This window comes from Staurois parvus, unplaced genomic scaffold (genome assembly GCF_062004578.1).
Source record: "Staurois parvus isolate SC_StPar_1 unplaced genomic scaffold, SC_StPar_1.0 ptg000401l, whole genome shotgun sequence".
Classification (NCBI taxonomy): Eukaryota; Metazoa; Chordata; class Amphibia; order Anura; family Ranidae; genus Staurois; species Staurois parvus.
In genome coordinates, this window is record NW_028318197.1 from 5,129,165 (window position 1) to 5,201,253 (window position 72,089).

The 72,089-nt window shown below is 42.2% G+C and overlaps 1 protein-coding gene and 2 long non-coding RNA genes across 5 annotated transcripts in view; 2 read left to right on the forward strand and 1 right to left on the reverse strand.

The window, feature by feature from the left end:
* Nucleotides 1–20,875: 20,875 nt before the first annotated feature.
* Nucleotides 20,876–24,351, reverse strand: LOC149455292 (uncharacterized). The gene is made up of 2 exons (XR_016314088.1): nucleotides 24,228–24,351; nucleotides 20,876–22,147 (listed from the first exon to the last, which is right to left on the reverse strand). It is a non-coding gene; the product is annotated as an uncharacterized LOC149455292 (long non-coding RNA).
* Nucleotides 23,645–26,253, forward strand: LOC149455293 (uncharacterized). Its single transcript, XR_016314087.1, has 3 exons — nucleotides 23,645–23,848; nucleotides 24,168–24,345; nucleotides 25,279–26,253. It is a non-coding gene; the product is annotated as an uncharacterized LOC149455293 (long non-coding RNA).
* A 35,841-nt stretch (nucleotides 26,254–62,094) lies between these two features.
* KIZ (kizuna centrosomal protein) overlaps nucleotides 62,095–72,089 on the forward strand; it is a 257,345-nt gene continuing 247,350 nt past the window's right edge. For 2 of the 3 annotated variants that reach the window (XM_089686530.1, XM_089686531.1), the window contains exon 1: nucleotides 62,095–62,300. In XM_089686530.1, the coding sequence (XP_089542656.1) occupies nucleotides 62,110–62,300 (191 nt within the window). In that variant the 5' untranslated portion in view covers nucleotides 62,095–62,109. The remainder of the gene's footprint in view (nucleotides 62,301–72,089) is intronic. The other variant, XM_089686533.1, reaches the window with a different exon arrangement.

The following is a 72,089-nucleotide window of genomic DNA, read 5'->3' on the forward strand; positions in this document are numbered from 1 at the left end:
CTAAGGGCCTGTCATGTTATATCTTGAATTTAGATCCAGTGTATAAATGACAGTGTGACTAAGTGAGTGTGCTGGGCCCGGGCTTCTGTAGTTCAAGGTGATAATGTTATCAAACCTTGTTTTAATGTTGATTGGAGAATTGTAGGTCATGTGGACCAACTGTACACTAATTTTTGATCTCAATAAAGCTATATTTGTTTGGTTACACTGCAGCTGGTCCTTCTCTAAAAGTTAAAAGGGAGGAGGTGTAGAGAAAGAAAAGGAGAGGCCCAAGGACAGAGCCTTGGGGTACCCCAACAGAAAGAGGAAGAGGAGCAGAGAAGTTGGTGTTGTATGTGACACTGAAAGTGCGCTGAGAAAGATAAGTGGAGAACCAGGAAAGAACAGAGTCATGGAGGCCAAGGGAGTGGAGTTTACTGAGGAGGAGTGGGTGATCAACTGCATCAAAGGCAGCGAAAAGGTCTAAGAGTATGAGTATGGAGTAATGGCCATTAGATTTAAACCAACCCCAGTGTTTTTCCAGCTGACACTTCCACAGGAAAGAGTTGGAACCCCATCAAAACTTTGCTAGTGGATTTGCAAATATGCCCCTGGACTCTGGGTTGCACAATTGTCAATGTACACTGATATATTTTTACATTGAATGGGTGGCATGCAATAGGAGGTGAGGAACACATAATGTAAATGTATCCTTCAGAACATGCTGCTCTCTTTGTTCTGAGCTTTCAAATTAAACACCCAGTTCTTCAAAATCTATTGGCTATGTACTCCCCCACTTATGCACACCATGGTTTCCATAACTTTTAATAGAATGATGTCAACATTTTCAGATGGCCTTCTGTTGAATCCAAACTGTGTCATGCAAGCCCAAGCAGTGCACTGGTTGAATAGTAAAAAGGTGGTAATTGAGCGCTGGGAGCAATAGGAATAGTGAACAAAAGCTGCTAGCATAAAGGCAACCTCTAAACCTAATATCAAATAAACAAATAAAATATGCAGCGCTGGTTGGCTGGTAGAATTTTAAGAACAAAGCATATCTTGTCTAGAGACCACATAGCTAAAATTCTTGGAGTTGATCCATTTAGGTAAGTGTGTCCAATTGATAAATGCTCAGTAAGGGTGGCTCTGAAGAATAAGCACACCAAAAGTGCACTAACTTTCTAAAAGAAACTTGTTCTGAAAGAAACAATGAAGCTGCCATTGCCAAACTTTGTGTCTGATAATGTTATTTTTCAAGTTGTCATTCTGACCCCCTTGCTAAACTAATTTACGTTATGACCCACGACAAATATACATATGAGGAGTTTTGACTTTGCTTCACCTCTTCTGGTCGGTATACTTCAACCAGGTAAGTGACTCAGACAGTAGTGAAGCTGAAGAGTCATCATACCAGCCAGCCAAGTGACTTTTTCAGGTAAGCAGTGGTAGCTCCTCTATTTAACTCATGACAGCTTTACGTTAAAGCCCAGTTAAATATTCAGTTTAAATTAGCAGAATACGTTCCAGGTGCATTAAAAAAAAAAGGTGTTCAAAGTCTTACAGTTTATTTAAAAATCAGCCACCACTAAAGCAGAAAAGCCTATCCCCTGCCAGTATACTGCAGTATGAGACCATTGCTCTATGTGGGGAAGAAGTGATCTCAATGCAGGGGTCCAACACAAAGTCTGGCTGGAGTCAGTGTCAGAGCTCTCAAGGCAGCAGGAAGAATGAGCATTGCTGATCAGAGCTTTAAGGCCCCTTTCAAATGGGGCGGATTCCACCTGTAATTAACTTGCTCAACAATGGACCGCCTGTTCGTTTACACACTACTGTCATCCAATCCAATCCAATCCAGCCAGACGAAAGGGTATAGGATCAGATTGGATGTAGGCAGGCATAAACAGACACGTGTCCTTTTACACCCTCCGCTCCATAGAGGAGAATAGAGGTTATGAAAAATGGACAGGCGGACCCAATCGGAATGTTCGTGTAAAAGGGGCCTAAGCCAGCCATACATGGATTGAACCCTGCTGAACCAGCCAATTTTCAATCCATGTATGAGTTAGCTGGTTGTACACAAGTCGATCTATTGATTGTATGCAGTCAGCCTGTTGGGTTTTTCCCGAACTATCGGTACCAACAGCTATAGCCAGCCACAGTCATCACAGCTCATTGGGAGTGATTTCCCTATCTACATCAAATGTGTTGATAAAGAAATCGGTTCAACAAAACAAAATAAATCATGTATGACCAACCTTAGGTCTGACTCAGTTGGGGGTAGAAACAAAGAAACATAGAAAAGTGACAGCATAAAAAGGCAGAGTGGTCCATCAAGTCTGCCCGTTTTTTTTTGTGTTTTAACTTGGGGGTTTGTGTTTTTTGGGGGGGGGTTGTTTGTTTTTTTGTTAACTTTTTTGTCTGAATATAGATTTATGCTTGCCCAAGCATGTGTTTGTGTCATGCCTCTCCAATGAGACTGCAGCTTCCCTACCAACAGCAAGGGTCCTTCTCTGCAGTTGCTGGCAAGGGACAGGCTGCTTTCAAAAGGGAACAAACTGCAAAAACATTTAACATCTCTTGTTTCAATGCACATAAAGTATACTTAGCTCATTTAAACTGAGGATTCAGTTGAGGGTTCAAACCGACCCTTTACACTAATTCAACCCATGAAGATCCACACATACCTCTTTAGATGTCAACCTTCCCTTGCCAAACTGGAGCTAAAAGTTACCTGTCCTTCCTTTGTAACAATTAATTGTTCTGACAAATTAAAACTAGACATGTGTGATTTGTTTTGTTACAAATCAAAATTCAGACAACATTTTTGTTATTGGGAGATTTGGATATATCCTAATCTCCAAATCACAATAGTAACAAATTTCAGGGTATCCGAAATTAATTACAGTATAATGAAAACAACAAATTCATTTGTATTCAATCATTGTGACGTCAGAGGGTTTTGTAAGTTCAATAATATGTGTCACATTCAGGGGTTGATTTACTAAAACTGGATAGTGCAAAATCTGGTTCAGTTGTGCATGGTAGCCAATCAGGTTCTAATTTGCACTCTCCACTTTCAGTAAATCAACCCATCTTTATTGTTATGATTGGCCAAAACCAAAGTCGCAAAATATCAAAATCACAAGCAGGTCGCATCAAAGTGGCAAGCAATTTGCAAGCAAGTTGTGTAGAAGTTGCAAGCAAGTTAAAGGTGCAAGCAATTTGCAAGGAAGTCACCAAAATAACATAAGGATATTGTAAATTAATCTAAAATAACTTCTGAAAATACGAAACGATTCAGAACAACGAATATATGAACTAGTCTGAATGTAAATCGGTATAACATGAAAAATATATTGAATCAAGACTTAAATGTATCCAAAATGAAACAACATTTTTTTGCTGTGCACATCTCTAATTAAAACTACAGTTTTGGGATAGTGCACCGGCACACTCGAAGAATAGGATAGTAAAAAGAAATTTAGGGCCACCATGCAATAACAGATTTTTCTTACTATGATCAACAGCAGAACAATCGTAAACAATGTTCAATGTGCTGTTGTAGTTAAAGTATAACTAAAGGCAAAACTTTTTTTTTTCATTTTGGATAGAGCAAACTTTTTTTTTTTTTTTTGCCATCCGCATCTCATTGGGGAGATTTCCCTTCACTTCCTGTCCCATAGCTAAAACAGGAAATGAGATAAAATCCCTCCAAAGTGCCACCAGAGCTATAAGAAGTAGTGTCCCCATTGGAAAATGCCCCCCCCCCCATTACTGCTCTGATGTTAACCCAAAATGTGGGGTTTTCTTTATTTTCAATGATAATGGTGAAGAGTACAAATATAGAGGGTGAAAGGGGTTTTAATCCCTCTCTACTCCATTTTAAACTAAAAATAAAAGTTTTACATTTAGCTACATATTAATGTATTGGATTGGTTACATCTCTTTCAAATACTGGACTGTGCTTGGACCCCCAGTAACTATGGCCAACTAAGTTACCTATAAATATGAGATGATTGGCCTATTACCATTAGATTGGGTGATGATAGCATGTCTACAGGTATTCTACTATCTGTACAGACACCAACAGGCCACCTGTTTTCAGAATTAATTTGCTAGGTTAGATTTTCCCAGTTGACCAATTTTGTGTGTGAGTACAAGTTTGTGCACCTCGATCTCATTTTCCAGACATACCTTGTAACTGCAAGATATGTGCAATTTAGTTGTTTTACATTTGCTTTTGGGAGATTCAAATGTATCCAAATTTCTGAATAGACATAAAAATGAATTGCAACGAATCCAAAAAAGTTATAATGAAAAAATATCAAATGCATTCATTCATGCATGGAAAAAAAAACGCCGCCTGCCAAACATGACGTGTCCCATCCAGGGAAACATGCTGAATGACAGGTAAACATCGGGGTTGGGTCACATTTAATTTTTGAGGAGGGGGGGTTAATAAAGGATTTGTCAAAAACTGTGTGTTTTATTTACTTATGACATTTCGGTAAATTAGTAGGTTTATTATATACCCCATGCTCATTCACATTGTGGAGTTACCAGATCTGGAGGTCCCTTGTTAACCGCTTCCTAACCACCCTATAGCAGAAATAATGCTACAGGGTGGCACAGGTGTGCAAAATCATGTATAAATACGTGATTTAGCATTTCCGAGTAGGAAGTGTGTGCGTGCCCTACCTGCGCCGCCATTTTCAGCTGTGGCTGTCAATCACCAGGTCCCGGCCGGTGATTATTCGCCGGCGCCCACTGATTGCAAAGGATCTCTGACGGGGAGGAGAACTGTTTGTAAACAAAACAGTTCTCCTCCCTGTCAGCTTGTGCAAACTGCTTTGCATGGCTGTGCACAGCACAGCCATGCAAAGCAGTGTGCTTACAGTGAAGCACACGGACACAGCTTATAGTAAAACAGCACACAGCACACAGCACACAGTTAACCATTTGATCGCCCTTCATGTTAACCCCTTCCTCCCCAGTGCCATTAGTACAGTGGCAGTGCTTTTTTTTAGCACTGATCACTGTATTGGTGTCACTGGGGATGTCAATGACACCAAGTCAGTTACTCCCAGTGTCAAAATGCCCACCGCAATCCCGCTATAAGTCACTGATCGCCGCCATTACTAGTAAAAACAAAAATGAAAAATCTCTGTATATATACCGCCATTTGTAAACGCTATAAGTTTCACGTAAACCAATTAATTTAAATGTTTTGGGTTTTTTTTTTAGCAAAGACATGTAGCCGAATACATTTTGGCCTAAATGTATGATGAAATTAGATTTTTTAAATTTTTTTACTGAACATATTTAATAGCAAAAAATAAAAAATATTGTTTTTTTTGCAAAATTGTCGGACTCTTTTTGTTTATAGCGCAAAAAATAAAAACCACATAGGCAATCAAATACCACCAAAAGAAATCTTAATTTGTGGGAAAAAAAGGACATAAGTTTCATTTGGGTGCAGCGTTGCATGACTGCGCAATTGTCAATTAAACTAACTCAACGTCTTAATGCAAAATATGGCCTGGTCAGGAAGGGGGGTAAATCTTCTGGAGGGAAAGTGGTTAAAGGCGGCTTTCAGATTCTGATAAGCTCCCCAAAACCACCAACCAGGATCGTGGGGTTTTATCGTGGGGTTCCCTTTAAATCCATACCAGACTTAGGGGTAGGGAGTTACAAAGAATGGGACAGGCTCTGGAGAAGTCCTGGAAGTGAGCACGGGAGGAGGTGGCAAGGAAGCTAGAGAGCAGGAGGTCTTGGGAGGAACGAAGAGAATGATTAGGTTGGTAGTTTGAGACAAAGTAAGTGATGTAGCTGGGACCATGTTGTGGATGGCTCTATAAGTTGCTGTTAGTATTTTAAATTGAATTTGTTGGGTGAGCCAGTGGAGGGACTGGCAGAGAGGGGAAGCAGACCATGAAAGGTTGGTAAGGTGGATGAGTCTGGTGGCAGCATTCATGATGAATTGAAGAATCATGGTTATTAAGGACACTGCAGCCGCTTGCTCGTTAACAACCACAGCTATTCACAATTAATTTGGATCTGTTTGATCCAAATTCCTGTGCAAATCACATGCGATTTGTGTGCGGTGCGTTTGGAGCCATATATTTTGTATGGCTCTAATCACACCACACCCACACCAAAAAGGTGCAGGACCCTTTTTTGGTCCACACTAGAATCGGACCGCATGGGTATTCACACACATACACACTTGCAGCGGTTCGCATGAACAGGGCGCGATTCTGATGCGGTGCGAAATTCACACAGAAAATGCTGCGAGGTATACCCGGTGGATTGGAAAAATTTATAACAAATAAACTAAAAGAAACCCAAAGAAATTAAATGAATCCTGAAAATGAATCAGATCGACACAACAGAAATAAATAAACACATTTATTAACCTAACGAATGCATCTGAAACTAAATGACATTTTTCGCAGTGCACATGTCTAGTAACTGCTGTTTCCTATCCTTTATTAGACAAGATTTAAGGGAAGGCAAGAGTTTGCCATCTCTTATCCTTTTTTAAACTAGGGTTGAAGGTAGACAAAAGCTAGGGTTCCTATTTCACCCCCTTTCAATTAGACTTGTCATAAGGCTGCCATTGCTGACCTCCTTCCTAAAAATTGTTACTTGCTTGACTGGTGACTGGCTGCCTTCAGCACTTTCTGAGTTATATACCTAGAATAAGAAGTCCTATGTCTCTACCAGTATATCTGTTCCATGTCAGTGACTCTATTTAAGCTCTTGGATGAGCATGACAGCCAGGCATTTAGCATTTTCCAAGGAAAAGGTGAACAATGGCAGCCTTTTTTAAAATGTAGGCACTGACTAAATCTAATTAACCCTTTAATGAGCCAGAAAAACCTATATACTCCGTATGTGTCATGTTATAAAGGAACGGGGTGGCACCCCTAAGGAACCCTTATTCCACAGTGGATTTATTACACCTAGTTAACATGTCATTAGGTGGCTAATAGGAATAAGAACCCAGTGTGACAGTGACAGTTATAACAAAAGGCATGTTTCTGGTCTTCTGATGAAGCATTGATGCGATCTTGTGTGGTTATAGAAGGATGTCCATCCATCCAGGCTATTTAGAGACTGTCTTTATTCTTTAATCATATTTTCTAATGAGCAAAACTAAATAGAATGAATACTGTGATCAGTCTGTTTGCCGACCTCTGAAAGACCTCAACAGTAAAATGATGTTGTCAGCTTCTGTCCTCACATCCAATAAGTTCTGCCTTTCAGTTCCCTGCAGCCCAAACAAAAGGCACACAACAATATCAATTAATCATGCAGCAGGCAAACAAGGAGATTTATTCCACTACAAATAGCCTCACAGAGAGCTACTGAATGGCTGTGATTAGCATGTGAAAAGAGAAGCAAAACTCTACAGTTCAACAGCTAAAGAGCAATTTGATGGGGCTGGGATGGGGAAATTACTTGATTAGTGTCTGTGCTAGAGATCACAATTAGAGCACCTCTGTCATAAATCCTGACTAGGAAACACAGAGCAGCCAAAATAAAGCTACAGTATTGAAGAGCACGGAATCTGTAATGGCCAAATAATGCCAGGCAGGGAATGTTTACCTGCATAGCCAATGCTACATAGTCTGCTTCTTTTGTGTACACAGAGGTCAGATTGTGCAAGGTATACCACTGCACTGAAAACAGCCTGTGCCTGCTATATATACATGTACAAACTATTATAAGGAGCCATATGCACATATACAGAAACTGACAATAACCAATTAGATTCCACTTTTCTGGGAAATACTGTACTGTCCTGAGAAGGGCTCACAGGAACAATCTGTCACCTCTGTCTGCCTGACCATCCTCTCCTCCACTATGCTGACAGATGGGAAGAGACTGCTGACAGGTAGGAGGAGACTGCTGAAAGGTGGGAGGAGACTGCTGACAGGTGGGAGGAGACTGCTGATAGGTGGGAGAAGACTGCTCACAGGTGTGAAAGACTTCTGACAGGTGGGAGGAGACTGCTGACAGGTGGGAGGAGACTGCTGACAGATGGTAGGAGACTGCTGACAGGTGGGAGGAGACTGCTGACAGGTGGGAAGAGACTGCTCACAGGTGGTAGGAGATTGCTGACAGGTGGGAGGAGACTGCTAATAGGTGGGAAGAGACTGCTGACAGATGGGAGGAGACTGCTGACAGGTGGGAGGAGACTGCTGACAGGTGGGAAGAGCTTGCTGACAGATAGGAGGAGACTGCTGATAGGTGGGAGGAGACTGCTGACAGGTGGGAGGAGACTGCTGACAGGAGGAGACTACTGATAGTTGGGAAGAGACTGCTGACAGATGGGAGGAGACTGATGACAGGTGGGAGGAGACTGCTGACAGGTGGTGAGAGACTTCTGACAGGTGGGAGGAGACTGCTGACAGGTGGGAGGAGGCTGCTGGCAGGTGGGAGGAGACTGCTGACAGGTGGGAGGAGGCTGCTGATAGGTGGGAGGAGACTGCTGACAGGTGGAGACTACTGATAGTTGGGAAGAGACTGATGACAGGTGGTGAGAGACTTCTGACAGGTGGGAGGAGACTGCTGACAGGTGGGAAGAGACTGCTGACAGGTGGGAGGAGGCTGCTGATAGGTGCGAGGGGACTGTTGACAGGTGAGAGAGGATTGTTGACAAGTAGAAAGAGGCTGTAGAAAGGTGAGAGGGGACTGTGGAAGGATGGGAAGAGATTGCTGACAACTAGGAAAGTGGTGCTGACAGGTGAGAAGGAGATACTGACAGATGGAAGGGGATTGTCCGCTGGTCAGAGGAGACTGCTAAGAGGCAGAAAGCTTAGTTCACACCCTAAAGAATATAACAGGGTACATTGACTATATGGACTAAACAGCTGTCATGTAATTCATTAACTGTTTTTGGTTATCACCTAGCTATCCATATAGTATGGCTACAATTGGTTACAGGTTGCTGGTGGCAATCCTTCTGTCATCCATCTGCAATCCATCTGTATAGTAATAATCCAAAGAGGCAGTTTTTTCATTTTCCCTGATGAGATGACACAAATTAGTCCTACGGCAACAGCCTTTGTTGCCTTTTTTCAACAGCCTGACCAGAAATGTTGCTAGTTAACTGGCTGAGCAGACCTGTGCAGCCACTTACTTGCCTTGAAAGAAGCTGCTTTACACTCAGGTCAGATCGGGTGCGACTTGGCATGCGATGCAAATCGAATGCCAAGTCGCACCCTATTGTTCTCTATTAGAGCGGTTGTATCGGTATGGTTCCAACATGGTCGGAGCCACACCGATTTCTAAAGTAGTACATGCACCACTTCTGTTGCAATTTGCATAGACATCTGTGTCAGTTGTCTTGAAAATCATAACTGAAATCGGGAGGCCACCCGATTTTGAAATTATGCGACTTCACACAGTCGCACAATTTCAAAATCAGCTTTGATGCGACCAGGGTCTTAATCTCTTTGAGCCTAGGCTATAACAATGTAATAGCTAATAGGGGTTACTTACTAAAACTGGAGAGTGCAACATCTGGTGCTGCTCTGCATAGAAACCAATCAGCTTCCAGGTTTTGTTGTCAAAACCTAATTGCACAAGCTGAAGTCAGAAACTTATTGGCTACCATGCACATCTGCACCAGATTTGGAGTGCACCAGTCTTAGTAAATCTCCCTCAATGGAGGTTATTTACTAAAACTGGAGAGTGCAAAGTCTGGTGCACCTCTGCATGGAAAACAATCAGCTTTCAGGTTTTACTGTCAAAGCTTAAAATGATTCTAAAGGTTAATTTTTTATTTTTGGAAAATAACAAACATGTCTATACTTACCTTCTGTGTACAGTGGTTTTGCACAGAGCAGCTTGCATCTTCCTCTTCTTAGGTCCCCCACAGGCTCTCCTGGCCCCTCCCTCCTGTCGGGTGCCCCCAAAGCAGATTGCTATGGGGGCACCCGCTGCTCTGTGTATCCATTCACACATGGAGCCATGGCTTGGCCTCGCCCCTCTCACTCCTCATTGGCTGACCAGCTGTGTTGGACAGCAGTGGAAACCAATGGCTCCTGCTTGTTGTCTCAGCCAATGAAGAGGCAGTGACCTGGGACAGCCGAGGCTGTCATGCACATCGCTGGATCACGATGGGGCTCAGGTAAGTATTGAGGGGGCTGGGGGTGCTGCTGCACACAGAGAGTATTTTTACCTTTATGCATACAATGCATGAAGGTAAGAAACCTTGAGCCTTTACAACCACTTTAATTGCACAAGCTGAAGTCAGAAACTTATTGGCTACCATGCACAGCTGCACCAGATTTGGAGTGCACCAGGCTTAGTAAATCCCCCTCAATGGAGGTTATTTACTAAAACTGGAGAGTGCAATGTCTGGTGCACCTCTGCATGGAAAACAATCAGCTTTCAGGTTTTACTGTCAAAGCTTAAATTAATTCTAAAGGTTAATTTTTTATTTTTGGAAAATAAAAAACATGTCTATACTTACCTTCTAAGTACAGTGGTTTTGCACAGAGCAGCCTGCATCCTCCTCTTTTTAGGTCCCCCACAGGCTCTCCTGGCCCCTCCCTCCTGTCAGGTGCCCCCAAAGCAGATTGCTATGGGGGCACCCACTGCTCTGTGTGTCCATTCACACATGGAGCCATGGCTTGGCCTCGCCCCTCTCTCTCCTCATTGGCTGACCGGCTGTGATTGTCAGCAGTGGGAACCAATGGCTCCTGCTTGCTGTCTCAGCCAATGAAGAGGCAGAGACCCGGGACAGCCGAGGCTGTCGTGCACATCGCTGGATCACGATGGGGCTCAGGTAAGTATTGAGGGGGCTGGGAGTACTGCTACACACAGAGGGTTTTTTTTACCTTCATGCATACAATGCATGAAGGTAAGAAACCTTGAGCCTTTACAACCACTTTAATTGCACAATCTGAAGTTGGAAACAGATTGGTTACCATGCACAGCTGCACCAAATTCGGAACGCACCAGTTTTAGTAAATCTCCCTCAATGTGACAGGTTCAGTAGGGCTAATGAGGCCTCTTGCTGAGTTACCATATAGGAATCTTCCATATTTATTTTCTTTTGAGTTTGACATGCCTGAATGTCTGATTTAAAAGCTTGAATCCCTTTAAATTTTGTTTATTTGTGTGTACTGAGAAGAATAGCTAGACAGCCATAGAGACAGACAGCCAGGTAGATATATGATTGCATCCTTGTTGAGGAATATTCTTCAAAGGATAAATATGACATTCACATTAATGATGATGAGTAACAGATCAGAACTGATTTATGAAAATCAGAGCAAAAGTAAAAGAGTGTAGTTATGTGTGGCAACCAATCAACCAGGGATTTGCATTCATTTGGTAAACAACACTGGAAATATGTATGTACTGGCAAAATTGAAGGTTAGGCAATGTAACATGGAAAGCTCAGCAGCTTTAAAGCTAAGCTCTGGGTATCTCTAAAATTTCACCTTGCAATGTCCCCCTCAGCACCGCAAGAATTTGTTTTGTTTTGTCTAGGGGTAATGCTCCCATTAGCTTCCTTCTTTCTGTACAAAAATTCCCCTGAAGCCATTCCTCTTTGCTGTTTAATCGGTCGCAGCTCCCTCACAAGCTGTCTAAAAACAGGCAGTCCTGTTTTGTACGTGAAGATTCCGAGGGCCCATTCACATCCTGGGACCTTCGAAAGCAGAAAAGAATGCCCACCAGCAGGGGGTAGAAATAAGGTTCTAATCACCTAGACCAGTGTTTCCCAACCTTTTTTCAGTCAAGGCACCCTTTAAAAATTATGGGTAGTCCCGAGGCACCCTTTAAAATTATGGGCAGTCTTGAGGCACCCCATTCTAAAATAGAGTGTCTCAAGACAGTCCAAAATTTTAAAAGGGCACCCCATTCTAAAATATGAGAAACTATTCTAATAGTTTTTATAATGCAGAAACATCCACACTTGTAGGACACCCAATATTAGAGGTGATTTATTAGCTAAAAGGCAGGCCTGTCCACCCACTGGCTTGGATACAAGTTTTGGGCAATTTTTAGACATTTTGCCAAGGCACCCCTGAAGAAACCTCAAGGCACCCCAGGGTGCCTGGGCACCCTGGTTGAGAAAGGCTGACCTAGCCCAAACAAGCAATGTTAGGGAGGGCACTGCAAGATGACATTTTAGATTTACCCAGAGTTCAGCTTTAAAGAATAACTGCAATTATAGTGGACTTTTACTCACTTGTATAATCACTATATATGTTGTCAATAAATAATTAGCAAGCATGACCAGCAAACCAAGTGCTATGCATCTTTTTTAGGCCACCAGTGGATCCCTACCTCAGGCAACAGGAATGGTCACTGTTGCCCAAGAATGGGTTCCATTGATGGCTGGAAAATGTCCCGTGTCTTTCTGTGACAAATAAATCTCCTATTGAACAATTTGGTGTACTGGTGGTGCTTGCTAATTATTAGATTCGATGACTACATACTGTATATACAATGTAAATGTTTTGTAAATGTTTTCTGTATTTATTATATGTATTATTTATGTTATTAGATGTACTATATATTATGTTTTAATAAGTTGAAGCTGGACTTCAGGCACAAAAATATTTTAATTTAGTGCTGGTTCAAACTGTTGCGGGAAACTGCATGTGATTCAGACAGGAATCGTACCACATTCCTGTTCAAATCACATGCGATTCTTTGAAGTGCGATTTTAGCCATTCATTTTGTATGGCCTAAATTGTACCGCACCCACAGGAAAGGCGCATGCACCTTTTTTTCACACTGGAATCAGATTGCATGGGTGTTCACACCCATGTGATCCAATTCTGCCAATTGCAATGCATTCTGCGAACCATTTTTGGGCTGTCATTAACTTTACACCAGCAGCGGTTCGAATGAATGGAATGTGATTGCAATGCGGTGCAGGAAAAGTGCAGAATTAGCTGCAAAATCCTGCACCGCATCAGTGTGAACCAGCACTTAGATATATTCTTCAACGGCCACCCATGATAAAAATCCACTCTTTGCTCACCAAATGTCTTTACAAACCTAGATAATAGTGTGTAAAGGCACTTATATCATCACTATACTGTACGTAGCCTGTGCAGGCAGCTATACGAGGGACCCAGTGAGCCCCACCCACTACAGCTTGCCTGCAAAAAACTACAGGAGGGGGCAGAGACAAGACCAGTCACTCTGCACAAGATAAGAAAGCAGCAGTGACTGGTCTTTATTAAAGGAAACTCCTGCAAAGATTGGATTACTGCAAAAAAATACACAAAGCTCACCAACATTCAAGTAAGAATACGCATGATTTTTGTGTTTAGACAATATTTGCTTATCCTGGAGTTGAGCTTTAAATATGAAGTGCACATATTTACAGCCAGCATATGGTGATCCTGAAATTTTCTTTGTTTACCTTTCTCTCAGTCCCTACCTCGAAAAAACACTGTTGCTTACAGAGCTCAAAAGCTCAAACTGACTTTTACTCACAACTAAATTATAGGAATGAGCCATCCCTCCCTCCTCTTCCACATCTGCATGTCTCTGAGGAAGCAATATAGGGTTCCAATCAAAGAAACTGAGTCTATAGGCAAATAAATTCTTCTTTGCACTCTCCTTAGAAAACCCATGTCATGGGTTCCACTTTGTTTTTACTAAGTGCTGAACTTTTCCGACTTTCAGCCTTAGAGTGCCTCATTGAGAAATAAGATCACTCTCATTGGACAACAGAGCTCTGCTTCAGGCACACACAACAGTTTTTTTCCAACTAAGGAATATAATGGCACACATGCAATGGTAAACACCCACTCAGAGCAAAGGCTTTTCATTTTGAAAATTTTTAACTACTGATGACTTTGATTTATATCACAATATATATTATATAGGCTTGTCTGAGTGTGGGCCATGAATTGTGTGCCTGTGGTCATGTTTAGAGATGATCATTGGGAATTAGATAAACTCTACTCTTGCAGTAGCCCCCCCCCAAGAGTTAAATGCATGTTTACTCTAGGGGTGCAGGAATCAGGTGCAATACGTACACTATCTCTTACCCAAGCACCGTTTCCTTCTGCCCAAAGCTTGGGTCTGTGGAAGGGCTGCGGGTAGTCCATAGGCATTATTATTATTATTACACAGTATTTATATACCGCCAACAGTTTGCTCAGTGCTGTACATTACAATGGGAGACAATACATGAGACAGTACAGTAACAATACAATAAAATACATGAGGGGTTCGAGGGCCCTGCTCCTTGGAGCTTACAATCTAGGATGGAGGGGGAGAGTGGTACAGGAGGAAATAGCTGTGGGGGATGGAGTGGTGGGGAGAGCGGAGGAGATCAGCAGTTAGGTGAGGGCGGGGTAGGCTTCTCTGAAGAGATGGGTTTTCAGGGTGCGCCTAAAGGTGAGGAGGATAGGTGACAGTCTGATGGATTGGGGTCGTGAGTTCCAGAGGATGGGGAAGCCCTGGAGAAGTCCTGGAGATGGGCATCGGAGGAGGAGACCAAGGAACTGGAGAGTAGGAGGTCTTGTGAGGAGCAGAGAGTGCGCTTTGGATGGTAGATGGATAGATTATCACATACAGTGCTGGGTTATTAACCCCACATTGTATGTTGGAAGGTGAGCTAGTGATTGGGCCTTAAGCACCTTAGATAGGATGCACTGCTGGACCATTTGCATGGATTGAGGGACCATGTCACAGTAAGGTAACTATTACACCTGTAGCATTACCCTCTTAAGGGCCCCCATGTTTTTGGATCCCTCTAAGCTTCGCACAGCCAGGCAGCACATATTTTCCACACTTGTATCCACAGTTAGTAAACAGTCAACAAGTTAGGTTTTTGTTATTTTTATTAGGGGGATATAATTTGGATAGGGCAATATGGATTATGGGATGCCCAACTTGACTGAATCAATGCACAGGCACTTCCTTCCTATTTACAGAGACAGATCCTGGACTGTTCTTTTCCTTGAAAGTGGCAAGTCTTTGTGGGTCAGGAACAACAGGCCCTTATGGGTTAGGAACTCTCATCCCCTCTGAAAGCTTGCTTAGATTGTTGTAAACTACATGCAGAGATTTCTCCTCTCCCCTATAGAACTGCACCCAGCTCCACAGTCTGCAGACACTACCAGCCTTCCTGGCTGCTCTCCCAGGACAAGGATAAAGGATTAAGAACAGCACTGCTCCCTCCCAGCCTGACTCTCCCATATTTATGGGTTTGCCTCACCATTCTACCAAGGTTTCCAAACCTGGGATTAGTTAGACTCCCATAAACATGAAGATTATGTCTCCACCCCTTCCATCCACTGGCTTCTGGAAGCTTCCAAGGTTCTCCAGAACCAAGTGCACGCGGTAGAGTCCCAACCTGTTAAGCCATCCAGCTTGACCTGCAGTAACCAGGCCTAATCACAGACTCACACAGTTACCATGTGTCATACACAATACATTTACCTACATTACCCTAGTAGCACACTAGAGGGTGCTACACACCTTATTCCTGCGGCCTTATACTAAAGGAGCATTCAACTCTTGCAATGTGGGGAAGGTCTCACTGCAAGGATAGATTTTTTCTACTTCCTAGAGTTCAGCTTTAAACCTTTAAAACGCATCAATGATTGATTTTCAAGAAAGAGTCACTTGGTTGGGCCAAATATATATTTGGATCCATGCATGTTAGATGAAAGAACATTTCCATGTATGTTTCTTTTCAAATAAAAAAAAAGGTTACTGGGGTTAAGCTAGCTATATGCAATGCAATATTGGCAGCCAATCTAGGCAATGCTAGCACATTTGCAGTAATGTTAGTCCTCATTTTAAAAACTTAAAAGCGTTAGCTGTATAAAGTCGCTTTAAAAACGCAAGTTTTTCCACTTTTTTTGCTTTTTTGCATTAGCATTTAGCCCCATTTTTCCACATTAGCATTTTATAGCTTTTTTAAAGGAAATAAAATAATAAAATTTTTACAAAAAAACACTCAAAAATGCTGGTTTGCCACACTTTACAAGAGCCTTTTTTACAACTTAAAAAACTCCTCTAGAAACCCACTAGTTCTGAGTTTTTTTTCCAGCCAAAAAACGCCCCTGCCAAAAAATGCTGATTAAAGCCTATGTGTGCATGGACACATAGGATAACATGCTGGGGAGTTTACTGGCTGTAGAAAAAAATGCCAAAAGCCAAAAACAGCAGCTGTAAAAACATCCAGTGCGCATGAGGACTAAGGGTTAAAAAATGTCAGGTGACAGTTTCATACTTATTTCTGCACAGCAGGAATTTATAACTTCATATCTGACCCCTGCTATATGCATTCTTCTTTTTGTGTATATTAGGCAATCTCATCAAATAAGTAAAGTAAAGCAACAAGTTTACATAACTTCCCCAACAGCACATACTCATCTTTCCTTCACTCCCCCACTGATCTGTTCAGCCATCAGGGGGACAAAAAGAAAGCTTGTGTAATCTTGGAACTTTCACAGGCCTGATGACTCTATTCAACCCCATATTGACAGCATTGGGCCAATCGTCAAACACCTGCATTGACATGTGGAAAGAAAGTCACTTGTTCCTTCATACTGGGAAGTACCAGTATCCTCCTCATTGCTACCAATGGCAGAGCTGATAGGCAGAAATAAGTATGTGCTGCTGGGGAAAGGGAAAGTAAAGAGGAATTTCACCCTCCATGGTCATTTTATGTAAATCGCCTCTTATATTGTTCGCTGGGCTATCCTTAAAATTCATGCTCACCCATCCATTGAATCCTTACAAAATCCAGGCAAAAAATGGTTCTGGGGAATTCAGGGATAGTGGGGGCACCACATCCCAAAATTATATCAGAATCTCATTAAAAGTAATGGTGGACTTTTGAGATGCCCTAAAGAGATCAAGAGCATACAAAACGTTTAAAATGTGGGTGGATATACACCTCTCTTACATTTCAGTAGGCAGGCAAGAAAACCTAACAGCTCAGTCATAAAAGCTTTATATTAATGTGTATGTGCACAGTTGGTACCCATCCAAAGGATAATAATACCATATTTCTCCACATTTGGTCTGTACATATCGGGATGCTGCCCCACTGTTAGTTTATCATCAAATCAGATGAATGTTACTTGATGCGTTTCGTAGAATGCTTGACCTGCTTTCTCAGGAGAATAGATGTGTGGGTCCAACACTGTGCAGCTTAGCCTAAAAAGAGACAAAAAATAATATCAACACAAGCAAAAACATAGTTTTTTTAGATTGTAGTAGATCAAAATATATAGTTACCCAGCTGCTATGAAGTATATTGTGATCTACTATTATTTAAAAAATTATGTTTTTGCTTGTGTTGGTACTTTTGTCTCTTTTTAGACTAAGCTTCAAAATGTTGGACTCCCTCATCTATCCTTCTGAGAAAGTAGATTGAGTATCCTGCTAAACGCATCAAGAAACATTCATCTGATTTGATAATAAACTAACAGGGGGAAAGCATCATGATAATTACAAACTAAGATGTCCATTTTATGAAACTGAGATCAGCGGCGATCCTGAGGATCATTGCTGATCTCAGATCATTTGTGGTTTAAGAAACAGAGATGATCAGCAGAGAACATGTTCTCTGCTGATCATCTCAGCACACAGACAGCACACAGACGGCCAGTGTATGATGTCAGTTCTTCATTGGCGATTTGTGTTCTCCCTCCAGATTCTCCAGCCCGGAGGTGGAGAATCGGGGGAACCGCAAACAAAGCAGCAATAATTGACCGCTGCTTAGTAAACTGTGTTTGACTGATCTCTTACTGTAATCTCGCGAGATTATAGTAACAGCAGCCGTTTTCCAGTGTTCAAAGCGTTTGTAGATCACTTCTGTCTTCATTCGGAGAAGCGGTCTACACCGCTTCATAAAAAGGCAGTCAGAGGAGAATTATCTCCTCTGAGAATGCCAGAGAACTGAGCAGTGGTCATTTACCACTGCACGATAAAAGGACATCTAAATGTGATTTAACCACTTGCCCACCTGAGGATTTACCCCCCTTCCTGACCAGGCCATTTTTGCATTACCGCATTGCGGTACTTTAACTGACAATTGTGCGGTCATGCAATGCTGCACCCAAATGAAATTTATGTTCTTTTTATCCCCACGAATTGAGATTTATTTCAGTGGTGTTTGATCGCCTGTGCATTTTTATTTTTTGCACTATAAAAAAAAAAAGACTGACAATTTTGAAAAAAAAGCAATATTTTTACTTTTTGCTATTAAAAATGTCCAGTAAAAAAAAAGTATTTTTTTTCGTCATAAGTTTCGGCCAAAAAAATCCCAATACGTGTAAATTAATTTGTTTACGTGAAAGTTATAGCGTTTACAAATGGCGGTATAGATACTGGAATGTTTTTTTTTCAGTAACAATGGCAGTGATCAGCTACTTATAGCAGGACTGTGGCAGGCATTCTGACACTGGGGAGAACTGACTTGGTGTCACTGACATCCCCAGTGACACCAATACAGTGATCAGTGCTAAAAAAAAAAGCACTGACACTGTACTAATGGCACTGGGCAGAAAGGGGTTAACATGAGGGGTGATCAAGGGTTAACTGTGTGCTGGGAGTGTTTTACTGGGGGGCAGTTGTTGGTGCTTCACTGTAAGCACACTGCTCTGGATGGCTGTGCTGTGCACAGACATTAAGAGCAGTGTGACCAAGCCAACAGGGAAGAGGACTGTTAGTAAACAAAGCAGCCCTCCTCCCCGTCAGAGATCCTCTGTAATCTTCGGGCGCTGGCGAGTAATCACCAGCCAGGACCCAGTGATTGACAGCTACAGTCGCGAACGGCGGCGCGGGTAGGGCACACACGCGGATCGTGCATGCCCCTACCCGGAAACGCAAAATCACGTATATATACACATGATTTTGCGCACCCCTGCCACCCTGTAGCAATACATCTGCTAAAGAGCGGCTGGGATCTGGTATTATTATCCTTTGGAGGGGTATAAACAATAAAATAATAAAATGTAAAGGGGGTGTGAATTACCCCATGTTGTAAACTTTTTGTATGCTGTGATCTCTTTGGGGCACCTCAGAAGTCCACCATTACTTTTAATGACATCCAATGAATCCAGCATTGTCCTGCTGCAGTCTACTGATTTTCTGCCACACTCCAAGTCCAGCACCACCATCTTTTTTACTTACATCAGGAGTCTGTCCATCTCATTCGGGTTTTTACAGCCAGCCCCTGAAAGACATGCTTGTGCCAGGGTATGTCATCAGGGACCAGCTGCAGGAACCAGGAAGATACAGCCTGACCTGTGATGGCATATAGCAGAACATGCACTGTAGAGTACCCCTAGGCCTCCTGGGGTGCATGACTTCAGTATCCCAGGAGGCTGCGGGTGACTGGGACATCATTTTCAGAAGTGCTAGTATGGGGCCAAAAAAGGTATCATAAATAAATAAATGTCTGATTGCAAGAGAGGAGGAGAGTGCAATGAGGGAAAGTGGTTCAGGAGGGTGATGGACACCTTTAAGGAAGCCAGTTGCATTCGATCCTATAATGTTGTGGTGGTTAGGTCATAATGAGCAGATATCATCCTAACAATGATAGCCTGGATGATATATTCCTATCTTTGAATGAGCTGTGGAAGCTTCTGGCCTACTGTGATATTGAGCCAATGAGAACAAAGGAACATCCAAGCAGAGAGAAGGATCAGCCTCACTTACAGAAGAAGTTACCAACAAAATTTCTGGGTGCGATAATAAACATCTCTACCACCACAGTTGCTCGTTATCGCCCCCTATGGAGGTCATAAGCAGCCTTCTAAATGCAAGCAATGGTCAAATCAGGAGCCTCACTGGTAAAAATTGGGCTGCTTATGGCCTCCTTCAGAAAAGCCAATAGGCAACTGCATTATTGAATATTAGAAAGTAGGACATCAGAGAAGCAGCATCCTTAATCACTTTACTTGATATATATACATATATATGTATATATATATATATATATATATAAAATCCTTCAGATCAGATAGATGCAGAAGCCGGATAATACCAACAGGTTCCTTTCAGGTTTGAATTAACCACCACAAAGGCAAGCAATGGCAGTCATGTTATGTAAATTCAGCAATCATTTAGATAATGTCAGATACATCAATTTACTATAATGGTGGCCATACATGCTTTGATTTTATCATCCAATCCATGCGTGATATGATCAAATCAGTCATATTGGCAATTGAATAGGCAATTGAATCAAATTTAGATTTGATTTTGATTAGATTTAATCAAACAGAATTGGTCAGCTAGGTTGGAAGATTATTGATCGTGTTGCATTGATTGGCAGCACTGACATGCATTGTATATGAATTTTATTGTATTTTAATTGATCAGATTATAAGATTATATGTTGAAAACAGAAGTGTGATGGATAATTTTCAATCATATCTTCCAACTATCAAAATCCACTTTCCTGTGCGTGTCATATTGTTTGAATGGGTTGCCAACTATAGACTGATTATTCCTATCAGGACAGATCAATTGGAAATGAAATTGATCATCTAAGAAATAAGTGTGTTTAGCCACCATAAAGTACACCGAGATTGCCTTATACTGTCCATATACATAGATTAGCAAGCCATCAAGCAGATTTGCAATATTTTGCAAACATTTGATTCCATATGATTGTGTATTTTTTCAATATTTTGCAATAATTTGATTACACATGATTGTGTGAGTTTTTCAATATTTTGCAATAATTTGATTAAATATGATTGTGTGAGCAGTTTTTCAATATTTTGCAATAATTTGATTATATATGATATTTGATTATATATGATTGTGTGAACTATCATACAACATAACGATGAAGTATAGATTCTGACTGAACATTCCTTGAAATCTATCATTCACTTACGTACTCCTGTTAGAAAAATAAATAAAAAATGAATATGATTCATATTAAATGTTTATAAAATACATGTACAATGTAGACTTTTTTAACAAAACTAAATAAAATTTTCATTTTATAGTAAAATAAAAATCAAAAACACTCACACCTCTATTAATGAACAAACAAAAATTACTTTGAATTAAAAAAAAAAGCATTGAACACAAATGAATAGTCATCAATACTAATACCCAATCAAGTTTACATGTCAACCATTGTAATTGCCTGCAAGGATCTCTAATTGCATTCAATTATGGTATCGTGTGATCGTTTTCAACAAAGCATCAATCGATCAAAGTGGTTGCACCTTGTATGGTCATCATTAGACTTGCTTATGGTTGGGTATCCCATGGTCTCATCTATATATTAAAGTACCATGTAAGTAACATAGCTGCAATCAATCCAGGTATAAATGATCAGCACATTTCTAGATTTTGGCAGCGATGCACAGTGCAGGGTCGGGCGATCACAGATTGGTATTTCTGGGCAGACAGATGATGATCTGTTGGAGACCTTTAACTCATCTGAAGAATGCGAGGCTAGCACAGGGATATAGGGGAGGCTCGGGGCTAATCCATGTATTACTAGATAAATATATAACATTAAGGTACCGGTATCATGACATATTGCCCAAAAGTAGTATGTGGTCGATTTTTCTACTTATTTTCTCCAAATCCACGTTCGAATCACATCCTATTCCTGCGAAAAGAGGGGAGAAACGCAGCAATTTATTCCAATGGGTGGTTTTTAAGAAACTGGCAATTTAAACCGGTTGGGTGTTATTTATTGCAATATGAAATGAAATGATCCCATTTCTCAAATGACAGTGTCTGCGAGGAGAAGTGAACAGCCTCTAAGGGTAATTGTCTCCTGATGATATTTCCATTAGACTCGATCTTGGACTCTAATGACATTCAGTCGGCTGGGCTTCAACATACAGATAGAAAATAATAATAGTAAAAAAAACCTCAAACACAAAACTCAGCATTTAATACGTTAATACGAGTTCCTGGGCGCCGTGTCCTGTAGTCCTGTGTATTGTGAGAGTTGATATGGCTGCACTGATGAGCTTTTGTCTGTGCGGTGCTGCGCTGATTTGTCGCAAACTTTCGAGAGACAAAGTCGCTGCTGGATAACCCCTGCGCTGCCGGCCGGGCGAGGGGATCGGCTGCTGACTCTGGAGACGCCTCTGCAGAACAAATCTCAGGCCACTAATTACCAAATATATAAAAGCCTTTTGGAAAGCTGAAATGCACAGATTCGGAGTCAAGCCTGTGTGTAAAACAATACACAAAATAATATATTTAGAATGTATACATATTCTTACACAATTACATTATAATATCACCCTTCTGTTATATGAATTGCAATACATAGGGCACTATTGCATAATATAAATGGAGTAAATTGTGTGAGTGTGATTTAGTCAACACATTAATATATACTTTAATATCCAATTCTATTGTAAATACGTATGTATTTTACAATATATATTTCACTGCTGGATATTACAGTGGACTATAGTGTGTGTGTTTATATATTAACACATGATTATATACTTTAGTATTCCATTCTATTGTACATACACATATATGATACACTACTGCAGATTACAGTAGAGTCGGTATGTGTGTGCATGTATATGTGTATATATATATATATATATATATATATATATATATATATATATATATATATATATGTATGTGTGTGTGTTTGTATACTCACACATGAGTATTCCATTCTACTGTAATATGCAGTAGTGTATCACATGTGTATTTACAATTGAATGGCTTACTCATGTGTGTGTGTTTGTATACTCACATATGAGTATTCCATTCTATTGTATTCTACAGAGTTGTCATGTGTGTGCATGTATGTGTATATGTGTATGCATGTATGTATATATGTATAATTGTATGTATGTATATATGTGTGTGTGTTTGTATATTAACACATGCTTATATACCTCTTTAGTTTCCCATCCTATTGTGTATACACACATGTGATATGCTACTACATATTACAGTTGGTGTGTGTGTGTGCATGTATGTGTATATATATATATATATATATATATATATATATATATGTGTGTGTGTGTGTGTGTGTGTATTTTGTATATTCACACATGATATATTTTAGTATTCCAATCTATTGTAAATGTGATGCTCTACTGCATATTACAGTAGAGTTGGTATGTGTGTGCATGTATGTGTATATGTGTATGTATGTATGTATGTATGTATATATGTGGTGTGTATATGAATTTGTGTGCATGTATGTGTATATATGTATATATGTGTGTGTGTGTGTGTGTGTATTTTGTATATTCACACATGATATATTTTAGTATTCCAATCTATTGTAAATGTGATGCTCTACTGCATATTACAGTAGAGTTGGTATGTGTGTGCATGTATGTGTATATGTGTATGTATGTATGTATATATGTGGTGTGTATATGAATTTGTGTGCATGTATGTGTATATATGTATATATGTGTGTGTGTATTCACTCATGATATACTTTATTATTCCATTATTTTGTAAATTCACATAAGTAATACACTGCTGCATATTACAGTAGATTTTGTATGTGTGCATGTATGTGTTTTGTGTGTGTGTATTTCACAACATAATCAATCAAAATAATAAGGAACAAAGAATGCACCGATTAGCCACCTAATCACAAATTGAAGTAGCATCCCCCCACCCCTTCACATATGCATAGACTGTAGAGCCTGCGCCTCGGTATATGTTAGCAGCATTAGAAGAATTTTCCTCTAATTAGGGATGCTAAGAGTCAGAGCTCGTGATGTTAGACAATAGCAGCGCCCAGCACAGCTCGCTCTCCATGCAATCATCGTACATAGCACAATTACATCCCGCCTTTAAACTAGCAGCAAATGAGGTTTACTATCCTGTCGCCTTTGACGTTCACAATTGCAGATCTTTATAGATTTTCAGATGTGTAAGTGGCTCATCTTAAATTTAAGGATAGCACAAGAGCTGCAGGATTGAGCCAATCTGCTTGGCAACTTCTATTCTAAAGCAGTCAATCAATCGGCATCTTATCTGCACTTGTCTGTGTGTAATGTTAGGATAGGTGCTCCTTTGTGCCGCACAGTTCGCTCAGCCGCAATTTATTCGCAAAGTTCACCTTGTGCCAAGACAAAAGAGCTCATATTCTCCATAGCTGCCATTTATTAATTGCTTCCATGAAATGGAAGTTGGGCCATTCGGGGCTTTTGTTCATTGCCTTTGTTCATTTCCTCTCCCCTCGCCTGCAGGTTCAGCCACCATTTCTAGGACCCAGGCAGAAAATACAGAGAAGGAACCAGCAGACCTACCTAACTGAGCCGAGCTGTCAGGGATCCTGTCCCACGCTGGGCTGCTGTGATGTGACTGCAATGGCAAGGATTTCCCTGCGAGGAAACAACATACTTAAACTTCACCAAGAGACAAGAGGTTGGTGTCAAGGCATACACTCAATCCTTTTAATTGTTGGCTGGATCAGTCTCACTGTATGCTGCTTAACCACTTTATGATGTGCTTCTGTCAGCTATCCAGCTATCGGTTCCATATACACCTCTGATATATATATATATATATATATATATATATATATATATATATATATATATATATCAAACAGGTATACCTACAAATTGGTCTATGTGTGTTGAGGAAAAGGGGGGGGGGGGTATGTATATGTGCCTTGCACGTGTGGTAATATATATATAATATATATATATATATATATATATATATATAATTTATATATTTATTGATATATATACACACATACATTATATATATTTGTATATTTGTATATATGTGTATGTATGTATGTATGGATGGATGGATGTATATGTGCTTCTGTGCTTCATTCACATATTTGCGATAAATACAGCTATATATACACACACACATCATGTGAGATGCATGTTGCCTTTATGCCTTTACCTATACAACTAAAAGCTGTGTAAAGTCATGCTTTCATACTTGCACTTTAAAAAATATATACATACGTACATATCTGGTTAAAAACAAGCAAGCAATGCATAAACATACATACATATATAAATATATATATGTATATATATATATATATATATATATATATATATATATTATTGTTGTCAGTAGTTTTTTTTAATGTTTATTGATTGATCTTCACCTGTGATTGTTCGAATCTCTACCTGTCATATCAAGTTATTTTTATTTAATTTTTTTTATTATTATTTTTTTATTATTCTGACTGATCTAGGCACAGACGTTGTGATTTAATATGTGTTCCATTGTATGTAGAATTTCCAATATTTAGCAATAATAAAAAAAAAGAATAACGAAGACGGAGATGTAGTTTGTATTGTGTAATGATAAGGAGTTTGCCTTCAGCCCGCTGAGCTCTCCTCCTGAACGGAGACTTCAGATGATGCTCGGGTCCATGCTGGCTTCCCTGCCTGAGATGGCTGAGAGGACGAAGATACTCCACTCCAAGCAATGGCAGCACACAACATCGACTTCCAAGTCTCACTGTGCCCACTGGACGAGTATTCCCATCCTTAGCAATATTACACAAATATATGTGTGTGTTTGTAATTTCATATAACATCACCTTAATTAAAAAGGAGTTTTATATATATATATATATATATATATATATAGTATAGCATACAGGAAGACTCCTGAACATTCAGAAAATTATCCAATTTCTCATTGCAACTGTGTGTTCCTATAAATAAATAAATGTAACATTTATACATATATATATATATATATATATATATATATATATATATATATATATGTGTGTGAATAATTTAATATACATTAATTGGGTTAAAGCAGATTATATACATAGGCACATCACATATATATATATATCATTTTTTTCATCTTCAAATTATATATAATTATTTCATATTATATTATCATATTACTATATATTTTAAAAGGTAAATGTACTAACACATAACCACAGTTCTTGGTAATTATGTGTTTATTGTGAGAAAAACAACTTTGTTAGGTTAGCTTGTAGCATCCTACAATGTATCATTTTGTAACCTTACTGTGTGTCAAGTATTTTTTTTTTTTTTCACTTTGAGATGGGAAATAGGATAGTTAACCACTTTCCTGACTGATTATTTTCAAGCTGTATGAACAATGTTCTGAATATGCATATGTACCGGGGGGTTCTTTGCTGTTCGAACACTATCCTTAATGATATAATAAATAATAGAAATGATATTAATAATATGATATTATTAATAATAATTATTATTACTATTATATTTTAGCAGTCTTTGAAATTGGTGAATTTTAACTATAATCCTGTGTGCTCAGTTTTACAATAAAATGATCCTGGTATAATTCTTGCGTGGTTTTTGCTTCAGTGTTTTTCAGGAGGTGTTGAGGAATTTTATGCCTCAAAACTTATTATAGAGGTAGAGACTTAATTTTTCTAAGTGAATGTTCACTGAGTTTAGTAAATGGGGTGAAGATGCATTCACTTCAATGATCCAATCATGTACCAGGAAGAAAACACATTTTTAATATTTAATATGATTGGGTAATCAGAGGAACACAGCTTCATCCTATATACTAAGCCTAGTGAAAATTCACTTTTATTTATAAAGATTCTCTACTCTTTAGCAAATTAACCCCACTGAGTGTTATTATTTTTGCTTTCCAAAATTAGGGGAAAGATTGAAAGTTGAATGCCACTTGTGCCTATAGAAGAAATGTGCTCAATAATGTAAATTATTCAATTACATTAAAAATGAACCTCAGTCCTCAAATCCTGCAATGCTCCTTTGAGCCTTCATTATTTGCCAGACCATAGCTCATAAATAGCAATGGCGGATAAAATGTTTGTGGTCTGGCCTTACAGCGCTTACTGCATTCGGCCACCCCAAGATGGACACTGGTATGTGGAGTGCTGGAGATGCTCAGACCAACTGTCTATCATCCATAGGATCAAGGGAACAACTATAGCTAATTAGTCCCATGTCTGATGGTGTTGTAAATGAACAGACTGAAGTAATGTATAAATGTCAATTATTGCTGAGTAATCAGTAGTATAAAATCATCTTTTTTTTAGTACACTTTATTTATAAAAGGAACTGTCAAAAACAAGGGTTGCTGGATATGCAGCAGCTTGCTCAATAGAAAAATCAGCAGTTTTCAAACAGTGAGCATCCCAGCGCAAGCATTAAAGCAAACCTAGATCTAATTGTTAAAGAGAACTAATCCCACCAGTTTAACAGTTTCCCAAAACTGTTACATTCAAAGCATGTCATGTCCACAGGGGGCAATTTAATCATGCAGGGCCTTGTTTATTGGCATAGAGATGCGCAGGTGTTGCGTGCATTATCCTTGTGCAGGCAGTCCCATATCTTTCCGTTGTGATGCAGCAGCTGTACAGACACAGCCTCTGCTCCCAATGTGAGATCCATGCGGATGCACCCAAGGTGCTTTAGGGGCCATGCACCCACACGGATATCATATTGGGAGCAGCGGCTGTGGAGGTTCAGCCTCTGCATCCCAGTAGAAAGCAATGGGACTGCCAGTGCAGGGATGCACACACCTGTGCAACCCCACAACGGCAAACGTGGCCATGCACAGGCACAGGTCAAACTGACTTGTGTGAATGAGGTCTTACAAATGTTTTTTTTAGCTCACAAACAAACAAGCTATCAAATGGCTGGTGTCATAGCTGATCACATGTGCAGCCACATGGCAACTGCAGATCAAATCAGAGGCTCAGGTGGTAGCTTTCTTGGCTGTAAAGGAGAGGAGGCTTAGGTTCTGCTTTAAAAAAGAGCTTCGGTCTCCCCCCCAAAAAAATTAAAAGTTGTCAGCTACAGATACTGTAACTGTTGATTTTTAATATAAGGGCACTTACCTGTCCAGGGATCCAGCGTAGTCCTTACCCAAGCTGGGTCTTCACCAGCCTTCAGGTTCCTAGCACCGGGAAGTTTCCCACTGCACATTACGAGTCACACTGCACTTTGTGAAGGATCTCAAAGTTGTTTTGGGGGGGGAGTACTTGGTTTTCACAGGTACCCGCTCCCTGTTTTTGGCTGGATCGCCTAGGTGTTCTGAGCACAAGTTCATCCCCTTCACCCATAGCCTTCTGGCACACATCACAGGTCCCAGAAGGCTGTGGGCGAAGGGGGATGAACTTCAGCTTGGATTGCTTAGGCAGTCTGGGCAGAAGTGGGAGTGGGTACATGTCAAAACTAGGTACCCGCCCCCCCAAAAAAATTAAATGTCAAATGTTAAAGAGGAGGGGGGGGAGGCAGACAAGCAGAATTTCCCCTTTTGGGTAAAGTTCCACTTTAACTTTAAAGTGTTACTAAACCCACAACAGTAAAGTCAGTCTGTATATGCAGTAAAGCAGGGGTCTCCAAACGTTTCAAATAAAGGGCCGGTTTACTATCATTCAGACTTTAGGAGGGCCGGATTGTGACCAATGGGGGTCAAAAATGTCCTGGACCCAGCATCAAAGAGAATTAACCTTGGCTCAGGATTAGTAGTCAGTTACATTGTGCCTGTGGTCAGCAGGAGGAGGCGATATAGTACCCCATCATTGATATTACTGGAAGGAACAGTACCCCATCATTGGTATCAGTGGAAGAAACAGGAGGAATAGTGTCCCATTGTTAGTATCAGTGGGAGGAATAGTGTCCCATTATTAGTATCAGTGGGAGGAATAGTGTCCCATTATTAGTATCAGTGGGAGGAATAGTGTCCCATTGTTAGTATCAGTGGGAGGAATAGTGTCCCATTGTTAGTATCAGTGGGAGGAATAGTACCCCATTGTTAGTATCAGTGGGAGGAATAGTGCCCCATTGTTAGTATCAGTGAGAGGAATAGTACCCCATTGTTAGTATCAGTGGGAGGAATAGTATCCCATTGTTAGTATCAGTGGGAGGAATAGTACCCCATTGTTAGTATCAGTGGGAGGAATAGTATCCCATTGTTAGTATCAGTGGGAGGAATAGTACCCCATTGTTAGTATCAGTGGGAGGAATTGTATCCCATTTTTAGTATCAGTGGGAGGAATAGTATCCCATTGTTAATATCAGTGGGAGGAATAGTGCCCTATTATTAGTATCAGTGGGAGGAATAGTATCCCATTGTTAGTATCAGTGGGAGGAATAGTGCCCCATTATTAGTATCAGTGGGAGGAATAGTGCCCCATTGTTAGTATCAGTGGGAGGAATAGTATCCCATTGTTAGTATCAGTGGGAGGAATAGTATCCCATTGTTAGTATCAGTGGGAGGAATAGTGCCCCATTGTTAGTATCAGTGGGAGGAATAGTATCCCATTGTTAGTATCAGTGGGAGGAATAGTACCCCATTGTTAGTATCAGTGGGAGGAATAGTACCCCATTGTTAGTATCAGTGGGAGGAATAGTGCCCCATTGTTAGTATCAGTGGGAGGAATAGTACCCCATTGTTAGTATCAGTGGGAGGAATAGTATCCCATTGTTAGTATCAGTGGGAGGAATAGTGCCCCATTATTAGTATCAGTGGGAGGAATAGTGCCCCATTGTTAGTATCAGTGGGAGGAATAGTATCCCATTGTTAGTATCAGTGGGAGGAATAGTATCCCATTGTTAGTATCAGTGGGAGGAATAGTATCCCATTGTTAGTATCAGTGGGAGGAATAGTATCCCATTGTTAGTATCAGTGGGAGGAATAGTGCCCCATTGTTAGTATCAGTGGGAGGAATAGTATCCCATTGTTAGTATCAGTGGGAGGAATAGTGTCCCATTGTTAGTATCAGTGGGAGGAATAGTGCTCCATTGTTAGTATCAGTGGGAGGAATAGTGTCCCATTGTTAGTATCAGTGGGAGGAATAGTATCCCATTGTTAGTATCAGTGGGAGGAATAGTACCCCATTGTTAGTATCAGTGGGAGGAATAGTACCCCATTGTTAGTATCAGTGGGAGGAATAGTATCCCATTGTTAGTATCAGTGGGAGGAATAGTGCCCCATTGTGAGTATCAGTGGGAGGAATAGTATCCCATTGTTAGTATCAGTGGGAGGAATAGTGCCCCATTGTTAGTATCAGTGGGAGGAATAGTATCCCATTGTTAGTATCAGTGGGAGGAATAGTATCCCATTGTTAGTATCAGTGGGAGGAATAGTGCCCCATTGTTAGTATCAGTGGGAGGAATAGTATCCCATTGTTAGTATCAGTGGGAGGAATAGTATCCCATTGTTAGTATCAGTGGGAGGAATAGTGCCCCATTGTTAGTATCAGTGGGAGGAATAGTATCCCATTGTTAGTATCAGTGGGAGGAATAGTATCCCATTGTTAGTATCAGTGGGAGGAATAGTATCCCATTGTTAGTATCAGTGGGAGGAATAGTGCCCCATTGTTAGTATCAGTGGGAGGAATAGTATCCCATTGTTAGTATCAGTGGGAGGAATAGTATCCCATTGTTAGTATCAGTGGGAGGAATAGTGTCCCATTGTTAGTATCAGTGGGAGGAATAGTATCCCATTGTTAGTATCAGTGGGAGGAATAGTGCCCCATTATTAGTATCAGTGGGAGGAATAGTGCCCCATTGTTAGTATCAGTGGGAGGAATAGTGTCCCATTGTTAGTATCAGTGAGAGGAATAGTACCCCATTGTTAGTATCAGTGGGAGGAATAGTACCCCATTGTTAGTATCAGTGGGAGGAATAGTGCCCCATTGTTAGTATCAGTGGGAGGAATAGTACCCCATTGTTAGTATCAGTGGGAGGAATAGTGTCCCATTGTTAGTATCAGTGAGAGGAATAGTATCCCATTGTTAGTATCAGTGGGAGGAATAGTGCCCCATTATTAGTATCAGTGGGAGTAATAGTGCCCCATTGTTAGTATCAGTGGGAGGAATAGTATCCCATTGTTAGTATCAGTGGGAGGAATAGTATCCCATTGTTAGTATCAGTGGGAGGAATAGTGCCCCATTGTTAGTATCAGTGGGAGGAATAGTATCCCATTGTTAGTATCAGTGGGAGGAATAGTGTCCCATTGTTAGTATCCGTGGGAGGAATAGTGCCCCATTGTTAGTATCAGTGGGAGGAATAGTATCCCATTGTTAGTATCAGTGGGAGGAATAGTGCCCCATTGTTAGTATCAGTGGGAGGAATAGTATCCCATTGTTAGTATCAGTGGGAGGAATAGTACCCCATTGTTAATATCAGTGGGAGGAATAGTGCTCCATTGTTAGTATCAGTGAGAGGAATAGTGTCCCATCATTGACATTAGTGGGAAGAATAGTGTCCCATCATTATTGTCAGTGGCAGGAATTATGCCCCACTGTTGATATCAGTGGAAGGAATAGTGCCTCATATCAGTGAGAGGAATAGTGCCCCAAGGGTCAGATAAAGGCTAGCAAAGAGCTGCATCCAGTTCTCGGGCTACAGTTTGGAGGCCACTGCAGTAAAGCATGCTTGTTATACTCACTGTAGAAGCTAAGAGGTTAATCCTCTGCATTGTGTAAAAAAGCTATTTGATCCTATCTTCTCTGATCCTCCCCTTCTTACAGTGTCCCCCTCTTTTCTCCTGGTAAGACATATTGTGTGGAGTCACTCTGCACATGCTCAGTTTGGTGTGTATTGCTAGAGAGGTTTTTTTTTTTTCTTGGGAGAGTATTTGTGATCAGCACAGGGCCAATCAACACTGTCCAGATAGAGGTCTTTATGGGTTCTGCATCCTCCTAGAGCAGGATGAAAACTCCTCCTACAAGGTTTAACCAGTGCTCTGCTGGACACTGATAGAAGTCACAAGACTGCTCTAACTGCTGATGAGAAAATGTATTTAGCAGTTTATATTTACTAAAATAATTACACTTCCATGTTCTGTGTACTGTAGGAGGCCAGATATAGTGAATGCAGGGTCCTGGGTTTAGTAACACTTTAAGCACATCTTTAAGCAATCAGAATATGCAGCTAATATACATGAACATTTTGTACCTGTCAAAAGATTTGTAACTGTGTTTAGCCAGTCTTGTGATGCATGCACCCTTGCACTACAGCATAGCCTCACTTTGGTGACCTCACTTTTATTTGTTCTAGTCAAGCAATATAGTTTGGTCACTGACCTGCCTCAAGCCTGTGATTAGACAATGAAGAAGAAGCAGTACACAGATTAGGTCATCACTCCACTGTTTCATCTCTGACAGCACTCTACAAAGTCTCCAACAGTCTGTTTGTATCGATTGATCAACTTTGGTACATTCAGTCTGCCCATACGCGGTTCAAATCTCAGCTGGTCCTTGCTGAACCGACTGAGATTCATACAATCTCTGGCTGGCTTTAGTCTGTGGCGATCTTCACTGGACTTATGGCTGCATGGCAATTCTTCACTTCAGTGGGAAAACCCAGAAAGAATCTAACGAGCTGCAGGTTGACTTCACATTGATGTGAATGAAGTTTGATCTGCACATGCTTCAGTGGTAAGTACAGAGGAAACTAACATACAATTTTCAGGACAATCTTTTGGGGCATGTCCCCTTCTTCAAGGTCCAAGCAGTACTACTTCACAAAGTTTTTAGCAGATTGTTAAAAGAAACAATCTGTGAGGGGGAAAAAAAAGAAAAACAAAAGAAAAAAAGAAAAGAAAAGAAAAAAAAAAGCACACAAACAAATGTACACAGCCATAGTTATAAAACTAGGATTAGACTAGAGATAAGACAGAGCAAAAGCAAAGACTGGGAGGGGGGAGTTTGATGATAGTCTCAGAGGGGGTTGTAAAACTATTGGCCCATGTCCAAATTAAGGCCATTATATTTTGCATCAAACAGAAATATCATTCTTAGTTCAAAAGTTTTCCCTTTCCTGTATAGTTTTGAAATTCCCTTTAAGAACTAAGACATTGAGGTCTTCCATAGTGTGGTCCGGTTGAGTGAAATGGTGTCCCATAGGTGTGCACACCTATGCCTTGTTGTTCAGCAACAGGAATAAAAGGAAAGTGCTGTGTATGCTATTGGGGCCAATGAATAAGTTGAGAATTTTCAAATATATTGTGTGAATTATCACATTAAAGCTGAACTCCAGGAATTATCTTTTTTCTTTAAACTTACATTGGTCCACATAAACCTTTTCAATACTGTACATATACCCTCTCCCGCAGTCTCATACTGCTAACATAATATCCATAATACAGTCCAAAAATTCAAAATAGGAAATCCAAAAATATTAAACAAACATAAAAAATAATAAAAAATATATATGGCTATGGAAATTATAAAAATAAAAGTCCACGCTCTCCAATCTTCCAACTGTGTAAATGTCCAAATCTTCCCTTCAATCCAAAAGCACCTCAAAGAAAATAAACTAGATATAGTGCATTATCTTTAATAAATAAAATTATAAGTGATGTCATGCAACCACACTGGTGATATAGAAATACTAATAAATAAACATCATACATGTGAAGTGAAAAACAACACACCACTTCACTAGTGGTCCTGTGAAACAACCACTGCAATCCATGAGATATCACAAAAACCACAATAAGTGATCAGTGAAAATTGTGCCAAAAATCCCTTGTGAAAAAGTCGGAAGTGACGAAACGCGTCAGGGTCGTGACTAAAGATGAGCGAATTATTCAAAAATTCGATTCGGCCGATTCGCCGAATTTCAGGAAGAAATTCGATTCGATGCGAATTAATTCGCTACGAAGTTAACTTATAAAAAGGGTTTCTAGGCTTCAGAGAGCCTTTAAATTAGTGCAGAACACTGTACCTTTAATTTAAATGCCCATGGAGATGAGGAAGGAGAAGGAGAAGGAGAAGGATGAGAAGAAGGAGAAGGAGAAGGATGAGAAGAAGGAGCAGGAGAAGGATGAGAAGAAGGAGAAGGAGAAGGATGAGAAGAAGGAGAAGGAGAAGGATGAGAAGAAGGAGAAGGATGAGAAGAAGGAGAAGGAAAAGGATGAGAAGAAGGAGAAGGAGAAGGATGAGAAGATGGAGAAGGAGAAGGATGAGAAGAAGGAGAAGGAGAAGGATGAGAAGAAGGAGAAGGAGAAGGATGAGAAGAAGGAGAAGGATGAGAAGAAGGAGAAGGATGAGAAGAAGGAGAAGGAGAAGGATGAGAAGAAGGAGAAGGATGAGAAGAAGGAGAAGGAGAAGGATGAGAAGAAGGAGAAGGATGAGAAGAAGGAGAAGGATGAGAAGAAGGATGAGAAGAAGGAGAAGGATGAGAAGAAGGAGAAGGATGAGAAGAAGGATGAGAAGAAGGATAAGGATGAGAAGAAGGATGAGAAGAAGGAGAAGGATGAGAAGAAGGAGAAGGAGAAGGATGAGAAGAAGGAGAAGGATGAGAAGAAGGAGAAGGAGAAGGATGAGAAGAAGGAGAAGGATGAGAAGAAGGAGAAGGATGAGAAGAAGGATGAGAAGAAGGATGAGAAGAAGGAGAAGGATGAGAAGAAGGATGAGAAGAAGGAGAAGGATGAGAAGAAGGATGAGAAGAAGGAGAAGGATGAGAAGAAGGAGAAGGATGAGAAGAAGGATGAGAAGAAGGAGAAGGATGAGAAGAAGGATGAGAAGAAGGAGAAGGATGAGAAGAAGGAGAAGGAGAAGGATGAGAAGAAGGAGAAGGATGAGAAGAAGGAGAAGGAGAAGGATGAGAAGAAGGAGAAGGATGAGAAGAAGGAGAAGGAGAAGGATGAGAAGAAGGAGAAGGATGAGAAGAAGGAGAAGGATGAGAAGAAGGATGAGAAGAAGGAGAAGGATGAGAAGAAGGATGAGAAGAAGGAGAAGGATGAGAAGAAGAAGGATGAGAAGAAGGAGAAGGATGAGAAGAAGAAGAAGAAGGATGAGAAGAAGGAGAAGGATGAGAAGAAGGAGAAGGATGAGAAGAAGAAGAAGGATGAGAAGAAGAAGAAAGATGAGAAGAAGGAGAATTCCAAGCCGGCAAAAAGTGTATCTGCAGAGCTCCGCTATTTCTTAGCGGAGCTCTGCAGATACATTTAGCGGAGCTCTGCAGATACACTTTTTGCCGGCTTGGAATTCTTCTTATTTTCATCCTACTTCTTCTTCTTCTTCTTCTTCATCCTCATCCTCATCCTCTTCTTCTTCTTCTGAGGATGAGGATGAGGATGAAGAAGAAGAAGAAGAAGAAGTAGGATGAAAATAAGAAGAATTCCAAGCCGACAAAAAGTGTATCTGCAGAGCTCCGCTAAGTGTATCTGCAGAGCTCCGCTATTTCTGACAGTTCTGTGACATTCCCTCCATACATCGGTTGAAACATTGTATCTATTTGTTTCCATAAATGGTTCCATTTATGGAAACAAATAGATACAATGTTTCAACCGCTGTATGGAGGGAATATCACAGAACTGTCAGAAATAGGCTATTTCTGACAGTTCTGTGACATTCCCTCCATACAGCGGTTGAAACATTGTATCTATTTGTTTCCATAAATGGTTCCATTTATGGAAACAAATAGATACAATGTTTCAACCGCTGTATGGAGTGAATGTCACAGAACTGTCAGAAATAGCCTATTTCTGACAGTTCTGTGACATTCCCTCCATACAGCGGTTGAAACATTGTATCTATTTGTTTCCATAAATGGTTCCATTTATGGAAACAAATAGATACAATGTTTCAACCGCTGTATGGAGGGAATGTCACAGAACTGTCAGAAATAGCCTATTTCTGACAGTTCTGTGACATTCACTCCATACAGCGGTTGAAACCGCTGTATGGAGTGAATGTCACAGAACTGTCAGAAATAGCCTATTTCTGACAGTTCTGTGACATTCACTCCATACAGCGGTTTCAACAACATTCACTCCATACAGCGGTTGAAACATTGTATCTATTTGTTTCCATAAAAGGAAACAAATAGATACAATGTTTCAACTGCTGTATGGAGTGAATGTCACAGAACTGTCAGAAATAGCGGAGCTCTGCAGATACACTTAGCGGAGCTCTGCAGATACACTTTTTGCCGGCTTGGAATTATTCTTATTTTCATCCTACTTCTTCTTCTTCTTCATCCTCATCCTCATCCTCTTCTTCTTCTTCTGAGGATGAGGATGAAGAAGAAGAAGTAGGATGAAAATAAGAATAATTCCAAGCCGGCAAAAAGTGTATCTGCAGAGCTCCTCTAAGTGTATCTGCAGAATAGAGGAGCTCTGCAGATACACTTTTTGCCGGCTTGGAATTATTCTTATTTTCATCCTACTTCTTCTTCATCTTCATCCTCAGAAGAAGAAGAAGAGGATGAGGATGAGGATGAAGAGGAAGAAGAAGAAGTAGGATGAAAATAAGAAGAATTCCAAGCCGGCAAAAAGTGTATCTGCAGAGCTCCTCTATTCTGCAGATACACTTAGAGGAGCTCTGCAGATACACTTTTTGCCGGCTTGGAATTATTCTTATTTTCATCCTACTTCTTCTTCTTCTTCTTCTTCATCCTCATCCTCATCCTCTTCTTCTTCTTCTGAGGATGAGGATGAAGAAGAAGAAGTAGGATGAAAATAAGAATAATTCCAAGCCGGCAAAAAGTGTATCTGCAGAGCTCCTCTAAGTGTATCTGCAGAATAGAGGAGCTCTGCAGATACACTTTTTGCCGGCTTGGAATTATTCTTATTTTCATCCTACTTCTTCTTCTTCATCCTCATCCTCAGAAGAAGAAGAAGAGGATGAGGATGAGGATGAAGAGGAAGAAGAAGAAGAAGAAGAAGTAGGATGAAAATAAGAAGAATTCCATTCCGGCAAAAAGTGTATCTGCAGAGCTCCTCTATTCTGCAGATACACTTAGAGGAGCTCTGCAGATACACTTTTTGCCGGCTTGGAATTATTCTTATTTTCATCCTACTTCTTCTTCTTCTTCTTCTTCTTCATCCTCATCCTCAGAAGAAGAAGAAGAGGATGAGGATGAGGATGAAGAGGAAGAAGAAGAAGAAGTAGGATGAAAATAAGAATAATTCCAAACCGGCAAAAAGTGTATCTGCAGAGTTCCTCTATTTCTGACAGTTCTCTGACAGCTCCTTCACATGTACAGCGGTTGAAACATCTGTTTCCGAATAAAAACATCTGTATCCTAAATGGAAACAAATAGATACAATGTTTCAACCGCTGTACATGTGAAGGAACTGTCAGAGAACTGTCAGAAATAGCGGAGCTCTCTGCAGGGACACTTTTGCCGGCTGATCGGGAAAAATCCTGAAATTCGTATCGAATTCCACTTCGTCTGGTTCGATTCGCTCATCTCTAGTCGTGACGTCAGACGCTGAGCCGGAAGGAGCAGCGCGGCCATTTTGAGGTAGTCACAGCAGTGAACGGACTGTATCGAGGATGGATGGTATTTTTTACTATGTAAGCTTCTAAATAAATTGTGTTTACTATATTTATCACTCCACTGAGTCTGCTCCTATCTGTCCTGCGAGGAACGGGGATCCCGATGCCCATGGCTGCATGAGAAAGGGATTCCAGTGTGTACTCCTGGAAAGGAAAGCATATTCCCAGGGAAGGCAATTCCATCTGGTATAAGGGAATCTCAGAATGCTTTGAAAGCAGCAAGAGGGTAATTGTATATTATCCCATAAGCAGAGTGGTGGCACTTGATTTTTGGCACAATTTTCACTGATCACTTATTGTGGTTTTTGTGATATCTCACGGATTGCAGTGGTTGTTTCACAGGACCACTAGTGAAGTGGTGTGTTGTTTTTCACTTCACATGTATGATGTTTATTTATTAGTATTTCTATATCACCAGTGTGGTTGCATGACATCACTTATAATTTTATTTATTAAAGATAATGCACTATATCTAGTTTATTTTCTTTGAGGTGCTTTTGGATTGAAGGGAAGATTTGGACATTTACACAGTTGGAAGATTGGAGAGCGTGGACTTTTATTTTTATAATTTCCATAGCCATATATATTTTTTATTATTTTTTATGTTTGTTTAATATTTTTGGATTTCCTATTTTGAATTTTTGGACTGTATTATGGATATTATGTTAGCAGTATGAGACTGCGGTAGAGGGTATATGTAGAGTATTGAAAAGGTTTATGTGATTTTACACTTTCAGGGGTGAAAGTTTGACTTTTCTGTGGGAAGTTATAGTGTTTTGATTTATTACATTGGTCCAACTTGGTTACATCTAATTCTTCATATATCACACCTGGAGGGCTGCTTCTTGGCTTCTGGGTGCTCCCCAAGTAACTCGCTATCGATATACTGAACACATGGGGTCACCTTCAAAATTCACAGAACATGTTTTCAATGAATACAAGGTGTTTTCTGATTGGACAAGGCAAAGATTGTGACATCATACGGATCTCCTCTTGGCCTCCTCCAATCAGAGAACGCCCAATTTTAAATGAAATACTGATTCTTTATTTTATTTTATTCTATACACATATTAGTAAATATTTATTTTCGATCTAATATTTACATTGTGTTCTTGGTGCATTTTTACCATTTGTGTATTGCTCAGGAAGGTTCCTGGTGGTTCCACAGCTGCATCTTATCCTTGTTAGTGAGCTGTGCTGTGAGTCGCATCTTAGTGCAGGCCATACATGGTTCGAATTCCGAACGATTTTTCATCTGAAAATCGAAAACGTTGCTTGGTAATTCGATGGTGCCATCAATGATTTCGAAAATCAGCCGACCAAGTCATAAAGTTCACCCCATATAACAGGCAAAACTTCTGTTCCTTCCAGGTCACGGCTCAGGCGCATATTCTTTTCGTAAAAACGATAGTACGATTTGACCATCGAGTCGAAAATCGATAATTTTTCACACATTTTCCAACATGCCCGATCACCAAAAAGGGGAGGAACCACGAAAATCGGCTGCTGCCATTGACCCGCTGAGTGAAAATCGGCTGAATATTCTTAGGTCCGATTTTCAGACAAAAAATCAGTCGAATTTCGACCCATGTATGGCCGGCCTTAGTTCTTATGGTCCTGCCTCCTCCAAGAAGTATTTAGAGTGTAGGATACCTGGACCTCTGTGGCTATGATCTGTGGTCTACCAGCTGCTTTCCACTCACCATTTTCTCCTTTCTATCGACTACCTTGTAAAATCTGGGGTGGTTTTTACTAGATGCTGCATCTGTCAAACCATTGTACTACTAATACCAAAAGGAAGGTCAACGTAGGTGACAGCTTCAGTCATATTGGCCTCGTATATGACACAGTCACACAGATGATGGTAGAGGAGAAGATTTCCCGTATCAGAAAAGGAAGGAACAATAAACTGTTATGTTCAATGTTAATATTTATTCAGGTGTTTCTTTATGTTGAAGACAAGGATCCTTAAGCAATATATTCAGTCCAGTGTCTGCTTCCAGGAAGCACACATATTGAACTTTCCTTTGGGGGTCAATACCATCTGATAAGGGACAGTGTGATTGGTGTTGATGAAGGATCTCTCCCTTTGATGGTTTCATTGGTACCTATTGGATATTTGTCTTGTCTGATGAACTTTTTAACTCATATAAAAAAGCTTTTGAACTTTTTGTTATACAAAAATTAAAAAAAAAATGTTTCAGTGCTGCACCTCCTATTTATTTATATTTATGTACTGTAACCTGCAATATTGTGCTAGCTCCTTATGTGGGGTATACCGACTGAACCTGAACGGACCATAGCGTGACATAGTATGTATTTTTTTTAGAGTGTAGGATATCCCAGCATAGACAGGCTGATGAAGAAGCCGACTGGCTTCAAAACGTCCCATACCTACAGTACATATGTCAACAGTGACGTTGGGGATTCCAGTCCCGGGTTGAACACCAGTTGCAGGGACAGCGGTTTCTTCCATCTTCAGCATGCTTCATCCCCAGCCGATGGCCTAGGCTGGTGGTTCTCAGGCTATCGCTTGGAGTCGGACATTTCTTGCTCCCAAGTCACCTTTATTCCATTCCCTACACATATCTAAGTTTGTGAAAGCATTTTTATTTTTCAATAAATTGTCACTTATTTTTTAATGCTATACTATGTGGTTGCGCTGTTATTTCTTTGATTTTCATCCTTTAATTGAAAGAAAAAATACAAGACGTTCTCTGGAGGAGGTGCCGCTCAAGTCACAACCTATGATCAGTGATCAGATCTTAAGCATTTCGGGGGTGTCGACAGCCAGAATAAAAAAAATTCAAGAAACACTTTGAAAACACACCACATCTCAATAGGGAAAAAATATCATGCTGGATATCTAATGTGTTAGGAATGTAAGGATGCCCCATCATTTGATGGAAATCAAAATTATCAACCTACAGAGGACAGAATTCAAAGGCACTCCGAAAATCAAAGTGAACTGACAATGTTGGAGCAAGCTCCTAATGAGACGATGGATGGTGTGCTGGGATATTTCCTCCCAGATCTCGACCAGGGCATCACTGAGCTCCTGGACAGTCTGAGGCGCAACCTGGCTGAGTTGGATGGACCAAAACATGATATCCCAGAGGTGTTTTATTGGATTTAGGTCAGGTGAGCGTGGGGGCCATTCAATGGTATTAATTCCTTCATCCTCCAGGAACTGCCTGCATACTCTCACCACATGAGGCCAGGCATTGTCCTGCACAGAGAATAAAAGGTGAATATAATGGTGCCTAAGGAAAGGGTATAAATGAGATATAATCTAATCCACCAGCTGCAAACTCCACCCTAATTAATATAGTGTGTAACAAGGAACAAAAAATAATTTGCGCTAGTAAGCAAAAAATAAACACCCCAAATGCACAAATGTGAATCTAACCAAAAATAAATACAACAAAAAAACAAAAAATTTAATAAATAAATCAATAAGTGTTCCAAAAAAAGTCCAAAATTAATATCTTTAAAGTCCAAAAAAAAAAAATAGGAAGAAAATTCTGACAGTCCACCACCAAATTGCACTAAATAAACTCACCAGAGCTGGTTTCCCTGGGAGCAATACTCTGCAGAATGATAAGCCACTTCCAGAGGGCGATGTTCAGCAGAAGCCAACTCCAAATAAACCAAAATGAAGGAAACAGTGATCTGTATTGAAAAGTACCGCTAAGGAAATCCACTTCTCCCAGACTCCACCTTATTCATATCCAAAGGGTATTAGGCCAGACACTCCGAAAAGAACAATAACAACTTCATAGTGCAGTACCTTAAAACAACTTCATTTATTATGTACTCATTGACTTAACTCAAAAGGTGTCCCAGCCGACACCAGCGTTATCAGCATGTAAAATACACAGTAGACAAACCCAGCCACTCGGCACATGTGCAGTAGATCGCTGGGAAACGTAATGACGTCACATCAATCAGACCCCGCCCTATGCGTTTCGTCATTGACATCCTCATTGTCGTGCACAAGAAGGAACCCAGAACCCAATGCGCAAATGTAGGGTCTGACAATAGGTCCAAGGAATTAATCACAATACCTAATGGCAGTCAAGGTGCCATTGTCTAGCCTGTAGAGGTCTGTGTCCCTCCATGGATATGCCTCCCTAGACCATCACTGACCCACCACCAAAACGGTCATACTGAACGATGTTACAGGCAGCATAACGTTCTCCATGGCTTCTCCAGACCCTTTCACATCTGCACATGTGCTCAGGGTGAACTTGCTCTCATCTGTGAAAAGCACAGGGTGCCAGTGGCAGACCTGCTAATTCTGGTGTTCAATGGCAAATGCCAATCGAGCTCTATAGTGCTGGGCAGAGAGCACAGGGCCCACTAGGGGATGTCGGTCCCTCAGGCCACCCTCATGAAATCTGTTTCTGATTGTTTGGTCAGAGACATTCACATCAGTGGCCTGCTGGAGGTCATTTTGTAGGGCTCTGGCGGTGCTCATCCTGTTCCTCCTTGCACAAAGTAGCAGATCCAATCCTGCTGATGGGTTAAGGACCTTCTACGGCACTGTCCAGCTCTCCTAGAGTAACTACCTGTCTCCTGGAATATCCTCCATGCTCTTGAGACTCTGATGGGAGACATAGCAAACCTTCTGGCAATGGCACGTATTGATGTGCTATCCTGGAAGAGTTGGACTGCCTGTGCAACCTCTGTAGGGTCCAGATATCGTCTCATGCTACCAGTAGTGACACTGACCCTGGCCAAATGCTAAACTAGTGAAAAACAGTCATAAAATATGAGTAGGGAAAAAATGTCAGTGGCCTCCACCTGTAAAACCATTCCTGTTTTGGGGTTCGTCTCATTGTTGCCCATCGAGTACACTTGTTAATTTCATTAACACCAAAGCAGCTGAAACTGATTAACAGCACCCTCTGCTACTTAACTGACCAGATCAATATCACAGGAGTATAAATTACTTGATGCTATACTTGGGCAGTGTGTATTTATATGCCATTTGGATTTGAGCACAGACATATCTCCAATTTTTATACATATGCAGGTGAGTGACCAGACCCGAGTCTCTAACTTTCCTCCAACTGTTTTCTCCTGCCCCATATTTGCACTATGTGTTAGTTAAGTGTTCTTGCATGGCAGACCGCTTACTGTTATCTCACATATATATTCTTATTATTATAGCCAAATTTACCACCCTAACTCCTCCCACAGTTTTTACACTACATAGACAGTAATATACCGAAACGTGCAAATTGTTCCCGATTGGTGTGCTATTACTTTGTGGAACATTTCGCCGATTGGTTCATGAAATATCGGCATTTTTGTGGTGAAATTCATCCCATAGGAATGAATGGCGGAATGTTCAAAACTAGAGTGGGAGCTGACAAAAGCTAGAGTGTGAGCTGAAAAATCAGGACATGATTTCTAAACTGCCATCACTCCCTCATTTTCAAGCCCACATACACAAATCTTATATCAAAACGTTCAGCTATCCCTGCTGCCACTAAAAATGTCCATGGCTAAGCCATAGTCCTGATAGTTTTCACAATATGACCATTTGTTTGCAACTCACGCTGTCCATTGACATTCATTGAAACTCCACTGTAGCCACCTCAAATTTGAAGGGCAATTTCTAAACTGCGACTGTGCCTTTATTTGTAATATTTCAGAGACATACTATGCATCAAAATGTAGGTATGGGTCTTGTGATTCTCACAATATAAAGCTCTTTGGTGTAGGATTTATCATTTCTAAACTACAACTATTTGAAGATGGCAACCGCCAGTGAAGTGAGCAAGTTGGAGCAGTTTGTTTTTAACCGCTCTTCTCTAGCCTTGCTACAGAGGGGCAGGTAACCCAGGTGTGTGAGCAGGCAGCAGAGTGACAAAAGCTAGAGTGTGAGTTGTAGACTCAAAAAACAGCGCAAAAATTAAATACATAAAAATAATCACAAATAAATAAATGTCCGTGCAAAAATATATATATAATATTTCAAACATAAGTCCTTATTTTCCCAAAAGGATTTTCAAAACAATATTCCAAAATGTGCTTCCACCTAATCACCACGTGAAAAATAATATTGACCGCACTCACCAGATGGAGGTGAGTAATAAGCCTCATAGGATATAAGGGATCCTATAGCCCCTCAGGAGGAACTCAAATCGCCTTCACCCTGCTTAGATACAGCAATCGACTCCACTCTACTTCTCCATGGAATCCTCAATAGTGTGCAAGGAAAGCAAGGCTACATAGTGTAATACTGCCACTCTGTCAGGAATGGAGATTTTTTATTATGTATTGATGTCATACATATCCATCAGACTTATGTATAAAAGTATAAATATAAATAAATAAATACAAAACTCAACAGAAAGGAAACTAAAATGTCCCAACAGTCCCTGGGGAAAAAAAAAAAACAAAAAACTCAAACATAGCCTGAACGGCTCATAAATAAAAGTCCATAACCTGAAAGGAAAAAATGGAAACTATATACAATATTTACAGTACAAGGCCTTTATGGCCGAGACCACATGACTAAGAGCCTTTATGGCTCAGACAAAAACATAAACCATATGCAATTTCCATATTCAAACCTGCTGCTTACGGCCTATATGGCCTAAACTATATACAAAGGACCTAACCATACCATTATATACACCACAGGGGAGGGCTAAGGAACCCGCAGATCTTCCACGTCTGACCCCTACAACCTACCATGCAAAAGGCTACCAAAAAGATCCGAACGCAAAAATCTAGGGAGTGCTGAAGGCAGAAACTAGGGACAGATCCCACCACCCGAGATCAACAGACCGCAGCAACAGGCTTGATGTTCCTCCACGCCTCCATCCAAGCTCTGCGTCGCAGCCTGTCTTTCTCAAGACCCCGAATTTTCCCCACCTCACCAAGGATGTCACTCGCCACCACCTGAACAGGGAGGACCTTCTGCCGAATGGAGACCTGACACCGTGCCATCCAAGTGTGATAACGGACAACTAAGCTGACTAAAAACAGGGTGTCCAAATTAAAACCCATGCGACTCTCGAATGCTCCGTACACCCACTCCGCATACGACATGCGATGGAGGAAAGGAACACCCAGAGCCCCTCCCACCTGTTTATACACCTCTACGTTAAAGGGGCACTGAAGCAAGAAGTGGTCCATAGTCTCCACTTCACCCCCACACTCCGACCTCGGACAACCACGGTCATCCGCAGGACGGTACTTCAGGTTACCCCTCACGTAGAGCCTGCCATGGAAGGCGAGCCAGGCCTGGTCCCGCAACTTCAGGGGGATCCGCTCCAGATTTATCAACCGCAAACCCTCCCTCATAACATGGCCCGGGCAATCTCTCAAGGCCAGCGGCGCATGGAAAGCAGATGCCACAATCCTCTCACCCAGGAGCCTCCTGGGGAGGGACCGGACCTCCTCCGCAGTCACATGCCACCGCCGGAGTAACTTCAGGCACGGGGCCACATAAGCCGGGAGCTTACCATGCTTGACCCGCAGGCTTCTCACTGGCCCGCCACTCTCCCAACTGTGCAGAAAGGGTCCAAACCAGATCCGGAACAGTCCTACCCATGCAGGCGGTCTCTCTGCCAGCATGTTACCAAAGTTATGTTTCAAGAACATCAGAGAGAAAAAGACCACCGGGTTGACCATACCTAGGCCACCCTCCCGCCTGGATGAGTAAGTCACGTCCCTCTTGACGAGGTTCAGCCGATTCCCCCATAACATCTGGAAGAAACAGCTATAGATCCTCGTATAGAGCGATTCTGGCAAGAGGCAAATGAAGCTGACGTACAAAAAGACTGGGAGCAGGAAAGTCTTGATCAAATCAACCCTTTCCCTCAAGGAGAGCCGCCACCCCTTCCAGCATCTCACTTTGACCTCGGCATCCGACAGCTTGGATTCCCAATTTTGCTTGCTGTAATCAGCAGAGCCAAAATTGATGCCCAACACTTTGATGTTCGGCTGAGGCACCGGGAAGGTGTCCGGGAGTGAGAAGCTCTCACCCTCCCTACCCATCCAGAGAACTTCACATTTGTCCTGATTGACCTTGGAACCTGATGCCTCGGCATACTGATCCATTACTGAAACCACCTCCTGCGCCTCCTCCGGTCCAGAAATGAAAACAGAAACGTCATCAGCATAAGCCACAACTCTCAAAGGCGGATCTCCAGTGGCACCCACCAGCACCCCACTCACCGCCCCGCCATCTAGCCTCCTGACGAAGGGGTCGATGGCAAAGGCATAGAGCAAGGGACTCAGCGGGCACCCCTGGCGCACCCCAGATCCAACCTCAAAGGGCTGCCCAACCCAACCATTCACCAACATGAAGCTCTCCGCCCCTTGATACAATGTCTTCAACCAGCCGATGAACCTCCCCTCCAAACCATACCGGTCCAGGAGATGCCAGAGGTACTTGTGATCAACTCGATCAAAGGCCTTTGCCTGATCCACCGCCAGCAAGTACTTTCCCCATCCTTCAGCCTTACATCGCTCCAGAGCCTCCCGGACAGCTAACACCGCTGTAAAGGTACTCCTGCCCCGGACCGAGCAATGCTGCTGATGAGAAAGCAAACTGTCTGCCACTGACGACAAGCGCCAGAACAAGATCTTCGCCAGAACCTTTCTATCGACATTGAGGAGGCTGATGGGGCGCCAGTTCTCAATAGCCGAAGGATCTTTACCCTTTGACAGGAGAATAACTGCAGACTGTCTCATGGAAGGAGGGAGAGATCCCTCATCCAGACAGCTGTTATACACTTCCGCGAGACGAGGTGCCAGGCGGGATTTAAAAGCCTTAAAAAATTCGGCAGTCAGACCGTCTGGCCCAGGAGTCTTTTTAATGGCCAGACTATCAATCGCTCTGGACACCTCTTCTGCAGTAATCTCCCCAGTCAAACTCCCCAGAGGGACATCACTTTCCAGACCAGGCGTGGATTCCAAAAAGCTCGACATCCCTGTCCAGTCAAGGTGTTTCTCACTCAGTAAATCCGCATAAAAGGACCTGGAGACCTCCAGAATCCCTGACCTGGATTTAGTCAGGGACCCTGTACTATCCCTCAGAGCAGAGATTGTCTTAACTGCTGCACTCTGTTTGCAATTCTGGAAAGGGTCAGGCGAGTGGTATTTCCCATAATCCCTCTCCAGAACCAAAGAGGCACGCCGATCATACTGGAGTTTCCTAAGGAGAAGCTTCACCTCCGAGATTGCCCCCGAATCTCCACCACTAGAAACAAGGCGGTCGAGCTTCCTCCGCAACCGCTGGTAGGCGTTATACTGTTTAAACTGCCGTCTCTTACCAACGGCCTTGAAAAACCTGCTGATCCGCACTTTGGTGAGCTCCCACCACTCAGACTTACTGCAGCAGAAATCCAGCACCGTCTCCTGCGCCTGAAAGAACTCCTCGAAAGATCGTCTCACCTCCTCGTCCTCCAGCAGAGATGAATTCATCCTCCAGATGCCCTTTCCTCTCAGCGGCGTGTCTGAAATATTCAAGGTGACAGATAGCATAAGGTGATCGGAAAACTCCACCGCCTGACACTCAGGTGCCAAGAAGGCAGAGTTCTCCCTCAAAAAAAACCTGTCTAACCTACTCTGGCTATTACCTCTCCTAAAGGTGAAACCCGTGCCGTCTGGGACACTTTGAATCCAAGCGTCAACCAGACCTGCCTCCCTGACTATAGCATTTAGAAAATTGCTATCATATCCCAGCCCGTCAGTGAAGCCTCTCCTGTCCTTGGGCCTAGTAATGGTGTTAAAATCACCTCCAAAGACTACCAGCCGGGATGTAAAGAGGTAAGGTTTAATCCTCGCAAAGAGGTTCTTTCTGTCCCACTTGGACTGTGGGCCATAGATATTAATGAGACGGAGCTCATGCCCCCTTACGAGAACATCCAGAATCAGACATCTTCCGATCTCTACCTCAATTATCCGCCGACACGTTACCATGCCGGTAAAAAGCACCGCAACTCCGCTGTAAAGCTCAGCCGCAAGAGACCAGTAGGAGGGCCCACGCCTCCACTCACGCTTGGCCAGATGGACATCAGCCAAGGTGGGCAACCTGGTCTCCTGCAAAAAGAAAATATCAGCTTCCATCCCACTGATCAAAAATAAGGCTGTTTCTCTAGCACTTACAGACTTTGCCAGCGTTTTCAAGAGTAACGCCCTGTGGGTGGGGCGAAATGCATTGATGCACTTCTGGTCTGCCATCTTCTTGGCCTATGTCACTTCCGGTATTTGGAACGCACGCCGACTTTTGCGGTTAAAGCCGCCATTTTTGAGGTGGAAAGCTGGTCATCCTCTACAGTGATCCTTAAAGTGTGAGATCCCTATATTTACAATTTGGAAACTTGTTCCTTGTTATTCTATTGATTTATATGGTATTGAGTAGCAGTATTACACTATGTAGCCTTTCTTTCCTTGCACACTATTGAGGATTCCATGGAGAAGTAGAGTGGAGTCGATTGCTGTATCTAAGCAGGGTGAAGGCGATTTGAGTTCCTCCTGAGGGGCTATAGGATCCCTTATACTCACCTCCATCTGGTGAGTGCGGTCAATATTATTTTTCACATGGTGATTAGGTGGAAGCACATTTTGGAATATTGTTTTGAAAATCCTTTTGGGAAAATAAGGACTTATGTTTGAAATATTATATATATATTTTTGCACGGACATTTATTTATTTGTGATTATTTTTATGTATTTAATTTTTGCGCTGTTTTTTGTGTTATTTATTATTGGTGGTTTTCACTGGTGCACAGCTGCATAATTGTTTACTTTCTTTGATTGGCGCTGGGATTTTTTTAGTTTGAGTTGTAGACTACTGGTGGAGGCAAGAACACTTCACACAATTTCCCCAGAAATTGTACCTTTTCTAGTGATTTATGTATTACTTTGAAGCAGCTGACCAGCTTGAATATGTATTGTAATATATGTAATTTAAGAATCCCTGTTCCTATGCAAAAGTTTGCTGGAAATATTTCAGAGTATATAGCAGTATGCTACTTCAGAATTTTCATTGTTCGCATGTTCCTCCATACCAAGTACAGGGCCTATCCTTTGTCTTGTGAATTGTGCTGGGTAAGGGGTCATGAATGGGAAAAGCATAGGTTAGCTTTAATCTGGACACCGATAGGCTTAATATGCTACTTTGCCTAATTAGTGAATTGCTGCACCTGAGGATTTGTTTTGTAAATCGCAGATTGCCTTTAGAGACTAAAAATGATTCATGCTGTGTCTCAGTCTGCTTTTCAGTTCTGTGATCTTGCTTTACACACAACAGGCATGTTTTCAACCGACAGTGGAGTTGATTGACTAAAAAAGTAGAAACTGTTCGCTTTGCAAAGTGTATTCTGTCCTACCCATTTGCATTTTTTTTCTTTTGTTGTATTGAACTATATCAGGTTACTATTGTTTGATGTTTGTTGACATCTAGTTTTAGGCCACTACAACTTGTTTACTTATGTGGTTTGGTATTTCCCTCTGTCCTGCCCTCCTGTTTAGTGTTAGTTAGTTCAATCCTAGCTAGTCCTTCCCAATTTCTTCCATGTTTCCTTAGTCAGTGTTATTTGTTCATAGGGAAAGGGCTTAGGGAGGTCATTCTCTTCCTAAACTTCAAAAGACTGGGAAAACAACTTCAAATTATTTTACTCAACATCCAAATCATTAGTTATGCAAGTTAGAGCAGTCTTGTGGCTTCTATCAGTGTCCAGCCCAGCACTAGCTAAAGCTTGTAGGAGGAGTGTTATTTCTGCTTTATTAGGATGCAGAACCCCTGACTTCTGTCTGACCAGTGCTGATTGGTCCTGTGCTGATCACATGCACTCTCCCAAGAAAAAAAAAAACTCTCTAGCAATACACACCAAACTGAGCATGTGCAAATGCCTATGGTTCAGTCTGTCTTATCAGGAGATAAGAGGTGGTCACTTGAAAAAGGGGAGGAACAGAGAAGAAAGGATCAAACAGCCTTTTTACGCAATGCAGAGGCTTAACCCCTTAGGTTCCACAATGAGTATAACAAGCATGCTTTACTTCATATACAGACTGATTTTACTGTTGTGGGTTTAGTAACACTTTAAGGGTCAAATAAATGTTTGTATGACATTTCTTTTTAATGACATACTGAAATAGTGAAGTATACCATTTGGCAATCTTTTTTGTCATTCACACACAAAAGTGACAAGACAAACAAAGTCTATCCCAACACTGAGGTTGGTTTACTAAAGAAGTAGCAGCTGTTTACCTAGCAAAGTGTATGTACTCTTTGCTAAGTAAATGTTAGTAAATAAGGTGAAGCTGTTTGAATACTCAATCATGTGCTAGCAAAAACAATTCACAATTTTAAAACTTTTTTCTTGCAGATGATTATTTAATGTTAACTCAGGTTCACCTTTTACTAATATATGCTTTTGCAAAGAAAACATTACTTTCCTAGGTGAACAGCCTGTACTTTAGTAAATAAAGCAAATATCCATAGACATGTCAATATGTACACTGTCCTGGTCTGGTTATGTATGAACTATATTTATTCATCAAGCCATGTGCAGCTGCAGGTGTACCATACTACATCTTGAAAGCAGTTAAGTTGTTTTCCAGACTTTTGAAGTGTATGAAGAGAACAATTTCCTAAGCTGTGTCTCTATGAAGAAATAACACTGACTGAGGAAATATGGAAGAAATGGGGAGAAGAGCAAACAGGAGGCGCAAACCCCTAGTGCATTATCCAAGGTTTATTTAGAAGTAAAATATGATGAAAACATACTCAAAAACATAGCATGTATGTAAAGCTTTGTAAGAAGGTGGAGATGGCCATTAGTGGGCACTAACTCTGAGGAAAGGGACTCGTCCCTGAAACGCGTCAGTAAACTGACCACACTGACAGTCGGACACCCTGCCATTGTTATGGTCATCTCCACCTTCTTACAAAGCTTTACATACATGCTATGTTTGTGAGTATGTTTTCATCATTTTTACTTCTAAATAACCTTGGATAATGCACTAGGGGTTTGCACCTCCTGTTTGCTCTTTTCCAGTTGTTGATTTCCATATCTGAGGAGAGCTGCATCTATTCAAACGCTATCCATAGGCCACCTTGGTCCTGGTTCCCCTGGCCTTCCTTTGGCAATTGATTCCTGGAGGGTGGAGAGTACGCATTTTTGTCCGTGTAAGCAATGGGGAGAGTCTAGCTAGGACTGAACTGACTAGTACTAAACAAGAGGGCAGGACAGAGGGAAATACCAAATCATATAAGTAAACAAGTTGTAGTGGCCTGAAACTAGATGCCAGCAAACATCAAACAATAGTAATCTGATATAGTTCAATACAACATAAGACAAAAATATAAACAGGGTAGGACAGAATACGCTTTGCAAAGCAAACAGTTTCTACGTCTTTAGTCAAATAATCTCACTGCAGTTGAAAACAAACCTGATATATGTAAAGCAAGATCACAGAACTGAAAAGCAGACTGAGACACAGCATGAATCACAAAGGCAATCTGCTATTTACAAAACAAACTGGTGCAGCAATTCACTAATTAGACAAAGTATCACATTTTTAACAAGTCTATTGGTGTTCAGATTAAAGCATTTGGACAGGATTTAGCGCCTAAGTGCCGGGATCTGGAGCGAGCTCTCGCTAGTGCCCTCATTGGTGGGCTGAGGCTGCGGTCATGTGAAATCAACATTAAGGCAGCATTCTAAATTAAATGTTAGACTCCTATGTGAGCACACTTGTTAATTCTTTGTTATCCATGGCCAAATTTCGAAACTCTTGACACATATGCACTACAAAAACTTCTGTCAGACTTCACCTCTCTCGAAATGTGCAACATTTCTGATCTGCTACTGCAGATCTTATACTAGTCTCCACCAACCCAGCAATCTCATCACCTCACTCCCAATGACCATGATCTGTATGTTGCTATTGGATACAGGAAAGACATTGCTCATAAACCCATGCTTGTTCTAATCCCGAGGCCTCAATACATCATTTGTGACTTGACTCCCAGGCTAGGTCCCTAAAAATTAAAAAATATAGATATACCACAAAATGTAAAGATGGGGTAACCTATTAGTGAGCTCAAAGACTGCACCTAGTAATGGCGTGGGCTTAAACCAAAAAATAATATATTGCAAAAAGAGTAGTAGTTGCCAGAAGCAGACTACCGAAGTTGGTAATAAACACCCAAGCAAAGCGGTTACATAGCAGTACCTTGCTATGAGTGCCTGCAATCCTCCATCATATGTGAGCTGGGGATAGGCAGCCGGGATATATGCTTCCTGGGGTAAGCTGTCTTTCAGGCACAGATACCAAATCGAGTGAGATTAGTGGCAAACAGTGAAGGTTTTTATTAGTGCTATTTACAAAAGACTATGGTGTCCGTTTATGAACCAGCGGTAATAGATCGCTGCTCAGTTCTCCGGCATTCTCGGAGAACACAGTTCTCCTGTGAATGCAGTTTATGAAGCAGTTCTCCGAACGAAGGGAGAACGGTCTCCAAACGCTGGAGAACGGTCTACAAACTCTGGAAAACTGCTGATTTTACTATAATCTCACAAGATTACAGTAAAAGATCAGTTTACTAAGCAGAGGTAAATTATCTCTGCTTAGTTTGCGGCCCCTCTGGGCTGGAGAATCTGGAGGGAGAACACAGATCTCCAGTGAAGGGCTGACATGATCTCCTGAGTGTCATAAACTGTGAATGACCAGAGAATAGCTGAGATCCGTTGAATCGCAGCTATTCTCTGTGTCATAAACGGACACCTATATACAAAGTACTGTACAGTGTTTAACCAAAATAAACAGGGCAGGAAAATATCAAATAAAAAAAAAAACCTAGCCCTGTCCCGGCTCTCACTACACAGTAATGCAGGTTGAGAGCTCTGGCTACAGGTCCCAGGTGGATTTAATTGCCCATGGAGAGAGAGGTAATCCCTGCACTGGACCTCATTTCAGAGATCCCTAAAGGTATAGGTAAGGAACCTGGGAGACCTATAAACCCTGAACAGGACTTTCCCAGGGTTTCTTTGGGATGCTCTGCCACAATATATATACTGTATACAGTATATACACACACACGCGCGATCATGTACGCGTAGACATGGAGGAGCATGTGACATACCCTATGTGACAGTACTGGAACAATCAGCACTGTCACACAAGTCAAATCCCTGAGCTATGACTATGGTGGTTTATTTAGTAAAGGAGTTGCGAATATCTACGCACTGAATTGTTTTACTTATCTAATCCTTTGAAAGGCAGATTCATGTTTACATATTTAATATGTACACTTATGATATATGATAACTAAAGCTGAACTCCAGCATTGATCTGTAATAAGTAAGACTGAAGATTGATCCTAATGTCAGTACTCTCACACTAGAGAAATGGCACCCAATGAGAAGAAGGTAGAGGAATGACATTAGGATCAATCTTGAGCCTGACTTACTACAGATCAGATTGAAATAGGTGCAATAATAGAAACACATGGCTAACAGTTGTGGGGTCCTAACAGTGTGGATATGCTACTTGCATGTATTGTAGGGTGCATGTCAAGAGCAAAATGATAACATCTCTGCTGAGGAAAGTTTTTCATTAAACAATATATAAATTGTATAATAGCAAATAATGCTATTTATGTTATCATGTACTAAACATGTTCACTGCAGTACATAGGCTGTAATACTCGCCCCTTGAGAGACAGGATAGGGGAACATTACTGGAATAGAATGAATGTTAAAGCAAAACAGCCTTTACATCTAAGCCCTTCAGAGAGGTACACGAGGGAGATATGTCGTCTGGGTCCTTCTGTGTAGTGGAAAACGTATGTATATCAGATAGGGGTGGTGATCTACACCAAAGGCTACTGGAGCAAGATGTATGGTAAATTTCTAGGTTATGCCCTAAGATGCACTTCGGCTTAAATCAAGGGTCCCCAAACTTTCTAAACAAAGGGCCAGTTTACTGTCCCTGTTCAGGCTTTAGGGGGTCGAAATGTGGACAGTGCAAGTAGAAAACTCTCAGACATCAGTGGGAGTAAACCATGTCCCATCATTAGTTTTAGTGGAAGGAATAGTGGCCCATAGTTGGTATCAGTGGGAGGAATAGTGCCCCATCATTGGTGTCTGTGGGAAGAATTGTGCCCTGAGGGCCAGATAATTGGCAAGCAAAGGGCCGCATCTGGTCCAGTAGTAGCAGTTTGGAAACCACAGGTTGAAATCATTGCTGAGATGTTAGTATCTACACTATATTGCCAAAAGTATTGGAATGCCTGCCTACACACACACACATATGAACTTTAATGGCATCCCAGTCTTAGCCTGTAGAGTTCAATATTGAGTTGGCCCACCCTTTGCAGCTATAACAGCTTCAACTCTTCTGGGAAGGCCGTCCACAAGGTTTAGGAGTGTGTCTATGGGAATGTCTGACCATTCTTCCAGAAGTGCATTTGTGAGGTCAGGGACTGATGTCGGATGAGAAGGCCTGGCTCGCAGTCTCTGCTCTAATTCATCCCAAAGGTGTTCTATCGGGTTGAAGTCAGGATTGCAGGCCAATCAAGTTCTTCCACCCCAAACTCGCTCATCCATGTTGTTATGGACCTTGCTTTGTGACTGGTGTGCAGTCATGTGGGAACAGGAAGGGGCCGTCCCCAAACTGTTCCCACAAAGTTGGGAGCATGAAATTGTCCAAAATATCTTGGTATGCTGACGCCTTAAGAGTTTTCTTCACTAGAACTAAGGGGCCAAGTCCAACCCCTGAAAGACAACCCCACACCATAATCCCCCTCCACCAAACTATACACTTGGCACAATACATTCAGGCAAGTACCGTTCTCCTGGCAACCGCCAAACTCAGACACCTCCATTGGATTGCCAGACAGAGAAGCGTGATTCGTCACTCCAGAGAACACGTCTCCATTGCTCTAGAGTTCAGTGATGGTGTGCTTTACACCATTGCATCCAGCACTTTGCATTGCATTTGGTGATGTAAGGCTTGGATGCAGTTGCTCAGCCATGGAAACCCATTCCATGAAGCACTATATGCACTGTTGGGCTAATCTGAAGGCCACATGGAGTTTGGAGGTCTTTAGCTATTGACTCTGCAGGCAGTTGATGACTTATGCGCACTGTGCACTTCAATATGTGCTGACTTTGCCCTGTCATTTTACGTGAGTTGCTGTTGTTCCCAATTGCTTCCACTTTGTTATAATACCGCTAACAGTTGACCGTGGAATATTTAGTAGCAAAGAATTTTCACGAATGGACTTATTGCACAGGCGGCAACCTATCACTGTACCATGCTTGAATTCACTGAGCTCCTGAGAGTGACCCATTCTTTCACAAATGTTTGTAGAAGCAGTCTGCATGCTTAGGTGCTTGATTTTATACACTTGTGGCCTTGGCGGTGATTGGAACACCTGAATCTAATGATTTGGAGGGGTGTCCCAATACTTTTAGCAATATAGTGCATTTTAAATACCTGTATATGGGTTATCTTTTTATGTAGTATTATGCTATGTCCCTATCAAATCCAGACATATGATGATCTATTATACATGACATTAGGATGAATAGGTTGTATAAGAATTGTGACAAACTGTATATTCCGTCATGCTGGTAGGTGAATTGGCTCCTGTCTAAATTGGCCCTAGTATGTGTATGTATGAATCTGAGTTAGGGACCTTATATTGTACGCCCCTTGAGGGTTAGGAACTGATGTGAATGTACAATATATGTGTAAAGCGCTGCGTAAACTGACGGCGCTATATAAGTACCTGAAATAAATAAATAAATATACATAATATATATATATGATAACTGTTTTAGGGGTTATGCACACAGGCAGAAAAAAATGCTACACGTAGACATGTATTTTTTGCATAAAAAAAATATCCTGCCTAAAATATACATCTAATGTACTTGCAATAATGCATGTTTATACGTGTTTATTCACATATACAGGGTGCAGCAACATAACTTCCTTTTTTCAAAACGCAATAAAACCCATTTTATGAATCAGAATTTTTTTTTATTGTCTTTAATAATGTAGGTACATATCTAAAGTTCTGTTTTACACAGTGTTGAAAATCATATCAGGTAGGTGACGCCCCCCCATTGTCCATACACTGAATAAGCCGATTTCTGGCGTTTTTCATGACCCTTACCAGCATAGCAGCGGGTATGTTGGCAATTTCTGCGCGGATGTTGACCTTCAGGTCTTGTAGGGTCCTTGGACGGTTTACATAAACGCAGGATTTCAAAAAACCCCACAAAAAAAAGTCGCAAGAGGCCAAATCGTGGGAGCGGGCTGGCCACTCCAAATCGCCCCTTATTGAGATGAGGCGCTCCGGGAAGTGTTCCGTTAAAACAGCCATTGATGCTCTTGAAGTGTAAGCCGTTGCTCCGTCCTGTTGGAACCAAATGTCCCCTAAGTCCAATTCATCAAGTCGTGGAAAAACAAATTTCTCCAACATGTTCACATACCGGTCTGAATTCACTTATTCAGTGTATGGACAATGGGGGGCGTCACCTACCTGATATGATTTTCAAAACTGTGTAAAACAGAACTTTAGATATGTACCTACATTATTAAAGACAATAAAAACAATTCTGATTCATAAAATGGGTTTTATTGCGTTTTGAAAAAAGGAAGTTATGTTGCTGCACCCTGTATATCCATTTAGGTGCATATGTGAGTAAAATCTGCAGATCTATGAGCTTAACTCTGCACCTGAGTCCTACCTTCTTTGTGCATGACTAAATGCAATGCACATTTTTGTATGTTGACGCAGCCATGTGTATCTGCTCATTGATTACTATAGTGATGCGTTTAGATGTGTACAAAAACTATCTGCTGTATGCATCTAAACACAGTGTTTTTCTGCCCATGTGAATGCACCCTACATCTGAGGAATGGTTATCTGTGTGTTTCCTTTAACGATTTTAATAAGATAAAAGTGTGTATTTGTTACTCCCTCCCCCCCAACTCATTCAGGGTAGTAGGTATTTAATGTAGTTATGGATGATTTGACAGTTAGGTATGAGTAAGACCCTACTGGCTGAAACACACCAGCTTCTCTGTCATGCTTTTATTGTAAGCAATATTGAAATAAAAAGTTATTGAAGATCAGCCACTGTGTACTTGCAGTTCTCTATGGATTGCACTGTTTCTTGGCTTGTAGGAGCTTGGCCGTTCATTGGTGTCCTGACCTAATTAGAGGTTTGAGCACTCTTATACTTTGCTAGCCTTTGGTATTACAGTCGGTCAGTAATTCCAGTCACTGGCCTAAAAAAAGTATGCAGATTAGGAGTTCTCATTTCACCTTGTCTTTCTACATTCTTTAAACCAGTGGTTTCCAAACTGTGACCTGGGGGCCATATTCGGCCCTTAGCTTGCCTTTATCCAGCTCTTGGGACCCTATTCCTCCCACTTATACATGGCAATGTTCCTCCCACTGATACCAACAGTGGGGCATACTTCCTCCCATCGACACAAATAATAGGGCACTATTTCTTTCACTAATACCAACGAAGGGGCACTGTTCCTTTCACTTATACCAATGTTGGGGCACTATTCCTCTCATTAATAGCAATGATGGGGAACTAGTCTTCTTACTTATACCAACGATGGGGCACTATTCCTCTCACTATTACCAATGATGGGGCACTATTCCTCTCATTAATACCAATGATGGGGAACTAGTCTACTTACTTATACCAATGATGGGGAACTATTCCTTTCACTATTACCAATGATGGGGCACTATTCCTCTCATTAATACCAATGATGGGGAACTAATCTTCTTACTTATACCAACGATGGGGAACTAATCTTCTTACTTATACCAACGATGGGGCACTATTCCTCTCACTAAAACCAATGATGGGACACTATTCCTCTCACTAAAACCAATGATGGGGCACTATTCCTCTCACTAAAACCAATGATGGGACACTATTCCTTTCATTAATACCAATGATGGGGAACTAGTCTTCTTACTTATACCAACGATGGGGCACTATTCCTCTCACTAATACCAATGTTGGGGCACTATTCCTCTTATTAATACCAATAATGGGGAATTAGTCTTCTTACTTATACCAATGATGGGGCACTATTCCTTTCACTAATACCAATGTTGGGGCACTATTCCTCTCATTAATACCAATGTTGGGGCACTATTCCTCTCATTAATACCAATGATGGGGAACTAATCTTCTTACTTATACCAACGATGGGGCACTGTTCTGAATTCAGAAGGACAGTAAACTGGCCCTATGTTTAGAAAGTTTGGAGACCCCTGCTTTAAATCATGGACAGCCAGACAACTAGCATTTTCAGAAGGAGGCCAGAAATATCAGCCTACATATTTCCCTGAGCACAGTTTACCATTGCTAATTTTACCTGTGCTACCATTGCAGTTTATCACTGCTTATTGATTTCAGAGTAAACAAGTAATGTTCCTATCTCAGTGTATTTTTTTGCCCTCTGAGGTTTGTCAGACCATCACACATCTGTTATTTCAATCCCACGCAATTGCTGTTGCAGAGTAATGGTAGCAAGCATTCCTCCTTCCCCTGCTGTTCTAAGCCTCATAAATGAATTCTGTGCACCACTTATTACAATAAACTAAGATCCCACTGTCCTTGAATTGCAACATTACTGGGACAAAATGTATTACAATGTTACTATTATGTAATGCATCAAAGGATTCTATAGCCCTCCGCTGATCTTTTGCATTGGTATAACAAGCCAAGAGCAGATTTAGAAAACTGGATTATTAACCATCAGGGCCCCTACAAGACAAACATTATGGTCTGTTAGAGAAGAGTGAATTGGTCTGCCAAGTTTGCACCAAGTTTTTAACTTATTCTTTAAAGATGAAAAGAAAAAATATAGTAATGCAATAGTAAATATTGTAGCAATAAATAATAATTAAGAATTAAAAAAGTGCCACCTCCCATAAACAATATTATTCTAAGATACTGTATATGGGTTGCTATCCACAGAAGTCTATAAAGGTATGGCCCCTGCTATGCAACTGGCCAACAAGCAAGTTGGGGTTCACTAAAAATGGTGATACCAAATATAAACTCTTCCACGCTGCTGGCAAGTTGCTTCACCTGTCCCAGTAATCTGCTAAAGTTAAAAAGAACACACAGTAAAAAACACCAAATAGACCAGACTTTCCCAACCTTTTTTTACCCCAGAGGAACCCCTAAAAAATTTACAGATCTTAGGAAACTTCTGCTTCAACCAGTTCATTACAAGTCAGTGGGAGGAAGGCCCTTTATATTGGAAGTCAGTGCAAGGCATACCCCCCTTATAAAGATGATCAGAGTGTCCTTATAGACCAGTGGTTCTCAAGCTTCCTAATGCTGTGACCCTTTAATACAGTTCCTCATGTTGTGGTGACCCCCAACCATGAAATTATTTACCCAGTAATTATAATTCATGAAGTGTCGTTTTACCTCCAATACTGCTGCTTTCAGCACAGTAGCTGCTTTCAGCACAGTAGCTGCTTTTAACAGAGTAGCTGCTTTCAACACAGTAGCTGCTCTTTACACATCAGAAATGTGTGTTTTCCGATGGTCTTAGGCGACCCCTGTGAAAGGGTCGTTCGACCCCCAAAGGGGTCACGACCCACAGGTTGAGAACCACTGTTATAGACAGTTAAAGTGATATTTTTAAAAAAAATAACAAACATGTCATACTTACCTGGCTTACCTACTTTGTTCAATTGGTTTCCACAGAGCTGCCCTGATCTTCCTCATCTTGGGTCCCCCTGCTGGCGCTTCTGGTGCCTCCCTCCTGCCTAGTGCCCCCATAGCAATCAGCTAGCTGTGGGGGTACCTGAGCAAGTTAACTCCTGAGCCACTGTTTTATCTGTCCATTCAGACACAGAGCGCAGCTCGGCCCTGCCCCCACCCTCATTGGCTCACTGGCTGTGATTGACAGTAGCGAGAGCCAATGGCTCCCGCTGCTGTCTCAGCAAACGAGGAGGGATCTCACAGGATTTTACCTTCATGCATAGAATGCATGAAGGTAAAAAAAAACCTTGAGCCTTTACAACCACTTTAAGTAGATAATTTGTGTAATGTCACTGGCTCTGCCAAGTGGTGTTGGCCTCCAAACTACACAGGAACCAAAAGATTGGAGTTCAGTCAGCCACAACTCAAGGATACCCTAGCAAACTCTTGAGGAACCTTAGGATTCCACAAAACACTGGCTGCAAATGGCTGGTATTTACAAATGCAATTTTCCCTTAACTTAGTAAATGTGATGAAAATTCACTTTGCAAAGAGTACAAGGAAAAAAACAGTATTTGTGACAGGATATGATTGGATTATAGAAGTCATGTGAGCTTCACCTCATTCACTAAGTTAAGGGAAAATTCTCTTTCAAATTAAACAGCCTGTTTGCCTTTAGTGAATCAACCCCATAGAGCCATAGAAATGGAAAAGTGAGTTTTGGGGACAGAATAATGGTAAAGGAACTGGCAAAAAAATCATAGTAATGTGCTTTTAAGGGGGAAAACTCAGGATTTCCTTCTGTGGGGCACATACCACCAGCAGAGAACTAATGGTTTGGAGTACAGCACAATTAACGTTTATAGGTAATGGTAGGGACTCTCCAGAACTGGCCTGTGGACTCTGGTTGATCGGTAGACTACTAAGACTGGGCCATCACTGGGGGCCAGGGGAATGAGCTGACCATACAGAGGAAGACAGAAGCAGAAGAAGGTGTGGGCTGTGAGCTCTGCTTTTCCAGTACTTTTAGCTGGCCTTGGTCACACGTGTGTCTACAGCTGGAGACCCAGGGGAGAGAAAGGGAGATGTGGTCTGAGCAAACGTGGTTGATATGATTGTCCCTGAATTTTCTTGCTTGTTTATAGCCCATGTATTATCATTGTTTGATTGCTGCTATGTATTGCCACCGTTGCACATTTATTGTCACAGATGCACATTTGTTGCCCGTGTAATAACACCACTGACTGTTGGTTGCCCATGTATTGTCAAAATTGCCTATTTGATCCCCACATATTGCCACAACTTGTTGCATGTGCATTCTCGCCTTTGGCTTTTGTTGCCCATCCATTGTCCTCATGACGTTCAGCATGAGAGTCATGCATGTTTATTGTCCATGTATTACCACCATTGACTGTTGGTTGCCCATGTATTGTCAAATTGCCTGTTTGATACCCAAGTATTTCCACAACTTGTTGCCCATGCGTTGCCACCTTTGGCTTTTGTTGTCCATCTATTGTCATGATCACTTGTTTGTTGCTCCAGTATTGCCAACATTGATAATTGGTTGCCCATGTATCGTCACAGTTGCCCCTATTTAGTCACAATTACCAATTTGTTGCCCACATTTTGTCATGATTGACAGTATTTTAGTATAGGACCAATCCTGTGCTAATTGCTTTGGATACCATATTGCTAAAACCTGTCCCCAAGGCCTGTCACTATCAAACCACGTCTAGAAATGCTCTGATATTTTGGCCACGACTTGTAAGGACATGAATCTAAACCCACCTAGAGTAAGCTATCCTACCAAGAAGCCACCACTGCTGACAGCCCATAAGTGGTGGAAGGCTTCCACCACCCTGCAGCTATACAAGGGGTGTGTATACATGTGGCTGCGGGGTGGGGAACACCACCACTTTTGTCTGCAGTGACGGCTTCTTGGTGGGATAGCTCAGGTGGGTTTAGACTTGTGTATGCACATGTCTGAGCTCATCCCCACTCACCTATATCCCCAAAACTGTCAGAAACTGACAGAAAAAGACCAGACAGAGGCACTTTTACATAACTGATGGGCAGGGAAGTAAACTACTCCCCCTCAATGGTATGTCTATGAGACACAGTCTACTAGTCACTATCACAAATGAGGACTGATTAATCTCAAATATCATAAGGCATGGCACTATTGTTCATCATTGCTCTGATAGCCATTCTTTACTAATTCTTCCTGATGAAAGAATGATAAATGAATGATGGATGAATGAATGATGGATGGATGAATGATAAATTAATGATGGATAGATGAATGATAAATGAATGATGGATAGATGAATAAATGATGGCTGAATGATAAAAGAATGATGGATGGATGAATGAATGATGGATGGATGAATGATAAATGAATGATGGATAGATGAATAAATGATGGATGAATGATAAATGAATGATGGATGGATGAATGAATGATGGATGGATGAATGATAAATGAATGATGGATAGATGAATAAATGATGGATGGATGAATGATAAATGAATGATGGGTAGATGAATAAATGATGGATGGATGAATGATAAATGAATGATGGATAGATGAATGAATGATGGATAGATGAATGAATGATGGATGAATTATAAATGAATGATGGATGAATGAATGATGGATGGATGGATGAATGATAAATGAATGATGGATGGATGGATGAATGAATGATGGATGGATGAATGATAAATGAATGATGGATAGATGAATAAATGATGGATGGATGGATGAATGAATGATAAATGAATGATGGATGGATAGATGAATAAATGATGGGTGGATGGATGGATGAATGATAAATGAATGGTGGATAGATGAATGAATGATGGATGGATGAATGATGGATAGATGACTGAATGATGAATGATAAATGAATGGTCGATGAACGATGATTAATCCTGTGTGAAGGACACGATCCAGGCGATCTCCTCTCTGATGACCGGTGTTGCATGAAGATGTGTGTCATCTTCATGCAACACCGGCTCTCCTTTCTCTTCATGGACAGCACATGACAAAATTCTTCAGCAGGTCTAAGCTGTAAACACCATAACATCCCAGTACACCAATCACCTACAACCAAAGAGGTCATGTGACCAACTGTCATGCGTCCAACCCTCGCTTCTCCGGTTTCTATGGTTACCAGCGGCCATGAAGCTTCGCAATGTGTTGTGGGTAGGAAATCCCCCAGCTGGTGTGCAGTGAATGGAATAGATCGGATCCGGGGAGGTCGGTGTCCGGGGACGATGGGTTCTGTGGGACGGCTCCGGGAACACGCCGGGCTGGAAGAGCGGATCGGGGAGCTGCAACGCAACCTGAGGGACTGGTGAGTTCTGGGCGGAGCTAAGGGACCGGGAGACTTGATCTGACCAACCGCAGGACTGCTCTGAGCTATACGGGACTGTCCGGGCCAGAGCCAGACTAAGGAGGAGTGCTGGGGCCAGGTACTGGTCACAAGGCTTGCTGGGATCTCTGGTCCTGTAGCAGTTGGGAGGCTGGGATCTCTGGTCTCATAGCAGTTGGGAGGCTGGGATCTCTCGTTCGGTAACAGTTGGAGGCTGGGATCTCTGGTCTCATAGCAGTTGGAGGCTGGGATCTCTGGTCTCATAGCAGTTGGAAGGCTGGGATCTCTGGTCTCATAGCAGTTGGGAGGCTGGGATCTCTCGTTCGGTAACAGTTGGAGGCTGGGATCTCTCGTTCCGTAACAGTTGGAAGCTGGGATCTCTCGTTCCGTAACATTTGGAGGCTGGGGTCTCTCGTTCTGTAACATTTGGAGGCTGGGGTCTCTCGTTCCGTAACATTTGGAGGCTGGGATCTCTCGTTCCGTAACATTTGGAGGCAGGGATCTCTCGTTCCGTAACATTTGGGGGCTGGGATCTCTCGTTCCGTAACAGTTGGGGGCTGGGATCTCTCGTTCCGTAACAGTTGGGGGCTGGGATCTCTCGTTCCGTAACAGTTGGGGGCTGGGATCTCTCGTTCCGTAACAGTTGGGGGCTGGGATCTCTCGTTCCGTAACAGTTGGGGGCTGGGATCTCTCGTTCCGTAACAGTTGGGGGCTGGGATCTCTCGTTCCGTAACAGTTGGGGGCTGGGATCTCTCGTTCCGTAACAGTTGGGGGCTGGGATCTCTCGTTCCGTAACAGTTGGGGGCTGGGATCTCTCGTTCCGTAACAGTTGGGGGCTGGGATCTCTCGTTCCGTAACAGTTGGGGGCTGGGATCTCTCGTTCCGTGCTAGTTGGGGGCTGGGATCTCTCGTTCGGTAACAGTTGGAGGCTGGGATCTCTCGTTCGGTAACAGTTGGAGGCTGGGATCTCTCGTTCGGTAACAGTTGGAGGCTGGGATCTCTCGTTCGGTAACAGTTGGAGGCTGGGATCTCTCGTTCGGTAACAGTTGGAGGCTGGGATCTCTCGTTCGGTAACAGTTGGAGGTTGGGATCTCTCGTTCCGTGCTAATTGGAGGTTGGGATCTCTTGTACCTTAACAGTTGGGGGCTGGGATCTCTGGTCCTGTACCAGTTGGAGGCTGGGATCTCTGGTCCTGTACCAGTTGGAGGCTGGGATCTCTGGTCCTGTACCAGTTGGAGGCTGGGATCTCTGGTCCTGTACCAGTTGGAGGCTGGGATCTCTGGTCCTGTACCAGTTGCAGGCTGGGATCGCTTGTCCCTTAACAGTTGGAGGCTGGGATCTCTGGTCCTGTACCAGTTGGAGGCTGGGATCTCTGGTCCTGTACCAGTTGGAGGCTGGGATCTCTGGTCCTGTACCAGTTGGAGGCTGGGATCTCTGGTCCTGTACCAGTTGGAGGCTGGGATCTCTGGTCCTGTACCAGTTGGAGGCTGGGATCTCTGGTCCTGTACCAGTTGGAGGCTGGGATCTCTGGTCCTGTACCAGTTGGAGGCTGGGATCTCTGGTCCTGTACCAGTTGGAGGCTGGGATCTCTGGTCCTGTACCAGTTGGAGGCTGGGATCTCTGGTCCTGTACCAGTTGGAGGCTGGGATCTCTGGTCCTGTACCAGTTGGAGGCTGGGATCTCTGGTCCTGTACCAGTTGGAGGCTGGGATCTCTGGTCCTGTACCAGTTGGGGCTGGGATCTCTGGTCCTGTACCAGTTGGGGCTGGGATCTCTGGTCCTGTACCAGTTGGGGCTGGGATCTCTGGTCCTGTATGTGTTGGAGGCTGGGATCTCTGGTCCTGTATGTGTTGGAGGCTGGGATCTCTGGTCCTGTATGTGTTGGAGGCTGGGATCTCTGGTCCTGTATGTGTTGGAGGCTGGGATCTCTGGTCCTGTATGTGTTGGAGGCTGGGATCTCTGGTCTTTTGGTGATGAGAGTGTGGCAGAGGTTAAGAAACGACTATCCCAATCATCCTGATGGCAGTTCCTGCTCCATTGAAGGTGGCGACCGTTAATGTTGCCAGCATTAAATCTGCAAAAGCTCAAGATATGGCCTGATTTTTGCTCAGAGAGTTTGCTGCTGAGATTTTATTTTTGTAAGAGACCTGGCTCAATACTTTGGCAGATGTCCATCTAGCAAAAAGGGAGTGGAGATGCGGTCCCTTCTTTTTGGTCTCTTGCGGCTGAGCCTTGCAGCGGAGTTGCGGTGCTTCTTAAAACCAATATGGTGATGTGGGTAATTGAGGTAGAAATAGGGAGATGCATGGTCTTAGACATCTCTGTTATGGGGCAGGACCTGCGTCTGAACAATAGCTGTGTCCCACAGTCAAAATGGAACAGGAAATGCCTCCTCACAAAGATCATGCCCTACCTTTTTACATCCCAGCAGGTTGTCTTTGGAGATGACTTTAACACCATAATTAGGCCTGAAGACAGGAGAGGCTCCATAGACAGGCTGGGTTATGAGATATGGTTAGACAGGCATGCCTGGTAGATGTGCACATTAAGCACTGCCCTGGCAGCACGGGTTTCACATTTCAGAGAGGGAATAGAGTAGGATAGACAGGTTTTTTTTAAAGGAGAACTCTACTTTCTCGGCTCCTAAGTTGAGGGTGGTGAAGTTCTCTGACCACTGTATGCTTTCTGTGACTCTGAATGTGTCGAACACTCCACCCAGGGGAAGGGGTGTCTGGAAACTGAATTCGGCTCTCCTGGAAGATGTAGCGTTAAGACAATCCTTCGAGGATTTCTTTCAGGCACAGGTTTCTATTCTGGACTTTTGCAGCAGTTCTTCTTAGGAAGTGTCAATATGACTGGCATGCCTCCTTGGTTCTGGAGAGGGATTGTGGAAAATATCACTTGCTTGATCCTTACCAGAACTGTAAGCAAGTCATAGCAGTTACGACGGTCATTGGCCTGAAAGACAGTACAGATTCCCTGGTGAAGTCCAGATCAGGGATCTTGGAGATCTTTGGGGCATATACAGACCTGGGAAGAAAGGAGCTTAGCTGGGACAGGATGGAAAGCTTTCTGGATTTTACTCCAGGATTGGGAAATGGTACATTGCTTTTGGTGGATTTTACAGAACCAATTTCAGCGGATGAGGTAGTTCGTGCTATAGACAAGCTGGCTACCAAAAAAATCGCCTGGACCATATGGATTGACAGCTGAATTTTACAAGTGTTTTAAGTCCATTCTGACTCCCTTTTTAGCTGAGGTTTTTAATAGCTGTCTAGAAGAGGGTTCACTCCCTCTGAGGCAATCCGCTGTCAAAAGGTAAAGACTCCTCAATGTTTGAGAACTGGCGCCCCACCAGTGTTCTCAATGTTGATAGAAAGATCTTGGCAAAGATTCTTTTTTGGTTCTTGTCATCATTAGCAGGCAATTTGTTGCCCAGCCATCAGTACTGTTCGGTCCAAGGTAGAAGTACCTTTTCAGCAGTTTTGGCTGTCTGGGAGGCTTTGGAGCGATGCAGGGCTGCTGGATGGAGAAAGTACTTGCTGGCATTGGATCAGGCAAAAGCTTTTGATTGAGTGAATCATGAATATCTGTGGTTGCTACTTGGTAGATATGGCCTGAAGGGGTGGTTTATAGATTGGCTAAAATTATTATATAGAGGGGCTAAGAGCTTCCCACTTGTTAATGGTTGAGTTGGATGGCCTTTTGAGGTTGGCTCTGGTGTGCGCCAGGGATGTCCTTTGAGCCCCCTGTTATATGCTTTCGCAGTCAACCCCTTTGTAAGAAGACTAGAGGGTGGATCATTGTGCAGGCTGCCTTTGCTGATGATGTGTCTGTTATTATCTCTGGGACTGAGGAGGCGCAGGAGGTGGTCTCTGTGATAGAGCAGTACACGGAGGCTTCTGGCTCTAAAATCAACCATGAAAAGAGTGAAGTTTTCTGGATGGGTGAGGAGGGTGAAACTTTCGAACTTCCAGATTTCTTCCCGGAGCCTCCGCAGGAAATTAAAGTGCTGAGCTTCCAGTTTGGTCCTGGTGACTATGTCCATTGAAATTGGGAAGACAGGGTGATGGATACCAATGCCAATGTAGCAAGCTGAAAGAAATGGACGTTTTCCTTGAGGGAGACGGTTGACTTGATCAAAACTTACCTGATCCCAATTTTTTTTTTTTTATATGTCCGCTTTGTGTTGGGCATCCAATTTAGTCCTGGTGACTATGACCATTGAAATTGGGAAGGCAGTTTGGTGGATGCCAATGCCAAAGTAGCAAGCTGGAAGAAATGGAGGCTTTCCTTGAGGAAGAGGATTGATTTGACCAAAACGTACCTGATTTTTTTTATATGATCGTTTCGTCTGTATCTTGCAGTATCTCTCTATGCAAGGGTCTACAGCTGTTTTTTCCAACTGTTATGGGGAAATAGGCTGAACCTAATCAAACGCAATGTAACTTACCTGTCCAGGCGGGAGGGTGGCCTAGGATTGGTCAACCCGATAGTTTTCTTTTCTTTACTCTTTTTAAAATACAATCTTGGCAATATGTTAGCAGAGACCCCGCCGGGATAAGGGGTATTTTTCAATCTTGGTTTAAGCTTTTTCTGTGTTGCTGGGAGGATGGGCCAGTGAAAGGTCTGAGAGTCCGACATGGCAAGCTTCTGGCTTATGTTACCCTGTGTCTGCGTACACTTCGGCAGTGGCAGGTGACAGTGGAGGATATCAGGTCCCTTTCCAGGAAGCTTCTGGAGGAGAGGATTTTGGCTTCTACTTTCAGTGTGTCACTGGCCTTGAAGGATTGCCCAGGCTCCGTAATGAGGGAGGGGTTGTGTTTAATTAATTTGGAGAGGATCTCTTTGAAGTTTAGGGATCAAACCTAGCTCGCTTTCCATGGAAGGCTCTATGTGAGAGGGAACCTGAAGCATCGCCCAGTGGAGTATCAGGATTATCCTAGAGCGGAGTGTGTTGGTAAAGTGGAGTCTATGGACCACTTTCTACTCCAGTGTCCCTTTAACATAGAGGTGTACAAAAGGGTGGGGAGGATTCTGGGAATCCCCTTTCCCCTGCAGGAGTTATGCAGAGTGGGTGGACGGGGCATTCCCAGCTCGCTGGGATTTTGATTTGGATACACTTTTTCTAGTTAGAATAGTTGTTTGTTATTTCTTGTGGAATGCGTGGTGTCAAATTACCCTGCGGATGAAATTCCTCCCTGTTGAGATAGTGGTCCACAATATTCTGGGTGCGGTTGGGAAGATTCAGGGTCTTGAGAAGGGCAGAGCGCCTCAGGCAGTCTGGATAAGGGCGTGGAGGAATATCATACCTGCCTTTGGAGAACTGTCCATCTCTGGGTGAGGGGCTATTTTCTTATGCTGTTCTTTTCATTCCCTTAGTTTTTGTTGGTTAAAATCTTATTTTTGAAGAAAGGCTGCATGCATAATGGGTGCAGGGTTGTTTCTTGACTTTGCAAGTTTGATCTCTGGTGTATTAATCTGAGACTTAGTAAGATTTGTTTTCCCCACTACCGACACAGATTTTGCTATACTTATTTTCTTTATGTATATACTTATTTATTTATGTATATTCTGTATATGGGTTTTATGTTAATTGATTGCAAGATTTTTAATAAAGAAAAATTGGGATTTCTGGTCCCGTGCCAGATGGAGGCTGGGATCTCTGGTCCCGTGCCAGATGGAGGCTGGGATCTCTGGTCCCGTGCCAGATGGAGGCTGGGATCTCTGGTCCCGTGCCAGATGGAGGCTGGGATCTCTGGTCCCGTGCCAGATGGAGGCTGGGATCTCTGGTCCCGTGCCAGATGGAGGCTGGGATCTCTGGTCCCGTGCCAGATGGAGGCTGGGATCTCTGGTCCCGTGCCAGATGGAGGCTGGGATCTCTGGTCCCGTGCCAGATGGAGGCTGGGATCTCTGGTCCCGTGCCAGATGGAGGCTGGGATCTCTGGTCCCGTGCCAGATGGAGGCTGGGATCTCTGGTCCCGTCCCACCTGGAGGCTGTGATCTCTGGTCTCGTCCCACCTAGAGGCTGAGTATGACAGTGGGCACTGTTGGCAGTAGATGAGCGCAGAGGATATGAGAGTGAGCACTATCTGCAAGTGATGAGTGCAGAGGATATGAGAGCAGGCAGTATCTGCAGGAGGGGAGTCCAGAGGATATGAGAGTGGCCAGTATCAGCAGGAGGGGAGTGCAGAGGATATGAGAGCAAGCAGTATCTGCAGCGGAGGAGTGCATGGGATATGAGAGCAGGCAGTATCTGCAGGAGAGGAGTGCAGAGGTTACGAGAGCAGGCAGTATCTGCAGGATGGGAGTGCAGAGGATACGAGAGCGGGCAGTATCTGCAGGATGGGAGTGCAGAGGATACGAGAGCGGGCAGTATCTGCAGGAGGGGAGTGCAGAGGATATGTGAGCAGGCAGTATCTGCAGGAGGGGAGTCCAGAGGATATGAGAGCGGGCAGTATCTGCAGGAGATGAGTGCAGAGGATATGAGAGCGGGCAATATCTGCAGGAGGGGAGTCCAGAGGATATGAGAGCGGGCAGTATCTGCAGGAGGGTAGTGCAGAGGATATGAGAGCAGGCAGTATCTGCAGGAGAGGAATGCAGAGGATATGAGAGCGGGCAGTATCTGCAGGAGATGAGTGCAGAGGATATGAGAGCGGGCAGTATCTGCAGGAGAGGAGTGCAGAGGATATGAGAGCGGGCAGTATCTGCAGGAGAGGAGTGCAGAGGATATGAGAGCGAGCAGTATCTGCAGGAGAGGAGTGCAGAGGATATGAGAGCGGGCAGTATCTGCAGGAGATGAGTGCAGAGGATATGAGAGCGGCCAGTATCTGCAGGAGGGGAGTCCAGAGGATATGAGAGCGGCCAGTATCTGCAGGAGGGGAGTCCAGAGGATATGAGAGCGGGCAGTATATACAGTAGATATAGGAAGGATACCTATACTGGAGGGGCCATCTCACTGCTGACAAGGATACTGGGAAGACAGATGTGTGTACTGGGAGCAGGCTATAGAGACTACTGACTTCTGTGTATAACTGTTATCCTCCCTGAAATGCCTACAATATGATTTTGCCTACTATGGCTAAATGAGCTATTGAGTCTTCAGGGAGAAAATATAATTATTAATTAATAATAATTTCTGCTGACACAGAAACATAAAAAAGCCATAATGGAGTTTGCTTACCTGAGGAAGCCAAAATCCTTTTAGGAGAATGTGCTGTGAACAGACAAAACAACAGCTTTTTGGTAAAGCTCATTATTCTACTGTTTTTGGAAAAGCAAAGCGGCCTTTTAAGAAAATAATACAGTCCCTACATAGTGAGGTTCACTGATGTTTTGGGGTTGCTTTGCTGCTTCAGGCTCCGGATGTCTTGACCGTATGCATGGCATTATGAAATCTGAAGGCTATCAAAGAATTCTGGTGTACAATGTAGTTGGAAAGTTGGGTCAGAGGTAATGGGTCTTACAGCAGGACAATGACCAAAAGCACCCAGAAATTGTTTAAGACAAGGTTCTGAAGAGTACTGAACTGTCCAGCAATGAGTCCAGATCTCAATCCCATAGAGCAGTGGTGGGCAACCTTTTTTTTTCAACTGAGCCAAATCTCGCCAAAACCATGATTGAAATTTATTTTGAGAGCCACATTTTTAAAACTGAAAATACATCTCCCATATAGTAATTCATCCCCCATAGTAATTCATCCCCCATATAGTAATTCATCCCCCATAGTGTAATTCATCCCCCATAGTGTAATTCATCCCCCATAGTAATTCATCCCCCATAGTAATTCATCCCCCATATAGTAATTCATCCCCCATATAGTAATTCATCCCCCATAGTAATTCATCCCCCATATAGTAATTCATCCCCCATAGCAATTCATCCCCCGTATAGTATTTCATCCCTCGTATAGTATTTCATCCCCCGTATAGTATTTCATCCCCCATATAGTATTTCATCCCCCATATAGTATTTCATCCCCCATATAGTATTTCATCCCTCATATAGTATTTCATCCCTCATATAGTATTTCATCCCCCATATAGTAATTCATCCCTCATATAGTATTTCATCCCTCATATAGTATTTCATCCCCCCATATAGTATTTCATCCCTCATATAGTATTTCATCCCCCCATATAGTATTTCATCCCTCATATAGTATTTCATCCCCCCATATAGTATTTCATCCCTCATATAGTAATTCATCCCTCATATAGTATTTCATCCCCCCATATAGTATTTCATCCCTCATATAGTAATTCATCCCTCATATAGTATTTCATCCCCCCATATAGTATTTCATCCCCCCATATAGTATTTCATCCCTCATATAGTAATTCATCCCTCATATAGTATTTCATCCCCCCATATAGTATTTCATCCCCCCATATAGTATTTCATCCCCCCATATAGTATTTCATCCCCCCATATAGTATTTCATCCCCCATATAGTATTTCATCCCCCATATAGTAATTCATCCCTCATATAGTATTTCATCCCTCATATAGTATTTCATCCCTCATATAGTATTTCATCCCCCCATATAGTATTTCATCCCTCATATAGTAATTCATCCCTCATATAGTAATTCATCCCTCATATAGTAATTCATCCCTCATATAGTATTTCATCCCCCACAGTACTATTCCCCCCCCCCCCCCTTCTAGTAAGCCAAGTCCCCCGTGTCAATTCACTTACCTTTTGCGTTCCTCTCGCTGTCTTCCCGCGCCGTTCGGGTCTTCAGGGCGGACTGTGAGAGGAGCCTAGCTCCCCTCCCCTCACGTTCGGCACGCTGCCCCGCCTACACACATCCTGACAGCCACATCTGCAGGCCGGATTAAAAGGTCCGCGCGGACTTTTGGGGCTGCCAACCGAGAGGAGGCAGGGGAGCGGCCGACCGAGAGGAGGGAGGGGAGCAGGCGCCCGGCACACAGAAGAGCCGCATTAGACTGGGTAAAGAGCCGCATGTGGCTCGCGAGCCGCGGCTTGCCGACCACTGCCATAGAGTACCAGTGGAGAGATCTCAAAACAGTAGATGGGAAAAGGAACCCTTCCAATCTGGGAGACCTGGAGCAGTTGGAGAAAGATGTGTGGTCCAAAGTTCCAGTAGAGAGGTGGAAGAAACTCATTGATGGTTGCAGGAAGTGATTGATCTCAGTTATTTTTTTGCAAGGGGTGTGCTACCAAATATTACATTGAGGGTGCTAATCATTTTTTTCAGTCCTGTTTTTGGGTTTTGGGTGGAATTTATCAGATTTGGCTTTTTGTGTCTCCACTTTTTTGTGTCATACCAATACAAACAAAGTAAATAAAAATGAGAATGTCTAAACATTTGTAATTGCAACAATTTTCGGGGGCGAAGTGGTGCATTATCTGACAGAAATGCAGAGGTTCCAGTATTTTTGGCCATGACTGTATTTATAAAGCCGAGAATGTGACTTCCCTCAATATTCACAGGAGGAGAGTTGATCACTGTCCATTAAAATATATGGACCAGGAAGATTCGCCTACAATGAAGGTGTTGAATGTTAAATTCACTTCTTTAAAAATACAGGGGTTAGACAAAAAAATGGATGCAGGGGTGTGGAAATTTTTTAAAAATCTACCTGTCCAAGGGACTAAATCGGTGTCCCAATCTACTTGTCCCCCATGACAATCTACTTGTCCAGACAAAAAAAATTTTGTTTAACCAAAACCGTATTTAAATCGGAGGTGATATCAGGAATGTTTTAAAAACAAAGGGGGTTTATGATGACTTAAACGTTTAAT